At 37.3% G+C, this 60,395-nt stretch overlaps 2 protein-coding genes across 3 annotated transcripts; both read right to left on the bottom strand.

Moving 5' to 3' along the window:
- Nucleotides 1-12,373: 12,373 nt before the first annotated feature.
- Nucleotides 12,374-36,731, bottom strand: lin28b (lin-28 homolog B (C. elegans)). Of its 2 annotated transcripts, XR_009061536.1 has the most exons (5): nucleotides 36,545-36,731; nucleotides 35,963-36,129; nucleotides 18,128-18,315; nucleotides 13,076-13,469; nucleotides 12,374-12,999 (listed from the first exon to the last, which is right to left on the bottom strand). XR_009061536.1 is itself a non-coding variant. In XM_057823335.1 (4 exons), exons 1-4 carry the CDS (start codon nucleotides 36,552-36,554, stop codon nucleotides 13,157-13,159), a joined length of 678 nt encoding a protein of 225 aa, XP_057679318.1. In that variant the 5' UTR covers nucleotides 36,555-36,731; the 3' UTR covers nucleotides 12,374-13,156. The 2 variants fall into 2 exon arrangements, 1 of the variants encoding a protein (XP_057679318.1); XM_057823335.1 differs by having other exon boundaries at nucleotides 12,374-13,469.
- A 5,718-nt stretch (nucleotides 36,732-42,449) lies between these two features.
- Nucleotides 42,450-51,385, bottom strand: prep (prolyl endopeptidase). The gene is made up of 14 exons (XM_057822679.1): nucleotides 51,171-51,385; nucleotides 50,889-50,963; nucleotides 50,566-50,699; nucleotides 50,345-50,475; nucleotides 50,058-50,267; nucleotides 49,712-49,833; nucleotides 49,523-49,628; nucleotides 49,090-49,281; nucleotides 48,812-49,009; nucleotides 47,866-47,969; nucleotides 47,163-47,394; nucleotides 45,410-45,541; nucleotides 45,170-45,326; nucleotides 42,450-44,254 (listed from the first exon to the last, which is right to left on the bottom strand). Exons 1-14 carry the CDS (start codon nucleotides 51,339-51,341, stop codon nucleotides 43,960-43,962), a joined length of 2,259 nt encoding a protein of 752 aa, XP_057678662.1. The 5' UTR covers nucleotides 51,342-51,385; the 3' UTR covers nucleotides 42,450-43,959.
- Nucleotides 51,386-60,395: the final 9,010 nt, after the last annotated feature.

Here is a 60,395-nt window from a genome sequence, read left to right as displayed (position 1 = left end):
GTTTGATTGGATACTAAACTTCAACTGGACTATCATGAGCATGTGTCACTATCTACTGAATATGTATTAAGGCTGCAACAACTAATCAATTAAAATCGATTAATAACTTAGTTGCCAACGAATTTGATAGATTTTTGCCGGCATCTATGGGCAGTCTCGTTTGGGTCCTTGTTTGTGTGTAATGGGAGATTGGTGCGCTCGCCAGTGGTTAGAGCAAGAGAGAGAGAGAGAGTTCACTGCTACACTCAGGTTTGGTTGCTAAATCAATAATATTATGTGTCGAAAGTTAGATTGTCTTTTGTGTTGTTAGGTCCAGTGTGCCACCATCAGAGGTGAGTAAATGAAGCCAATTGTACTGTATTGTTTGTTGATGAGACGTTTTGGAGTGCTAAGCTAGTTAGTAGTTATGCTAATCGGTGTCTTAAGTGTCCGTTTGTATTATGTTTTGGAGAAGCATATCAGCACTTGAGTTATTGTTAGATAGTTGAGTTGTAAAATGTCTTTTTATGACGAAACCACACACATTAACGTATTCAGTAGAGCTGTCCCGACTAGTCGACATAGTCGACGTCATCGATGATGTAAATGTACAACGAGTACAACATCCCGTCGACGGTTAATGAAGGGTTAAAAAATATATATGCGTGGAAAGTTCAGAATGTCGGACCCTCTGTATGCAAGCTGGCAAAGCGGCACAAAGCTAAAAAAAAGCGCACCAGAGTGTCCAAAACATTGACTTATTTCAAAGAAATAAAGGAGGGTACACTCTTGTGTCCCTTCAATGTCAAGCTTGCCTGCACGTCGGCCGTGAATAAACACCTAAAGCGCCGTTACCCAGTTTGTAAGTCCATCTAACTAACTAACGACATGTTTTATTGAAGTTGCTAAGCCTGTCGCGATATGCAATGAGTCCATTTATCGCACGGCAAATAAAAATGAGGGCGGTAATTTTCATGGCTGCGTTTTATCGCTGCACGCGTGCGTGCGTGCATACATTGGTGCGTGCGTGCTGATGGCATATGAGACTCCAGGTCCTTACTCTTATCAACACGCTGTAGAATTAAAGTTCAGACACACAAAATAGGAAAACACATCTATATTAACCCTTTAACACCTAAGCCTATTTTGGCCGAATTTGCATGCATTTGATGTTGCCTTTATATTTCAAAGAAAAAATTGTTCTCAATGGCCAAGTTGGGTCCCTTTTTTAAGGACACCTTGAACTTCATGTCCAAACTGTTGTTTTCTTCACTGACCAATTATAATCCACATTTTGGACCCAAAAAGACAAAAAAAAAAAATTTTTTTTTTTCCAAAATTTGTAATGTTGATGTCCCATTGACAACCAAACATGCTCGACCAAACGTTTTGAAGCTTGATAATATTTATTCTACTTGTTAGGATAAACATTCAATAGAAAAAAAATAAGATTGAATAGTTTTATGTCTGACAATTCAACACAAACAGCCAGTATGGTCATAGGCGTTTTTGGCCTTTACACATAACATGGTCAAAACGGGTTATATACAGTGCATAATAGTGAGGGGGGAAAAAAAAAAAAATATATATATATATATATATATATATATATATATCATCTAACACAAAAAGGGTTTGGAGTATATCTCTTTGTGAAGTTAGGTATTATACCCATCACCTTATCTAAAGTATTTACGTACATGCAACCAAGCTTCTCGTACACTCATCTTTATAAAAATTTTCTTGAAGAAAAATGTATATAACATTGAAAAAAAGTATTTAAAAAAATATTGTCAAGTAGTTCAGTTCAATTCAAATTTTTCTGGCATACGACCCAATAAAGTTTTTTTTTTTTTTTTTTTTTTTTTTTTTTTGCGAACTCAATAAAGCTTCTGCATGAACAGGTCACGGAGCTGCGTCACACACAACGTCACACAGCCTACTCCGTCCCGTTTGTGCGCTGCTGTCAGCCTGTCACTTCTACTCGTAGAAACGCCGACTCATCCCAGGAAAACAACGGCAAATACGGCTCATCTTCTTCCTTGGGTTAATGAAATAATGCATTAGCTTGCGCTAAATTTAGTTTTAGATTCATTCTGCACGTTTCAAAGTCGCTCGCTCAAACTGGCCGTTGTTTGCTTCAGCATGCCTCCTTTTCCTTAGTTGGCGCCTCGCTCGGAAATGAATTTAAAAAAATTTTTCAACAAATGTGCACATTCGGTTCGTCCTTCTTGACATCAACACGACTGTTGAGATATGTAGTCTTTTGTGCTTCTTTCGGTTTTGAAAAAGGACAAGAAATGATGGAAGTATGGAGATAGATACATGGTCCATGCAGCGTTTTAATGCATATTTATGAGTGCAATAAAACTATAAAACTCAAATGACAATATCTCCCGTTTTTCTTGGTCGATTGACTTCAAATAAAAACTGGTGTGGACATCAACTTCCGTACTTTCAAATGAGACCAACCAGCGGCACGTGGGTGACGTAATTACAGCGTGACGAAGCTTCAAAGACGACAAGGGTAAACGCGTCGCTGCCGACACGTTCGGTGTTAAAGGGTTTAACACTGTAACGTTAGCACTGCTAGACTGAGGTGAAAATGGGGGGGGGGGGGGGGGGGGGAGGCAACCTACTTTAGCCTGCTATAAAACATTGGCAGTCGGCTCGTGAAAGCAAACTTGCGGTTAAAATGTGACACGTCAAACGTGAAAAATCGCGGGTTAACAGCATTTGCAAATGAAAAAAATGAAGAAAAAAAAAATCTATTACTGACATACATGCAATGACAAAAAGTGCTTTTTGCGGAGTGTAAAGCTGAAGTTAGCCGTTTAGCGAACGTACTTCTGGTGAACATTTCAAAATAAAAGCATGCCATGTTTGTCATATATATAACGATTTCTGGAGTTAATCCCACATACTTCAGAATTCAGATTCTACATTAAGAATACCTTTAAAATGACACCCTTTATGAAAAATCTGATTGGCAATGAATAATAATTATAATTATTATTACTATTATATACAGTATAGTACTATACTATAATATTAATGCTAGGTGTTTTTTTTTTTAAGAATTGTTTTGAATCATGTTGGAAAGGCGAAGTCAGTATTCTGAATCTGTTTACATTCCATTCTTTTGCACTAGTTAATTCTATCAGCATTTGAACTCATTATTTGTGATTTATTATTGTTATTTACGTGTTTATTTGTACTTTAATAATTTAAGTTTCCAAAATGTTTTTGTGAATTGATAAGCAACAACAAAAATTTCATTGCTAAATTAGTAAAAAAAAAAAAAAAAAAATTTTAAGTTTTTTCATTTAATTATTAGATTGGTCAACTAATCGTAAAAATAGTCGGCTGACTAATCGGGAGAAAATTAGTCGTTTGGGACAGCCCTAGTATTCATATAACAGCTTTGTCTCCTTTCAACACAAACTCAAAACCATTCAAACTGTAAACTGTCATACGAAAGAGTGTGCTTTGAAACTGGATTTGGATTGCATTTATGACTGCAAATGCATTTATGATTTATTTGATTAAAAAACATAACAACCTGATCCTTTACGGTTTGCTTCCTCATTAGATTTTGTTGTTTAGTTTGTTTAAAGAAAATAAATAAGTCATTGACACAATTTATATCAGCGCTTTGTCTACAAGAAAAAAATGTAAGTCAGCAGCATTTTTTCTTGACTGAACAAGACTTCTGATTTGTTTACAGAGAAACTAAGTTTTATGCACTTAAAACATTACATTTGTAAACTACAGCTTGAACGTGTCATTCATTTTGTTTTCGTCATTACTTACAACCTGCCTAAAACAACTTCAAGTTATATTGTGAAGGTAATTGTAAAAACTGACATTTATCCGATTAATCAATTATTCCTTTAATAAATCGTCTGATTAATCGGTTATAAAATTGGAGTGTGACAGTTCATAAAAGGATAGTGTGAGGAAGTTGTTTTTTATAGCTCAATAATTCAGCACTTGAGCAAGCAATGGGGAAAAAAACAATCACTTGGGTTTTAGGAAATTATACATACTTTAATGCCAAAATAATAGATTTTACAAACAAATAAAACACTTAAGACATATTTAAAAATCCAAGATTTACAGAAATCAAAAAAGGCAGTACATTTCGATCAAGGGTTAAAATAATAAGTGAGCTGCACTCAAAGAAAACATTTCCTCCGTTGATCAGAGCTTAAGCATCTTCCACAGACTCTAAATGGCAACAAAGAATTTAAAAAGAAAAAATATGAGGTCATCAGTTAGTATGAGGAGGTATATATAAGTGTTGTACTGCCCTACTTTGAATTCTTTACCAACACAGCTTTCAGAATGTACGAGGACAGAATAAGGCCATAACTATGGGGTGGGAAAAAAAACAACACTTTGCGCGTTAAATGCATTGTTCTTTGTGAAGGTGAGTACTTGTAAAATGAACACATATTGTTCAGTACAATGTCAGCAAATATTAGAAGGCAAATATTCCTATTCCGTTTTGATGTTGACTTAATACTAAACCATAAAACGTAAAACAACCGGTTTAATGTTAAAATGACAAAATCCACACATCAGCTCATGTAAATTTCCAATAAATTGACAAATTATATCATTTATACACATACTGTAGCATAGTTTTTTTTTTTAAAGTGCTAAGGTAACCAAGACTGTTGTTATAATATCGCATGGTTTTAACAATCTAGGTTTGCACATCTTTTCTATACCTGTGTTTTACAAAATTATGTTAAAAAATTGTATATGCACTTTGATTGAATTGTTGGAATGATTGACACCTGGTATCTGGATTTTGAGTAGATGTGGGAAAATTCTCTGCATGTGCCAAGAATAGGGGTTCTCAAACTTTTTAGGGTCAGTTTTTTTTTTTTTTTTTCCCAACAAGGATGCCTTCATAATCATAACGGTAATTAAACACACAGTAAGTCACGCATGTCATTCTAAAAGCTACAGGAATGAAAAATGTTATTTTAGAGGGCGAAAAGGAATGCTTAAAAAAAAAAAAATTAAGGATAGAAATATGTAAAGATGGAATTTTAGTTGCTGAAGGGGAAAAAATTCATGACAAAGTGTTTTTAAGTAAAATGTTAAACTTTCAATTGGTTAATTTTGTCAGTTTCCAGCATGCCACGCAAGTATGCACTTTATCTATGATAAAATACATAATGATTGGAAATTATTTTATAAATGCCTAAGTGATCTTTCCCAAGGACCCCAGTTTGAGACCCACTTGTCAAAATATTGGCAGGCCAGCAAGAACTGTTGGTCACTATTAAAAATCGTATCAACTTCGCTGCATATTAAAATAATCAAACACGTCACGAAATGATGACATCACCTTCGCAAAAAGTACATTCATTGACTGATTCATTTTCATTCATTTTGACCATGTCTTCGTTGATTAGTACCATGCAAAAACAAATGTACATGACACTTTGCAAGGGCAAATTTACAAGTACAATGAACATATAATGCAATTAATATTCAGTTGCATTACTCGCCAGGTCTTCTAGGATGTGCTTAAGACATTTACATGGAAATCAGTCAGTAGGTACATTGATTGAAGAGAAAAATAATCAAATGAAAAATTTACAATACCAATAAAAGTAGTTTTATTCAGGTGCACTCTCACCAGGTCACATGACCACGTTCGATCATGCTTGATGCCCATTTTCTGATTGAATGCAATGCTTGGTTTGCTTGCAAGGGCCCTAGCCTGAGATATATATACATATATATGTCTGGGTGTAAGTCTATATGAAACTAGTACAAGACCGTTGCCCTGTCCAAAACGGACTTTGATGAAAAACATTAGAAAAAAAACGCACTTTGTAAAACCTACCGGTATGTAATTTCAACACCATTACAAAAACCGACTGCGACACAAAAGAGCACATCAGCTCTGATTATCCACAGCTGTCAAAAAAAGCGGCCAGTATCAATGGTGGCGCAACTATTTGGTCAAAGACAAACAACAAAGACGAGCGCATCTCGCTTAATGAGCGATTAGCTAACATCGTTCTGATAAAACTGCGTCATCTCAAAATGCGGCGAGACCGAACAACATATACCCCAAAAAGCTTCGACATGGCGTCAAAGCTAGCTACTGTGTTACAAACCTATGGAAGAGGTAGATGTGGAATGTAAGAAATTGTTGGAAGAAAAAAAAAAGCTGAACATATGAGGTAGGTATTTTTGCTGTAAACTAAACAAAACAAACACAAAATAGGAAGGAAGACCTCGGAGTTTGTGGCAAGCAAAACCTCTGCTGCCGCGATACAATAGAAACTGACAGGTCAAGAAAAAAAACAAAAAAAGATAAAATAAAGAAATGTCCAACTCAAGAGGTAGATAATGATATCCGTACACAAACTGGTTCCATACATCTCTCCTATTTGTTGAGTGGATGATCTCCAAAAGATTTTTTTTCTTTTTGGTTAATTCCCTGAGAACATTTCATCATCCTGAGAGAGGAACACTGCTTATAAAAATGTAAAAAAATAAAATAAAATAAAACAATAATAAAATAAGTTGTATTTCATACGTGAGCACGGGCTGTTCTTTGTGTGATTCATTGGTACTCTGCATTGGTGAGATTAGACGCATACATTTCGAAACAATTCCATAAAAAAAAAAAAATAAAAAGCTTAAACAAGCAAGGTAAGTGAGCCCTTCAACAAATCAAAACCTTGAATATCTTTGGGATGAAAATTATGTATTTCCTCATATAGTGATCTTTATATATACAGTGGTATGAAAAAGTATCTGAACCTTTTGGAATTTCTCACATTTCTGCATTAAATCCCACTCAAATGTGATCTGATCTTTGTCAAAATCACACGGATGAAAATACAGTGTCTGCTTCAACTAAAACCACCCAAATGTTTGGGTGGTTTTCATATTTTAATGAGGATGGCATGCAAACAATGACAGAAGGGGGGAAAATGAGTTTGCCTAATGAGACTTAAAGAGCAAATGAAACCAATTTTTATCAAAACATTTGAGTGGTTTAAAGCTGCCCTGCCCACTATGAAACACACACTTGGTAAGAAATGTCTTAATGAGAAGCATTGTTTGATGTGCATCATGGCTCGGTCAAAAGAGCCAATCCTTGATCCTTGCGATCAAGGATTGTTGATTTGTATAATGCTGGGAAAGGATACAGACCCATCTCTAAAAGTCTAGATGTTCATCAATCGACATTCAGAAAAGTTGTCTGCAAATGGAGAGAGTTTGGCACTGTTGCTTCTCTCCCAAGGAGTGGCTGTCCACCATAGATGACGACAAAAGACTTCAGCGCAGAATACTCAGAGAGGTAAAAAAGAACCCTAGAGTGTCTGCTAAAGACTTACAGAAATCACTGTCACAGTCCAATATCTCTGTGCACACATCAACTATATGTAAAACTATGGCCAAGAATAGCATTCATGGGAGGACTCCATGGATGAAGCCACTACTGTCTTAAAAAAACATTGTTGCTCCTTCAATGTTCGCAAAAATGCACTTGGACACTCCCAAGAAGTTTTTGCAAAATATTTTGTAAACTGATGAAACCAAAGTTGAATTGTTTGGGAGTATCACACAACATCATGTGTGGAGGAAAAATGGAACAGCTCACCGACATGAACACCTCATCCCCACCGTGAAGCATGTTTGAGGGAGCATCCTGATTTGGGGCTGTTTTGCTGCCTCAGGGCCTGGACAACTTGCAATCATTAATGGAAGAATGAATTCAAAAGTTTATCAGGATGTTTTGCAGGAAAACTCGAGGCCGTCTGTCAGACAGTTGAAGCTAAAAGAGGATGGATGCTCCAACAAGACAGTGATCAAAAACACAGAAGTAAATCAACTTCAGAATGCTTTCAGAAGAACAAAATACACATTCTGGAGTAACCAAGTCAAAGTCTAGACTTGAACTCCATTGAGATGCTGTGGCATGACTTAAAAACAGCAATTCATCCCAGACATCCCAGGAATCTGACTGAACTACAGCAGTTTTGTAGAGAAGAATGGGCCAAGATTATTCCTGATCGATGTGCCAGGAAGCGTCTGGTTGAAGTTATTGCTACCAAAGGTGGGGGGCCACAAAATATTAAATGTGATGGTTCACTTACCTACTTTCCCCCTTCTGTCATTGTTTGCATACTATACTCGTTAAAATATGAAAACCTATAAATGTTTGGGTGGTTTTAGTTAAAGCAGTTTTTTCATCTGTGTGATTTTTACAAAGATCAGATCGCATTTGATGGTGATTTAATGCAGAAATGAGAGAAATTCCAAAACGTTCAGATACTTTTTCATACCACCGCATATACATATGTGTATATAATTCAATACCGATTTACAAGCCGACTTTTCTTTTCGCTTAGTTTTGCGAGTCAGATTTTGAGGTAGAAGTAAGCTTGGGCAGCCCCGAATAGAACAACATCAACTGACCATCACGCATCTCATTTACAAGTGGATATACGAATAGAGTAAGTCAGATTAGCACAGAACAAATTCTGATAAGAACTGGAGGTAGGTAGAGGAGGTAAAGTGTGCATCTCATGTGACGTTAAATGTTTCTGACGCACTTCGTATTACGGGTTTCCTTATTTTTTTCCTTTGAGATTCATAAATGGCATGTAATTCACTGGTTTGCACAGATCTGTGAGAAACAATGTGACATCACATTCCCAACTCTATTGTACTTATTGCTGAGAAGTTTCATGTGTCTTTACTACATTACATTTACACTTAAAGAGATTAAATGACACACTTTAATGGGTGGCGAAAATAATCTGCATTTTCATGTCCACATTAGCACAATCTGTGCTATTTAAATGCGCCTACTTGAGCGTGTCCGTGAAATTACCAACACCTAACCAGCTTCTGTGCAACATTGAACAGTGGACTTGTTCTTGTCATGAAAATAGTGTCACCTAAGTATTTTCTGAAGTTGGCAATTAAGGCAAGTAGTGGTTCCTTTATCAAAACCAGAATAGTGACAATTAATAGTAAGGTTATAAGTAGGGCTGTCAAAATTATCGTGTTAACGAGCGGTAATTAATTTTTTAAATTAATCACGTTAAAATATTTGACACAATTAACGCACATGCCCCGCTCGAACACATTAAAATGACAGCACAGTGTCATGTCGACTTGTTACTTGTGTTTTTTGGTGTTTTGTTGCCCTCTGCTGGCACTTGGGTGCGGTTCAGCACCATGAGCATTGTGTAATTATTGTGTAAAATTTGTGTATTATCAAATTTTTTGATTGAAAATTTTACAAATTTTATTAAAACGAAAACATTAAGAGGGGTTTTAATATAAAATTTCTATAACTTGTACTAGCATTTATCTTTTAAGAACTACAAGTCTTTCTATCCATGGACCGCTTTAACAGAATGTTAATGCCATCTTGTTGATTTATTGTTATAATAAACAAATACGGTACTTATGTACAGCATGTTGAATGCTTCACTGTCTTGTGTCTAATCTTTCCATTCCAACAATAATTTAAAGAAAAATATGGCGTATTTTTTAAATTGCGATTAATTACGATTAATTAATTTTTAAGCTGTGATTAACTCGATTAAAAATTTTAATCGTTTGACAGCCCTTGTTACAAGTTCAATAAAACATTTCACACTGAGAACATTTGAGAACTCTATGGTGTGATATTTTTGTTTTGTGGTGTGTCTTGAGAGTTTTTCTATGATAAAATATGTGCCTTAATTTGCTCAGTAGAACCTACATTTTTCTACCTCAAAGTGAGAAAACGAGGAATCTATTTATGGTGAGGCGTTCTTTTATTTAAGCTGACGAGGTAACCTAAGATTAATTAGGGCATGTTGTCTATTTGCACTATTTGAGGAAATACATAAACCCAAAGTATTTTTTCAAAAGTTGGCTGATTAAAAAAAAAAAAAAAAACACAAAAGTACTGGCTGGGATTAGCATCATACATACAGTTATTTGATCTGTCAAAACATCATGTTGTAACTCCAAAGCCACTAACTTCAGGAGGAGTCGAGTGTACATACAGTACATTCATTTCACATTCAATATGGTCAGAGAAGAGCTGCGAGGTCACAAGTTCTCCCTAAGTGGCGCCGAGACACAGGTGGACTGCTTATGACCTCCATATTTGAAAGAGCATAGGACCAAGCTAATAAAGCAAGAATCCTCCGCAGTCCTCCGTCTTTAGTAAACACATGTTCCGATGTATGTGCTGTGAAAGTATTGTTAAAGCAAAAATTGCTTCAGAAAATGAACAAAATAACCTTGCTTAATTTTGTTTCTTTTTTTGTCTGTTGATTTTTTACCTAAATATCCCATATACACCCAGGGCTCCACCTAAATTACATCCAACTCCTTATAAAATATGCATTACTTAATATAATCTTTATATATATATATTTCGGACTTTACGTATATATATTAATGATTTTCAAGCAGTCGTGGTCATCTCAACATAATGACACTCTACTGATTTATCGCGTTTCAGTCTACGCTAATTGAATAATGTGGCGTCTATCTATGAAATTAAGTAAGGGTTAATAGTGTTGATATTTGCAAGCAAGCAAATGCTCAGTTTCTTTTTTCCTCTTTTAAAACACACTTAACAACATGCGATACACTTGCACAATTGAATGAAACCCACTAAAAGATCTACAGAATGAATACATTCTGTATTTAGAGAAATGATGACAGTGTTCGGTTGTGATTTCCACTATCAAATAGGTATTTTTTTTACATATTTGTATGTAATAGGGATGTCGCGATCTGATCACGTGATGGGAAATCGGGTCGATCGCGCCATTTTTCAGAGGATCGGAATCGAATGAAAACAATCGGGTTGTTAATTTAAAAAATTATATTTACGTTTTTTTTTGCTTCATGTTCGTACAGCCTCTCACCCTCCCGCCCTCTAAGCAGTGCGACCAAACTTTTTCTTGGACACCAGTGCAGCTGGTGTTTGGTACTTAAAATTAACGATGATTGACAGGTTTGTAGCTTTGATCTGGCCAGCGAAGCCTCAGTAGCTCTACGATCAAAGGCACACATGTGTTAATCTTCGTTTAGCTTCTTACACAAGCAGTAGCTCAGTCTGTGGCAACTCATTGTGTAAGTGAGAGGCTGTTTTCGGCAGCGTGAACGTCTACGCGCGAGTAAATTTGAGTGCACCCACTCATATGAACTATATAAATGTTATGGAGAGTGACTGAAAGTGTGGCGTTCAAGGTGATACAATGATGTGCCTACATTTGCTGGTGTACAAACAGTGGTACAAATGCTGGTGCACCTTAAGTAAAAAGGTAGGCGGACCAGTGCAACCAATGCAAAAAGTAAGTCTAGAGCCTTGGCAATATATACAGTATATATATATATATATATATATATATATAAATATACACACACATATATTAGGGCTGTCAAAATTATTGCGTTAACGCGCGGTAATTAATTTTTTTAATTAATCACGTTAAAATATTTGACGCAATTAACGCACATGTCCCGCTCAGACAGTATTCTGCCTTTTGGTAAGTTTTACAGCAAGGTTTTTTGTGCTGTCAAACAGCGAACTCTTGTGGTCGCTTTGCGACATGGTTTATTGCTTTCTTGCCAGTTCAATATGGCTGCACGACGTCTCGGGCTGACGCCTACGTTGTAATGTTGTGCTTATATGATCCTTGGACAAGATTTGTCCGTAAGTATGGTTGTTGTAAAGAATGTACATATTATGTTAGTAAGCGAAATGTTATATTTTTTGCATGAGACACTTTTTGTTTATGTTTAGTGAACCTGTATAGCGTGCTAAGCTAACGTTGTTGCTAATGCAATGCTTGTGTACTTTTTTTTGTAGTTTCACTACGGTCTAAAGAGGACCGTGGTTTGAGGTCATTTTATTAATAAATCAGATGAAAAAGGAAGAAGTCTGATTATTAAGGCGTCGTTCACTAGCTGTCTAGCTTTGGAAAAAGTAGACACTTCGGAGTGAGGACAGCATAGACAGATTTAAATGACAGTAGAGTGAAATGCCCACTACAGTCCTTATGTACCGTATGTTGAATGTATATATCCATCTTGTGTCTTGTGTCTTTCCATTCCAACAATTTATTTTACAGAATATATATATAATTTACAGAAAAATATGGCATATTTTATAGATGGTTTGAATTGCGATTAATTGCGATTAATTACGATTAATTAATTTTTAAGCTGTAATTAACTCGATTAAAAATTTTAATCGTTTGACAGCCCTAATATATATATATATATATATATATATATATATATATATATATATATATATATATATTTTTTTTTTTTAGTATCGGATCTGGACTCTGTGTATGAAGATTCTCAAACTAGGTGACTCAGGTGCAAAAATATGCTATCGGGACACCCCTAGTATGTAATATTGTGCTTTTAGTTTGTCTCTTTAAACAGTCCTTTACACCTTTATGGTACATTTTAAGCAAATAATCTTAGCTAAATTACTAACTCACAAATTTTCACAAATTTGTGCTGAACGAAGAATATGCTGGGTTTCATCCAATTAATATTAAAATCATAATTGCACTGCATCTCGTTATATTGTGCAGGTGTACGCAATGTTATAGCGGGTGCGTAAATAAATTACAGTAGGTTGACAATGAGTTTTTAGTCATTGTTTTTTGTCTTAAGTGTTCCCTCTGTAATCCATTAAGTGTCCCTAAAGACAGCTTTTAACAGTCTTACAGGTGTGGATTACAGCTTTAGAGTTGCGACTTAAAGATCCATTATAACCCTTAAAACATATGTTTAAAAAGGAGTATTTGGGCACATGATTACATTTGTGAAGAAAGTATGATTAAAAAAACAATAATAACACTGAGGTGTGTAAGGAGGTATAACAATTCAAACCCATGATCCATGCATGTTTGCCTCCTGAGCTGCACTGATTGAATGTAAGATCATCCCTTGCAGACAGCATCCCACGGCGGTTGCTATGGCGCCACCATATTGCTGCAAGGCATGCACAAGCGTCTGTACACATCTGATCGTTGCCATAGCCGCATGGTTAGAAAATGAAATAAAATACCCATAAAAAGTTGAAGAAATGGAAAACGTCTCATTTTGTCACAGGTGTGAGGTAGATGAAGCGAGGAGGCTCGACGTGTTTTTAGTATTTCCTCCACCTCTGGGTACGGGGTCCATGGTGACTTTGGGGCTCTTCCGGGGATGAGGATGACCCCCCCAGGGGAGAAGCGCCGTAGTGCTCTTCTTCCTCTGGGAGGCCGAGGTAGGCCGACGACCCCGGGCTAGAGGCCGAGGTAGACGCGTGTTGGTCCTGAGAGCCTGCGGAGGGCGCCATCGGCTTGTGTGGGCATTGGGCCACCATGTGCGTGATGCTCTGGCAGTAGTGGCATTTCTTTGGCTGGGGGGGCAGGCTACACTCCTTAGCGTGGTGGTCCAGTCCTCCACAGTTATAACAGCTGCAGGGGCAGAACGCAAATGGTAAAATCATGATAATAAAGATGATTTTTCATCAACAAACCGGATTCGGTAGAAGTTGGGAAACTGTGTAAAATGTAAATAAAAAGAAAATACAATGATTTGAAAATACTTTTCAACCTATATTCAATTGAATACACTACAAAGACAACATATTTAATGCTCAAACTCATAAACTTTATTTTTCAAATAATAATAAACTTTCTAAATTTCATGGCTGCAACATGTGCAGTAGAAGTTGGGAAAGGGGACGTGTTTACCACTTCGTTAAATCACCTTTCCTTTTAATAACACTTAAAAAACGTTTTGAAAGAGAGGAGACTAACTCTCTTAGCTTCTCATGTGGAATTCTTTCCCATTTTTGCTTGATGAACCGCTTCAGTTGTTCAACAGTCCGGGGTCTTCTCTGTCGTATTTTACGTTTCATAATGCGCCACACATTTTCAATGGGAGACAGGTCTGGACTGCAAGCGGGCCAGGGGAGAACCTGGACCCTTTTACTTCGAAGTCACGCTGTTGCAACACGTGCAGAATGTGGCTTGGCATTATTTGCTGAAATAAGCAGCGGCTTCCATGAAAAAGACGTCGCTTGGATGGCAGCATATTTTGCTCCAAAATCTGTATGTACTTTTCAGCATTTATGTTGCCTTCACAGAAATGTAAGTCACCCATGCCATGGGAACTAATGCACCCCTATACCATCACAGATGCTGGCTTTTGAACTTTGCTTTCATAACAGTCCGGAGGACACGACGTCCAGTATTTCCAAAAACAATTTGAAAAATGGAATCATCAGACCACAAAACACTTTTCCATTGTGCACCAGTCCATTTTACATGAGCTCGGGCCCAGAGAACCCGGCAGCGTTTCTGGATGTTGTTCATAAACGGCTTTTGGTTTGCATGGTAGAGTTTTAACCCGCACTCACTGATGTAGTGACGAACTGTATTTACTGACAGTGGTTTTCTGAAGTTTTCCTGAGCCCATTTAGCCCTTTACACGCTCATGTCGGTTTTTAAGGCAGTGCCGTCTGAGGGATCGAAGGTCACGGTCATTCAGTCTTGGTTTCCGGCCGTGGCGCTTACGTGCATTGATTTTACCAGATTCTCTGAACCTTTTGATGATATTATGGACAGTAAATGTTAAAATCCCTAAATTCCTTGCAATTTTGCTTTGAGAAATGTTGTTCTTAAACTGTTCAACTATTTTCTCACACAATTGTAGACAAGTGGTGAACTTCGCCCCATCCTTGCTTGTGAATGACTGAGCATGTCTGGGGAGACTCCTTTTATGGTACCCACCTGTTCCCAATTAGCCTGATCACATGTGGGATGTTCCAAATAGGTGTTTCATGAGCTTTTCTCAGCTTTCTCAGTATTTTTTGCCACCTTTCCCAACTTCTACTGGATGTGTTGCAGCCATGAGATTCTAAGTTAATTATTATTTGGCAAAAAACAATTAAGTTTACCAGTTAGAACATTAAATATGTTGTCTTTGTAGTGTATTCAGTTGAATATGGGTTGAGAAGGATTTTCAAATTATTGTATTTTCCTTTTATTTACATTTTACACAACTTCCCAACTTCAACCGAATCCAGTTTGTATTTCTCCTCTACTATTTGTGTGTTTAAAAATGATTACAAATCAAAATGTACAGTATCTTTATTCATCCACTTATTCCAGCCCCCCCAAAAAAAGATTCACAATGCATTACTCTAGAATATAATTAAACCTCTCGAATTTTCCCCCCTCTGAACTAATTTATTATACAACATACATACAACTTTACTTATCTGCAAAATAATATGTATTGTATTTCTGGCAAGTAATAAAATTTCTGTGCACATAAACGCTTCTCTGTGTGTGCTGTGAGACAGGCAGTTTAAAACAATAATGAGATTTGATATATTTCAGCATTGTGGTGAGCATACTAGTACTTTTTCCCCTCTGATAAATAAGTGCCTTGTCTAAAAAAAAAAAAAAAGGTTGGTAAACGCTGGATTAGTCTAGAACAGCATGAGCATCTTCAATAACTACATTTCACCACTCGATGGCAGTATGACATAAACATAGTTCATGTGACTTCTATGAAGGAATATTGGATTGCAGTAATCGTAGATTAATACTGTATAATCATAATATGATGACCGGTTTAAAAATATATATATATATGTATATATATATCTTCACTCTAGACATCACTTGTTTTACACTGTATGTAATGTAAAAACAGAAACAAACGGTATCCTTTAATTCTATTATTGTCACAAAAAAGATTTTTTTTGTAACCACGATTTTTTTTTCTCCCTTCAATATATTTTCTATAGGGCGAGAGCTACAGAATGGGCTGGTCGCCAGCCAATAGCACAGCACATACAAACAACCTTTTGAACTCAAGTTCACACCTATGGGAAATTTAGTCTTCAATAAATCTCATGTGCTTGTTCTGACGATGTAGGAGGAAGCAGAAGTGCCTCTGAGAAAACCCACGCAAGCAAACAGAGGACTTGCCAGCTCAAATCTGTCCAATGTGCAAATCCAAATTTTTCATTAAACTGTTATTTCAAAAGGTGCCCTTCTTATATGCTTAAATAAAGGCAACACATGGCAAATAGGAACATAAATCAATAACAATTAACATTAGGGAAGCTTTTAGAATGTAGATATTTGTTATTGCAGTGTCCGTATACAGTAAAATACGGAGGGGGTTGGGGCGTATAAATAAAAAGCAAATCTTCTAGAATTCATCACCATAAATCAACAAGAGCAATACTACCAAACAAGTACGGGTATGAAGAAAAATGCAAAAACTAATTTGTTCACAGTGCTTAACAGTTCAATCTGACTAACGATGTATCTATAGGTGATCAAATAAATTCCATTACAAGAATTTCTTCATTAAAAGCTGGACCAAAGCTACCTTTAGTACAATTTCAAGCATCATTAACATTGAAGGGCGTTAGGAAGGCTATGCATCACAATGCAGTACAGCAGAATCAATGGCTTTAATCTCCATATGGATCTCCTTGAGAGTTCCTCTGGGTAGATTTACTTGTGTTCCTTTTGGTCTTGATGTAGACATGATAAGTATATGTTATGTTATAAGAAGATACATGTTATAAGAAATCTACACTGACTTGTTTAAATGAAATGTCTGATGTGAAAATCGGACCAAATCATTATCATTTATTTTCAAAGAGAGTTCTTTCCCTAACATTTCCCTTTGTGTTTTGTAGATGATAAAGTGTGTTATTGTAAAAATTAAATCAATGTTGAAATATTTGGCTAAACAGTGAGTATATAGTGATGTACGCTTGATCGTTGTACAAGTCATTTATATATTGACTAATTTACATGTGTTCTTTATTTTTGACACAGTGGAATTGTTGACATTGCGCTTTCATTTTATATGACACTCCAACTATTCACAGATTTCGCACCAAAAAATTAAATCCACACCAGTGTTATTCAGTAGTTCAATTTTTAAAAATGAAACTTATTATTTCACGATATAAATTTAATGAATACAGTACAAAAATAGTTTTGTGGACTACATTTTTATGAAAACAGCTAACAGCTTTGGGGGGAAAAAAATCATATACACTATTTGATGACTTTTTTTTTCCCTAGAGAAATTAAGTAGGAACATTTGTATACAATTAGCTTCAGTTGTCGAAGTAATGAAACTAATTACCAATAAGATAAGGGATGTCTGTCCTTTTTAGCTCCTGAATTACGCTAGAAAAATGAAGGGGGGGAGTAAACGGCCAGCAGGGGGCCAATCAGAGTTACTGCTCATCTCCGACAAAGAAAACCAGGATGAGGTCACCCACTGTCCTCAATGTGGCTTCACCTGGGGCACAGTCACTTGACCACTGACAATGGATCCCTTGTCCCAAGAAAGGCTGAATTATTCAGCTCTGTAAAATGACCTTCTTTCGGACTGGTTTTTGAGAAGATATTCTACAGTGTATTTCCATGAAACAGGTGCAGCTTGTTTGAGAGGAAGGAAGTCACATCTGGACATTAATCATTCATGTGGTACTCTCATGTACATTACATGTCAGGCCAAAGGAGTCAAAGCACAACTTCAGATGATCTCTCGAGGGAATCCATATTCAGATTTACTTCATTGATTGTGCTGTCCTGCATTGTGATGCAAATCACTCCCTGTGCCCTCCAACCTGAGCGCTGTAAAATTGATCTTATAGAAGCAGCCGTGTCAGGGTAACATGTTCTATTCCATCATAATAACCATGGCAACAGTCAGGTGCTGTATGTTGAGCCTCTCAACATACAGCAACTTAATAAAGCGCAAAATGTGTGCAGATAGACATATAAATCTAGAGTACAGTGTTTCTGACTTAAGTCTTGGGACACACCTTTTTCTAAATCTGTCATTTTTAAATTTACATGCTCTCAACTTTGTGAGAATAGGAAGGCCTGAGTGTACCGACCAGCATAAATGCTGGATGCGTTTGTGTTAAAAGCTCATCTGATTGGAGCAGTCACAGCAGCACGACATAATATATTCTTACAAATTTTGTTTATATAGGTGAACCAGTCAGCGTCCCAATACTTATTTCCAAAGAATGAATCCGCGTATACGCTAGGTACACACGCACTTCAAGGAAACTGACCGGTCTCCCTTTGGTTTGCGCTTTTGGAGTGGGACCTTCCCTTTCGGCCTCCTCTCACTGCCAGCGCATGGTCCCCCACCCGGTCCCGTCACTCGCAAGGACTCGAGGCCCTTGCAAGACTTCTTGTAAGTGAACTCAACTGGCACCCCTTCCTTTAAGCTTCGGAAGCCCTCCATCACCAGCTTACTCTGAGAGACAAAACACAAGAGAATTTTAAATGTAAAATGCACCCATAGCTTATAGAATCCTTGCAATGATTCATATTTCTAGACATCGGCTTAGAGGAGGAGACATGTAAAACATGTTTGCGGAGGGTAGCTGCCGAGGATGCAAAACATCCAAAATGATTTCGCATTTCCACAAAATTAAAGGTTAGTAAACACCGACCAGCTACGAGAGTTAACTGCAGCATATTTAGTGTGTCTAGTCGTGGTGGTTTTTTTTCTCTCTGGCAACTGTCTGTGTTGAGAAAGAGTGTGTTTATTGTAAACATGATACGAGTCCTACACACGTGGTTTTTATGGAAAATAATTCAAATATTTTTGTTCTGATTGTAATAATGTTGAGCTGTGGCTGTGTGTTTAGTCTCACTAAAAGGACTGTATTAATTTTAATTTTATTTAGAATATTTGTTCTTTTTTATTAATTTATTTCAACTTAACATTATACGCATGTTCCAATCTGCTAATATTTTTTTAAAAATAAAAATCCTGTTCAATGGAAAAAAAGTTTTTTAACCAGATATCTCAAAGTAACACATTGTAACTGCAATACCCTGATACAGTGAAACCGTGATATTTTGGTTCAACTGTCAGAATGTCATACCGGCACATGTCTACATATAGCATAAATTCAGGTTTATTACACATATTTGAAAATAATTCCTTCCACTTGTATTTTTTTAAAGTATACACTTTTACTTTAAACTGTGACTATAACAACCCTGTAGCTATTCTGCGTGAAATGGTAACCTGGTTGATTTCCAATTTCTTCATATTTTGGAACAATTTCTAAATAAAATAATCGGTTCCAGGGTGAAACATTAATTAACCATAGAGGCAATGTTAAACTAAACAATAAAAATCAGGGTTTTGTGGCTGCTACTAAGTACTTAATCCATCAATCCAATCCAAATTTCATACGAACAAATGCATGCCAGTCATGTATTGTTCCAGGCAGAAAAATTCAAATCAATACAAGGCAAAAAAAATTATTCTAAAAATTTGACACATCACAGTTAAGAGCACTATTAACAATCCAGACAAATTTAAAGATATTGTAGGTGTGTCTGTTAAAATGAACTGAACACTGACTTCACTCAGTCTTCTGTCAAATACCACTACTACAATTGGAAAAATGGATTGTACTTCAAGTAACTACACATCTCTTTCATGTTCAAGCCACCACTTTTAAGACAAGACACTGACCTACCTGAAAATCAAAATCTTTTGTCTCAGCCTGGTATGACTTGTATTTGTTTTCCCCCATTTATGTAAGCAATATGTATTAGTCAACTGTACTTTAGCTTAATATTAGATAACAGGGCTATCAATAAACATGCACATTTATTTTGTCACCTTGTAAGATAGTTTTGTTAATTAGATCAGTTTTGTCAATGCTTGAAAGAACTTAAATAGCTACTGAAATATTACAAGTAGCTGACAAAGGACTCAAGCAAGTTATTCAACTAAGTCAATGAGCAGTTGTTTTAGCCACACCCCAAAAATCCAAACATTTTTTCATTCAATTCTTCAAATTCGGCAAAATTGGGACTTTCTGCCAACAAATTAGTGATCCATTTATTTGCAAATGTCTGTGTATCTTTCATACTGAATGTGGCCTGTAAACACTGTCCAGGGTGCAGTCTGCCTATCACCCCTATGGGGCCATTTACATGGTGACGCTCCAACAATACGACAAATTTCATGTTTACATTTACATGGTTCCATCTCAATTCGAACGATGTCACAATTCTGCCTGAAAACGATGTAGTATTCATGCCAGGCCCTAGAGGGCAGCACAGTTTTGATGCACTTCCTTGACAACAACCTCAGCCCGGAAAACAACATACCTGCCCACTCGAATCAATGGCATTTTATTTATTTACTTTCTCTTTTCTCCCCCCCACCACCTTTTATTTTGCTGTTTTTAATCACGTTTTTTCTGTATATTTTTCTCTCTTAAATCTTGTTCATTTGTTGTTCTTTACAAGTTTACATGATTAACATTGCTTGTCAATTAAAAAAAAAAAGAAAAAACTCGAAGCAATGGCGTCCATGGGCGTCCATGAGTTTTTTTTTATTTTGCTTCAAAAGGTACAAAAACGTGAAAATAGAATCTATTTAAATCAAAAAAATATTATAAGAACAGTAAATTAAAGCTGCAGTTCCCACCATGTTTGCTGTTTTGCATGTTTACTAGCAGCGACTGTGCATGCCCAAAGTGACTTGTGCGAGTGCTGACGTCTTTGGAGAGAGAGCGTTCCATTCATATGGTTGCGGAGCAATCCTCGCAATCGAATCCTTCCGCTTTGGAGGCCGAAATCAAAAGTTTGCATCTTCACCTTCCGTTTTCGCCGTCACCATGTGAAGGCGAGGCCATTCCGCAACGCAACTATTACGTCTTGGTCCCGCAGCGTCACAATGTAAACGGCCCATAAATCAGCTGGCCCATAAACCCTCTCAATGCGTCTTCATTTTCACATTTTACAGTTTTAGTCTCAAATCCTACTAGCATCTCAGAAGAGGTTCCATAATTATATGGACAGTGTAAGCGTTATACCAACCGCCATGCAAGTCTGTCCACAACGGGCCTCTGTGAGCTTCCAGTGTAATGTTTATCTGTTTTTGGCAGAGACACCGCTTCCTACTCCTCCCCCTGGGAGAAGGAGGAGGATGTTGCAGCCATTTAATAAAGTTCTCCCGTATGTTAAATGCTCTATCCATTCTATCTGCGTGATCACAGCTGACTGATTTAGTTGGTGCTGAACCACTGAAGAATTATTATGTCTTCCTGGTGGCACACAACAGGCGGCTGATAAAGGGGCCCTGCATCTGTGACCTTGGAGAGCCTCAGTGGATCGCGGCATGTCGTAGGTAAACACGCGCCCACGCCGGCACGCAGAACGGTAGATAACACGCGACCGACGCCTCTCTGCAGGCGCCTGCTGCGAGCACACGTGTGTCTGTGTATGTGTGTGAGAGCATGTGTGTAGAACACACACTAAGCAAGCAGGTGATGTGAAATGTAGAGAGAAAATATGCTCAGCAGTGTTCTTTCACTATGGCCGTTACTATGACGACAGTATGCCATATATAAAGTGAAGGGTCCTCTATAGATGCTCCTTGTTTGTGTATATGTATTCACCTGTGCAGGATACAAAAAAAGCATCTGTATTATAAGGTCATTTGCCCTATTTGTAAAGTTATGTGTTTAAATGACTACTAAAACGTGGCCTGGCTAATTTACCATGATGCCATTTAATCAAAAATGAAAGCCAGTATTTCATAACCTGTATGTGTAATTAATTTGTGTGTAATTAATAATCATAATTCTCAAACAAAAAATGCCTTACATGTAATAGACTTCATGGAAGCTTTTTAATATATATTGTATATTGGGAGTAATGTTTTATATTTTGTGAATTAGAATGGAAATATGATAATTATGGCAATAAACAGGGTAGAATTTATCAGCTCATTCCATATCAAATGAAAAAAAAATTTAGATACTAATAGACTCACATTAAAAGCAAAATGTGTGACAAAAGTAAATCATGTCGACTGTTGAGTGAAAAAAAAAGAATTCCTCAAATACAAATCACTGATATAAGAGTTAACATTATTAACGTTTCTACATTTCATCTCTGAGTTGTTGTAATTCTCCCTACGATTTGAGGATAAGGGCTAAGCAAGTCCATTACAAATACTGTAGAGGGCTCATTTATTTTGATCATTCACATATTGGATTTGGCCTTCAGGGAAGGGCTAAGCATGCATGCAAGAGTGAAAACGAGTGCGCGTGAAGTCTGCACACAACGAATGAAAAAGGGAAAACAAAAGGGATCCTGTCACTTCCCATCAACAGCAAAGATCAATGTTTAGCTGGGGGACTGACACTGTATTTGGGAAGTGACAAAACCACAAAGGAAGTTCCACCTTCTCTGACCACTGGCAGGTGATTGCTACACATGCACATGTCCTCTTGAAGCATAGATGGTCTTCTGACTAATTGATGAGTAATAATCGTTGCTCATCTTTGCAGTTCAGAGTTGAGTGGTTTGCCCTGCACCACCCATAAAACAACAACACCCACCCCAACCACAAGCTACTTCCACAATGCACCACTGAGGAAGCCACACAACCCCTTTTGTTCAGCAGCGATGCACACATGCAGCAGTGACGCCATACAGGAAGTGGGGTATCTCGTCTTCCTGCCTGTATTGGACTTGTTCCTCTCCATGATGTAGCTGCAATGGTAGCTAAGACTCATACGAATATGGATAAATAAAATGTACACATTCACACACCACCTTGCATATGCTAAGAATTTGTCTTTTAGATTAACTGACTTTTTGGTGAGAGTTCTCAGAAAATCGAGTTGCAGGGGAAAAAAATAAAGTCTTAGACATACACCTTACAATGTGTTTGTTTGGTATATGACAGGATTGATTCATTACCATAATTTTCAGATTACAAAACACAACTTTTTTCGCCTGCTTTAAACTTTTTAATTTGTAGTCCATTCATTCATTCATTCATTCATTCATCTCCCATGCCGCTGATACTCACAAAGGTCGTAAGATTGCTGGAGTCTATTGGTTGTAGGCCGGGTACACCCTGAATTGGTTGCCAGCCAGTTGCAAAGTTAAAGCAGGGTTCTTGTACTATTTTAAAAGTCAAATTTAATGATGTTTAAGACATTTTAAGACCTTAAAATGTAATTTAAGACCTAATTAGAAATCTAAATTTATTTTACAGTAAAGACAAAGCTGCTGCCAAGGAACCATGTTGTTTTTCTCCTCTCATGTGGGACTCTACAGCTTTAACCCCCCCTTGTCGCTAACGAAAAACGTATTTTTGCAGACTTTGCACCGGGCACTGTTGTTATTTTCACCAGGGCCAACCACCTCTTCCATTCATTTTTTATTAAATATACACATCTCAATTTCTGCATATTCCCTGTCACCTCTAAAACCACAAATAACCAGGAAATGGCGGTATGGCAAGAACTCAAGTCGCCGACGTACGCTGAAGTTGCAGACAATGTACCGTATCACATATTTTAAACCTAAACTCTAGTATTTAGTGCAGAGCCATTATTAAAACAAATAGAGACCATTAGAAGTTTTACGGCGGTCTACAGTGATTTCCATGGCAAACAACGCATCGTTTGGAAATTTAATACCTACTGCAATTTTCCATTAAATTTAAGACAATTTAAGACCCTAATTATCCGGATTTTAAATTTGAGACATTTTAATACATTTTAAGGACCTGCGGAACCTTGTAAAGGAGCAATGAACCACTGGACCATCCCAGACCTTTTTTAAAAAAATATACTGTTTGTTCATTTTCTGATCCTCCTTTTGTTCTCTCTCACCTTTAGTACATTAAAACAGTAAAATAGAGCTCCAAAATGGTGCATTTTAATCCACATCAACATAAACTATGAAAAATGTTACAATTTAGTAAATATTCTATTCAAAACCCTCTAACTACACTTTCATTCAGTCACATTTTTTTGTTTTGTGGAAATTGGAGTTTACCGACGCATTTACTTCCAAACATTTCTAATATTATGCAACCACATATTATGACTCATCAAAGGTTGACTGGTTTTACTTTATTACAATTTTGTTGTTATTTACATTTAAATATTACTTCTTGAATTAAGTCAGCCTGGGAATAAAGATTTTGTGAGGCCTCTTGATAATTAACTTTTTATTATGATTATTCAGGAAAAAATAACTAATGAATTGTTCTCATAAAAGTTAAAGCATTCGGCCAGAAAAAACACTGAACAATGAACACACCAACAAATGAACAGTCATATTTGTGTTCTGCCTTTTTGATTCGCCATGTGTTGAACAGTGGGAAAGGAATATACAAATTTAAAATAACACCTCGCTAATTCCACTCTGTAACATGAGTCCAGTCCTCCGGAATGACCTGGCGGGTATCCTGACCCACTCTGGAAGTTTACGCGCAAAGGTCATGCAAGGGCACAAGTAGTGAGAGAAAAACAGAGCAGGGAAAGAGGGGATGAAGGAGTGGCCGGGAGCAGTAGGGGAGGAATGAATGAGGGAGTGTGGAGGAGGGCAGTCATGAAACACCTCCTATGCATTCTGTTCAGCTCCATTGGAGGAGCAACTTCTGATCGGTAGTAGTAAGAGTGCGGGGGATGGGGGTGCTTAAGCCTGGGGGACAAAACCACCATTTGATCAAGAGGTCAGAGGTAGAAGCCTCTACACTCAACCTCGATACCACAGACCACATCAGCCACTTCTTGGAAATGAAAGAAATAGCTCCGACTACCTGCTGTACATTCTGTTATTCTTAAACAAATGCAAAGCTGTGCGTTTTGACCTGTATACTTGTGTGTGTGGGAAGGAGCGTGTAACAATCGATACAGGCTCTGACATGCTGGCTAGAAATAGCCTTCCTTTTCACCAGCCAGGCCCTCGTCATCACCAGAGCTGACAATCAATACAGGAAGCGGTAAGGTGAGGGAATGATGGGGAAGCGGAGATGACGGCCATTACCCCCACCGCCCCCACTACTCTCCTTCCATGGCGACCACAGGCTATGGCATGGCTAATTATGGGATACTCTGAATCAAAGTATAGCAGCAATGCCTGGCTTGCAGAACTGGGGGTTGACATTTAGTAGCTTTTCACTAAGCAGATGTATAAAGCAAAGATGAGAAAGAGATCATACCACACACATTTTTAAAAACCACCAACAAAGCCGCCCTTAAGAAGCCTCAGCATATTGTTATTAGTGCCCATGACCCTTGAACCCAGCCCAACCCCCCTATCCAACACTTAGAAGCCTTCATGTTCCACTGCTTCAAATTAACAACACCCAGCACCTGCCATTAAGGCTGCATTGAAGTGTTGCATCTGTATACTAGCAGCAGAAAAGGTACATTTACCAGTGGCGATTCTAGGATTATAAGTTTGAAGGTGCTATCAGGATGTAGGGACATGGTGGAACAAACCATTTTTGATGCAACGTTATTGCTGCATTTTCGTTGTTACAATTTTGGTTCAACCAAGTACTGCATGGTTATACTCTAGCATGTTTACAAAGAATATAGTAAATATTTATACATATTCGTACATATGCCGTGCATACAGATACATTTAAAGGGTTTTCAGATGATTATTTCATTCCCTTAACTGACCAATACCATTTTGAAGTAATAAAAATACTAACAAGTTCCATCTTTTGTCTTCAACGTCATTAAGCACTTACAGTATGTTACCGTTTTTTTTTTTTTTGCTGAGCATCGTAACAAAAATATGAATTCTGGTTTATTGACACCACTGCTCCATAGGTCAATATTTAATTTGAAGGAACCTGCAGAGTGACTACTAATAGAACCCCCCCAGGCCAGGAGAAGTGAACTCTCAGCGCAACCACACATGATGCATTATTTATAATGAATGGCTAATAATCAATACTCATTAAAAATGACTAAGGGTTGTTTTCTTTTTACACTGAATGTTTAATAGAGATTAGACTAATTGTTTTCGAATTACATTATGTACAAATATGTATAAGACAGGTGCGACCGTTGGTTGGTGTATAGAATTCATTGGTATATGACATTATTTAAAAGAAGTACTTTAAAAAAACAACAAAAAAGTGATTTTCTTATATGTAAATTGCAGATTCCTTTCTTTGTGCTCTGACGTTTTGCATCCAACATTATCCAGTATTAAAATAAATGTTATTAAAAAAAAAATTATTGCAACATCTAAAAACTAGTTTTACAATTTACTTACTGTATTTGAAAAATAATTTGGTAGAGTTTGCTTGGTATATGATATGAATTTATTGCTTTTAATATGATAAATCCAAATATTTGTGGTTACTTCAGCTTTATCTTTTGTTTGACTATTTAAGGTAGTCTAAATTTCAACCTTGTTTTTGGTTGCGTTTTAAATCCATTTCAGGAACATTTTTTTGCTATGTTGAATAATCAAAACAATGCTGCTACTTCACTCCAATTATTTGCACAGCCTGAACATAGGACTATCTCATACACATTTTATATTTATTTAGATTTTATTTTTGCAAGTCACTTTTGAGATTTAACTTATCTTATCCTGCACTGTAAAGGGAGAAGCTCCACAATTTCATTATACAACTCTATAATGACAATAAAGAGCTATTCTATTCAATGAAAAAGCCACATAATTCACTGTTAACTAATTTCTCAGAGGTGACTGGCAATCAGACACAGGAGAAAACGCTCTTGAGCTAATTGTAACACTGTTGTTTTCCTTTTCCATTTTAACTCAAACAACGGCCACAATTTAGAGGAGGTTGGCAATTTCTCAAGAATTGCTGCAGTATGGCATGCTATTACTGTTAAATAATACAGTAAAATAAATGAGTAAGAAATCACAGAAAAACCTCAAACCAGACTCTGCCAATACCACGAGCATCAGTAGTGAATTTCATGTACATGTACAACCCACCCACAGGTATAAGCAAAGGTAATACACTCAAATCCCCAACACATGGCACTTCTTAAACATGGCATAAATGCTATATTTTCTTAACAATCATTAAAACATATCTATTTTCTACATATCATATCGTTCGACTTTTCCATCAAAATCCTAGAAAATTCTAATCGGAGTAAAAAAAAAAAAACATTCTCTTTTCTTCCTCTGCCTCAGATTCCCAATCACCTCTGCTCTCAAAAGGAAGTCACGTGACTAAGTTTTTCTTCTTCTTTGGTCATTTTTTCCATCAAAGATGAGGGGCGGCTTGGCCCTGGGTGATATAGCAAAGAGACAAAGGCTGACACTGGCTATCTAGAAGCAGAAAGGGGGCGGGGCCTGCATGCCGAACGGTGACATGGACCAGAGGTTAATCTCACTAGGGGCCCACTTTAACCTCACTCCACAAAACACACTCTGCTCCTTTTGGTGGCACACACACTTATGTGCACACTCAAAACCTGAGACGGCTTATAACGGTTCCCATGCGTCCTGGTTATAAGCACGCACACACACACGCGCAAGCGCTGCAAATTGAACACACACTCTGGAGGCTTCAGCAGGAGCGGTCCGCACACTGTTCAACATTTCAAACTGATTACCGACAAAGGGCAAACAGCCCCCCTACCCCCCTCATCTCACCCACCACATAGCCCTTTACCCCAGCCAACCCTCCTGCCTTTTTGTCTTATAAGAAATTCCTTTTTTTCCCCCTAAAGAATTCCCAAGGAGAGCAGACACCCCCTTCATGTCCCAGCGGGAGCTCGAACACACACACGCAGCTAAAGGGAAGTGATCAGATATAAGAACCTTGATGAAGAGACCTCCCGCTCTCTGACTCAAACACACACACCTTTTCTTCCTCGCCTCTTTTTCCCACACACCCCTCTTAGCAATACTCAACTCGACAATTACTAAGCATCACATTGTAGCTGCTGCTATATATAAATTTATGCTGCTGTCTGCAGGTTCTCATTGAAATGTACAATGTTTGTATTTCCAGCATGTGATAAATACCTTTGGAGCACAAATGCACATTTTCATATTGCATTTGCAGGTGTACCTAATAAAGTGGATAGCAACACATTTCACAACTAAATGTCTTTTAAGTTGTTTTACATTTACTCTCAGGGTTACCAAATTGATTATCCATTTCACATGACTTTGTGGAAGGGGGCAGGGCATTAGCCAACGGGCAGCCAAACCAAAGATTTATATGTTTTGGAGATCCTTTATTGTAATAACCGTTTCCTGATGATGTCAAGCACATCATACATCAGCATAAAAATAACAATCACAATTTAGAAAACATGAATCAAAGAAAATGAATATACCAATAATAAAACAAATGATGAAATAAAATAAACTATCATTAAAACAAACCAAAAAAAAAAGAAAAAGAAAATGAATGATGATCACAACTTTAGCTGTGCACTTTGGTGAGTTCTTTACTCAGTGCTATTCTTCGAATTCGTAAAATTTAGGGATGTCCGCGATCCAATCATGTGACTGGAAATCGGGCCAATCAAGCCATTTCTCAGAGGATCGGAATTGGGTGAAAAAGGTCGGGTTTTTAATTTTTTTAGTATGTTTTTAGTAACAAAATAAACCAGAAATACAATGGTAGAGCCAAAAGAAAGAAAAGTACATACGTTTTTAACACCGCCACAGTCCCGGAAAAAATGGACGAGCAAGTCATGAAACAGTACAGTTCTGTTACATTCTTTGTTCTTGTTACATTCTTTTTTTCTGTGACATTTCTTTGTTGTTATGGGGACTAGTTAAATAGGTCGGACTGATATAATTGAGGAATAGAAAAGGTGGGTAGGTTTTAATAATGCATCATCCTTTTGGGACACAATGAATTAATTCTGAACTTATTTATTATTATCATTATTATTATTGGTATAGGTATAGGTATATTATTGCTGTTATCGCGAGAATATCATCAGTGGTTCTGTTTGATTTTTTTTGGGGGGGGGGGGTTGGTCTATTATCATTATTATTATTGTCTTACCTATTATTGCTGTTATCTCGAGAATATCATCAATGGTTCTGTCTGATTTTTTTTTTTTTTTTTTGGTCTATTATTTGTTATTTTCTCATTTCCAAAATAAAGCATTCATTCAGTCACATTTTTGAAACTTTTGTTCCCAAAAAAAAAAAAAAATTCTGTATCAGATCGGGATTCTGTAATGGCAGGTTCTCAAAATCAGGAGACTCAGACTCGGGTGCAAAAAATATGCAATCTGGACATCCCCGGTAAAATTACCAATTCTTTGATAGTGTCCATCAAAACTTGTAATGGACAGTGATCACTCGTTTTTCGCGGTTAATGGGACTTGAAAATCCGCAAATTAGAGGCGGAGCTTATTTAAACAACAGCGTTAGAAACAGACACATATAAGATATGTTTGGAAAAAAAAAAAAAAAAAACGTATATTTTAATAAATGGGTTTTTAAGCACAGCAAATGTAATAACTATGATATAAATTAGATATATATAAATTAAAACAATGATTTGTGCATGTATACATGCATATAACTTAACATGTTTGTATAAAATACAGTTTTTTTTGGTTTTTGTTTTTTATGTAAAAGAAATCCGTGACGGACTGAGGGCGTAGTTTGAAGCGCGATACAGCGAGGGATCACTGTACAGTGTTTCTCGACTCTCTTAATCAGGGGAATCTGCAGCAATGGCCCCAAATACCAGCTGCATTTGACCTACTACGTTTATTTTTCAAAAAGAACCAAAACCTCAGAGGAACCACTAAAAATATACCCCAAAAATGCTCAGAAAGTTACAAGTTGTTTGATTGTTGTATCATGTTTTCACATAAATTTTAAATTGCCAACACAGGCCTAAAACCGTCAAGAAAAATAACTAACTCTTCAAGTGTACCTAATGAAGTGGCCAAAGAGTGTTTTGGTGTACATTATTTATCACTGTATAATCATTGCACTACAGTTCAAACCAAAACAAATCATTTCTTCTTCTTCTTCCACACATATTTGTATTCGTTTAAGCTATAGCTTCTGCCCAAACCCAATGCAAAATCCAAATAAACCAAAAGTTACAGTGATAATAAACACTCATAAATATCTGGTCAGTGGCTGTTCGTGGAAAAGGAAACAGCTTTTTCCAACGCAAGCAAATAAGGCAAATCGCATATATTAACGCAAATGACATGCAACTCTCATTGGACCTACTTTCTATTTTTAGGCGAACGGTTCATTAAGAGGACGACGGCGTGAAAGTGCTCGGGGGAGTGGCGCATTAACATGAATGAATAGGGGTGGTCGAGGCAGATGGCCGCCCCACACAAAGTACAGCCAAAGTTCACTCTGATGTTGGGTTTGACTGCATATGGCAAAAGTATATAACTAGTAAAGTGATTTGGTGCTATGTGAATGATACTGATTTGATAATCAGTGCCAAGGGGTGATGTTACATCACCACTGTTGATACTTTACCCATAAAACAGCAACAAAAAAGTCAAGGGAATTAAAGCTAAATGCTGAAACTTCCTCTCAGCATCCTTTCACTTTCCGTTTTCAATTTCCACTTTAAAAACAAGGCCATAAAAGGGGCAATTTAACAGGGGAAATAGGATGTAGTAAGATTGGCTGCGAAATAAATCGAGTATAAGAGCAGTAGGATGAACACCACATGTGCACTTCAACAAAAAAACAAGCTACGGTTGAGAAGCGTAACGCGCTGCTGTTGTAGAAGCTGAATGGGTGCCAATCAATCATAGGCATACGTCTTTCTAAAACATCAAACACTTTCAAAATCAAATCCTAAGCTTTTCTAACAACTTTCTAAAACAGGCTGCACTGAAAGAACAAAACATATAAAAAGCCAGAAGAAAATAAAGTTGTGCAGTAATGAAAATCGTAATGAGATTAAAGAAACACAGTGACAATGAAGAAGAACCTTGTCGTGAGAAAAATAAGTCAAAAATCACCATTTTAAGAGAGGGACATCATCACCACGTCTGATTACGGTATATTGTTAATATAATAATGTAGATATATAGAGAAGAGAAAATATTTGTAATTATTCAAGAATGAATCGGGAATACATCATATGTCAGAATTATCCCCAAAGCACAATTAACTTTTCATATTGATGATCATAATGATCTTGAGTTGTGGCATCGTGCATATTTTTATGCCCTTATCTTTGTTCTCATGAAATATGATCTCCATAAAATCCACACGTTTTTAATGCAATACTAGAGCAAAATGTTCATAGATTTACAAACTTAATATCTTGTAATCTTATGTTGTTATTATCACAGAATTAGAATTTCATACAGTTATCATTGCTTTCTTGAGATTAGGACTTTTTTTTAATCATACTTTGTTTTTAATGTATTTGCAACCATTTTGCTTGCGATTTACAACAAATATTATTTTCCTATTACGTGCTCCTCAGTCATTTTGTCATAGCTGTTATTTTTTCATATTTATGAATAGGACTGTATCACATTACAGCGGATGATACTAAGCTACAAGAAAACACCAACCAACTGGTTCATACTCAGATGTTCAATTCAAGCACATCCACACTTCCACATCACCCAACAGCTGTTGTAATCTGTCATACTTTTTGCATAGACATTGTACACTGACTCAAAATAATTATATCATCATATGATGTTAAAAACTAAATTGTGTGACCAGCAAATGACAAAAATAGTTTCATACACATTTCAAAAATTGTTTGTGCACTTTTCAGCCATAAACTTGCAAGGCTTTCCATCACTAACACATACAGTTAAAATCAATCGTTACGTGTGTGTGTGTGTGTATATATATGGTGGAAAACACAGATATGGCTGAAAAAGCAGTTTCTGCTCTTGCACCCCTCTTTAAAATAAACTGCTGTATTTTAAGCCAAAAGAACTATTGTGTTTGATAGAACAATATTTCTATATGCTGCCATTGCAGATTCATGGCACATTAAGCCCCCGAACTATTTTCAATTTGTTCGTTTTACCCTGGAAACCCCCGTTTACAGACATCGCGCAACCGCTTTTGTTTCAACCTAGCCATAAAAAGAAGATAAGTAATCGTATTTATTATTCATTATTATTATTATTATTCATTCAGTCATTTTTAGCTTTGAATCGTTAATTGATGTCAAATATTTAGTTAAAAAAAAAAAAAAAGACTTAAAAAAAATTATTCACTCGCATATTTTAAACTTTAAAACAAATTACGTCACAATGAAAAAATTAGCGTCTGTAAGTAAGTCACGAATATCTACCTCATAACTATCGCTTAATTGTATTTTTCTCGTTCCTGTCGCATTTTCCCCAATATTTTACATTATAGATAATCGATCCAAACAAAGAAAATTTGAAAAAAATGTTTAAAAGTGTAAATATAGGAAAATAAAAATCTCAACCACTCCTTGATGTCTGCATCGCTTACCATGTTTCACCCATAAAATCCCCCCAAAATTCGGCTGTGGCCATTCACAGCTGTGTCTTGACACTCGATGATACATGCTACATGGAGTTTGTGGATCTAAAAGAGGTAAGTATGCGATGATATCTCGTTAAAATCATGGCGTCTTTAATTTTGCTCTCACCTCCAGTTAGGGTTTTGCTGTTTAATTTTTTTATTTTTAATGCCCTCCTGTTCAAAACATTTCTTCCCCGAGAAAATTGAGATTTTAAGCTTTCCAAAAATGTATCACACATGCAGATAGGACAATTTTGAAATGTGCCTAAATTGGGGTCTCAGAGCGGAACATCAAGTCACCTGAGCGTTTTCCGCCAAACACAGACAAGACTGAAAAGCAGTTTCTGCTCTTGCACCCCTCTTCAAAATAAACTGCTGTATTTTAAGCCAAAAGAACTGTTGTGTTTGATAGAACAAAATGTCTATATGCTGCCATAGCAGTTTCAGGACACATTAAGCCCCCAAACTATTTTTAATTTGTCCGTTTTACCCTGGAGACCTCCATTTACAGACACTGCGCAACAGCTTTTGCTTCAACCCAGCCATCAAAAGAAGTAATTTTATTTATGATTCGAAATGTCTATCATTTTTAGCTTAGAATCATTCATTTATGTCTAACATTCAGTTTTAAAAAATGAATTTATAAAACTATTCACTCGCATATTTTAAATTTGTAAACAAATTATGTCACAATAAAAAAAATTGTGTCTGAAAGTAGGTCACGGATATCTACCTCATAACTATCGCTTTTTTTTGTTACTGTCGTATTTTCCTCCATATTTTAGATAAGCAATCGATCCAAACACAGAAAACTTAGGGGGAAAAAACTTTAAAAGAGTAAATATTTGAAAAAGAAAATCTCGACCACTCCTTGATGTGTGCGATTTCTGCATTGCGACCCTAGTTATGTATTTATATTAGAGTGTTTCACCCATAAAATACCCAAAGCTGTGTCTTGACACTCGATGAGACATGAAACATGGCAAGTATGCAATAATATCTCGTTAAAATCTCGTCATGGTGTCTTTAATTATGCTCGCTCTCTCTCATATATATATATATATATATATATATATATATACACACATATATATGCATGTGTGATACATCATTGGAAAGCTTAAAATCTCCATTTTCTGGGGGAAAGACTAATTTTGAACAGGAGGGCATTTAAAAAAAAAAAAAAAACAAACAAACAGCAAAACCCTAACTAGAGGTGAGATCACGCGAGGAAATTAAAGACGCCATGATTTTAACGTGATATTATGGCGCACTTACTTCTTTTCGATCCAAGACCTCCATGTAGCATGTATCACAGAGTGTCAAGACACAGCTGTGAATGGCCACAGCTGGATTTTTGGGGTGATATTATGGGTGAAATATGGTAATATAACAAGTGTCACGATGCAGAAATCGCAGGCATCAAGGAGTGGTCGAGATTTTCTTTTTCATATATTTACCCTTTTAAACGTTTTACTCCGATTCTTCTTTGTTTGGATCTATTATTTATCATCTAAAATATTGAGGAAAATGCGACAGTAACGAAAAAAATACAATTAAGCAATAGTTATGAGGTAGATATCCGTGACTTTTTTACAGACGCCAGTTTTTTCATTGTGACGTAATTTTCTCAAAAGTTTAAAATATACGAGTGAATAATTTTTTTAAGTCGTTTGTTTTTTTTAAACTAAATATTAGACATCAATTAATGATTCTAAGCTAAAACTGAAAGACACTTCGAATAATAAATACGATTACTTACCTTCTTTTTATGGCTAGGTTGAAACAAAAGCAGTTGCACGACGTCTGTAAACACGGGTTTCCAGGGTAAAACAGAAAAATTAAAAATAGTTCGGGGGCTTATTGCTCCATGAATCTGCTAGGGCAGCATATAGACAGATTGTTATATCAAACACAACAGTTCTTTTGGCTTAAAATACAGCAGTTTCTTTTAAACAGGGGAGCAAGAGCAGAAACTGCTTTTTCAGCCTTGTCTGTGTTTGGCGGAAAACGCTCAGGTGACTTGAAGTTAGCTCTGAGACCCCCAATTTGGCCATATTTCAAAATTGTCCGATATGCATGTGTGATACATCAGTGGAAAGCTTAAAGTCTCAATTTTTGGGGGGGAAGAAAATTTTTGAACAGGAGGGCATTTTTTTTTTTTTAAACAGCGAAACCCTATCTGGAGGTGAGAGCACGCGAGAACAGAGTTACAGACGCCATGACTTTAACGAGATATTATCCCATACTTACCTTGCTTCAATCCAAAAACTCCATGTAACATGTATCACTGAGTGTCAAGACACAGCTGTAAATGGCCACAGCTGGATTTTTGGGGGGATTTTATGGGTGAAACATGGTAATAAAACAAGTGTCACGATGCAGAAAACGCAGACATCAAGGAATGGTTGAGATTTTCTTTTTCATATATTTACCCTTTTAAACATTTTTTTTTCAATTTTTCTTTGTTTGGATCGATTATTTAACATCTAACATATCCGAAAAAATGAGACAGCAACAAATAAAATATAATTAAGCGATAATTATGAGTTAGATATCCGTGACTACAGACACTATTTTCCATTGTGACATAATTTGTTTAAAAGTTTAAAATATGTGAGCGAATAATTTTTTAAAGTTTTTTTTTTTTTTTTTTTAAACGAAATATGAGACCTCAATTAATGATTCTAAGCTAAAAACGACAGACATTTTGAATAATAAATGTAATTAATTACCTTCGTTTTATGGCTTGGTTGAAAAAAAAAAGCGGTTGCGCGACGTCTGTAAACGGGGGGTTTCACAGTAAAACGGAAAAAATAAAAATACTTCGGGGGCTTAATGCACCATGAATATGCTTTGGCAGCATATAGACATATTGTTCTATCAAACACAACAGTTGTTTTAGCTTAAAATACAGCAGTTTGTTTTAAAGAGGAGTGCAAGAGCAGAAACTGCTTTTTCAGTCTTGTCTGTGTTTTCCGCCATACATACATACATACATACATACTGTATATACAGTCTATGGCGGATATCAATTTCCCAAATTCCAAGCACCATTACACTGCATCAAACTTTTTGGCACCAACAATCTGAATTCTCTTTCTTGTTTTTCAGCAAATAAAATGGTATTATTAAATGACGTATCCATTTCAATCACAAAAGGGACGATAAATGAAATGAAAACCTATGGTTTTAAGAGACATTTATGTAGTATTACATCAAACAAGCAAATTACTGAGTCTTCTAAGATAAAAAACACTCCGTCCAGGTCGTAGACTTCCAACATTGAAATTCAAGCATTTCCAAGAATTTCAAGCACCCGTGGGAAACAAGCAGGGCCAAGTGGGAGACACTTCTCCTCCCTCTGCAGGCAGGAGGGAGGAGGAGGAGGAAACTAGACGCATGTGGTCGACAGGGAAAGGAAATAATGCATGTGTTGTCTCCTTTTTTTCCAGGCCCGTGGACAACGCGTGATCACATCACACGTTGCCTGATGCAAAACATCTGAGCTTCTAAGAAATGCTGCTAGAAAGCGATGGAGTGTATAGTGGTCAGCGGCAATTGAAAGCAGCAATTTGTGCTTGTGTGTGTATGTGTGTTTTGTGTGTGCTTCCACCTACTTGGTGCACGAAAACATCCAGAGGGGGGTCGACAGGGGTCCCCTCGCTGCTGGTCATGGAGATAAATCCAAAGCCCATGCGGACGTTGAACCATTTGCAGAACCCCTCTCCTGACCGGATGTGGGGTCGAGTCCGCTCCTCCTGCTCAGTGGACCTGGCGGGCCCTCCTGAGAAACAAAAAACATGGTGGAAGTGAGTAAGACACTGTCAAAATTAAAAGACTCACGCAGCTTGCCCGAGTGAGGTTCACGGCCACTAGGAATTCCCTAAACTAGTCTTATATATTATATATGAGTGCTCTAAAACGCGTTACCAAACAGCCCTGTTAAAAGTTGCTGCCTGGTTTTGTACACGTTGTGGATCAACAGCCCACTCTTTTGGGGGGAGTTCTGGGCGGTACTGGTTCAAAACGCAGGTGTACACATGGTGAACTTGCTTTACTAGGACACAAATACAGCATTGGCGCGCTGGTTTAAATACAAACGCCCAAAAACAGTGTCGAGAGGGCAGTTTTGAACATTTAAAGACCACTCGTTCATTTTACACTGTTTAAGAAGGAGAGAAAATAAGTGTGTGGTGAACCTTCGGCCATGTTTCCCCGCGGACCCTCTGCGGCCAAGTTGCGGTCGAGAAGCTTGTCGAGCGAGCGAGTGCTGCAGCGGTCACCATGAATCCGACGTCTTCATGGCCACGGCTCAGCAGTGGGGCTCGCATGGCGCGGCCTGCGTGCCTCGGCCGGGTGTGGGTTTCATGTCTCCCCTCTCGCTTCCCTTCGAGCCCCCGCTTCTCTCCTAAGCAAGCTACACCTCTGCTCTCTGCTTGCGTTGCCCCCCACATCCACATCCCACTCTCACTCACTCACTCATTCTCCTTCCCTCGCTCTCAACAGACCCCGCCCCCTCAACCAAGCTTCCGTGCTCTGATTGGCTAGCCACCTGGCTGTGTAAGCATACGTCATCCGAACACGTGACCTTGCCAATTGCCACACTGTGTAGAAATCAAACTCTCAACTTTGGGTTTTAGGGAAATTCGTGTACGTAGGTCAGTTTAATTACACATTGTTACGGGGTGATATTGCACCATGGCAATGAATTTTATATGATCCATGTGCTGAATTTAGCAGCAATAAGTGATATATTTCTGCTTCATTGTGCAAATGAAAGCACAAACATGAGATTTTTTAAATTTTTTTAAATGTACCATCTTCAAATGACTAAAACTTTCGCATCGAGCATGCATGATAAACTATTTAACAGAGTGCAAATATTACATTAAAACCTACATTTTGGAATTATTGTATGATTTATGTACTGCATTCAAAATTTTTAAATATACATTAATTATTCTTATTCATTTAAATGTTGATTTAATATTTAAAAACGGGAAGGATATTTTTTAAAGGCATAAGAATGACATGCAGATGCTCCACACATAATACTATTTAATATGGTGCAGGTGTTGTATTAAACAAAAGACACATACGTCTATTCATGTCTACAGTATTTTTTCTGCATTATCTTATGTATTAGAATAAAAACCATTTCTGATGCACAATAGGACACTGAATGTTAGACTACAGTATTCTCTCATGAATCCAATGGGATGAATAGGACAATAGCTGTCACTGCAACAAAAAAACGAAGGGATTAAGAAAAAAAAATGTCAAACATCTTCACTCCATGAACATCTATAATCAACTGAACAACTGAAAAACAATAGATGGTTTTTCTATTGATGCAAATTTACTGAGGTTCGTATGGATTCCAGTTTATAGTTGGAAGTGACTACTGTAAGTGTTTGAAGATGTTGGGATACTATCTTCCCATGTACATAAAGATAAAAAAAACAAAAAACTATGTGTGTGGGGTGGTGTATTTTTCACTCAATAAATACGAATATAAAAAGCTTTAAAATACATCTATCAACTGGTAAAAATACCAAGATGTTACTCAAAATGTACTTTAACGTATCAGATCTACCTTGCAACTAAAACTATTTTACATATAAAATAGAAATTGATTTTTTTCTGGCTGTCTTTTTTTTTTTTTCTTGCATGTGATACAAAGGAACAAATATGATGTTGGTTATACTGTTATGTAGAAAAGTATTCTATAAGGAAATGACGAAAACCAATGTGACCATTTGCTTATTATTCTTGAAATCGCTTCCTGAAATATCTCGTCTGTTTTCCTCAGTGGTCTCTGTGTTGTTTTTGAGCTCACTCAGCATGCTCAAGTCACCTCCTTATATCTTTTTTGGTGGGCACTGCAGTAGAGAGCTGAACTCACAACCCTGGAATGTGAGTAGAAGCTTCAGAAAAACAAACTAGGTAAAAACTTTGATGAAGAAAAAATGTCAAACTGGCGCATCGCAATATCTGTTTATCATTACATTTCTATAAATGCTTAATAAACAGTTATGATGAGAAATTATAGGTTTGCCTATTGAGTTCAAACTACTGCTAGCTTCATAAATTGCTGAGACATAAGTCATGTAATAATGGATAACCTTTTTATAAACTACGGTATTTTCACAGACACTGCTACTAAGCATAAGTAGGTTTTCGTTACGCGTTATATGTGTTGTTATACTTGCAAATTCCTCAGATTCCCCAAATGCCATTTTTCTGAAGGGAAAGTGAATCCAAGGTGCTCTTAAGCTATAAACTTGTGTATCTTGTGAGGAAGAAAGTTAATCAGGAAATTGGATGAGGACAATATGGAAAAGAGAGGTTTTATTGGGAAAATAATCTTATCTGCTATCTAGAATTTGTGCAACGTTCCCAAGATGTTACAGGAGGAATGAGGTGAGGAAAAATGAGTGGGTTGAAGTGGGTGGGACAGGCTGCAAGGAATGGAGAGTGGAACAACAACAAGCCCATCTCCACCCACCAAAGACCTCAAAGCCCACCCTCCGGAATTCACAAGTTCACCCCCCCCCCCCAAACTACCCACACACAGTCAGGCCCCTGCCCGAGCCTGGCTAGGCCCATCCCCGGCCCGGCCTGGTCTGGTCTGGCCCGGCCCAACCCCCGTGCACGCGCAGGCCTGTTTTTGAGGATGCTTGTAGAGGAGGCCAGACGATTACTGTGTGGGTCACGGGGCTGGATGCCAGTGTCACATGGGATCACGTCCTCATCATCACGCTAACGACAAAGCGTCATTAAAGGGGACTACGAGTGTGCCTTGTTAACAAATGTGGCTAAACACACACCAGGACACACTTAAACAAAGTGTGTGTGCAATATCAGGAAGGTCATATATGATGTGATGTGGGACATGGAATGACTCTATAACTTTTTTCACTTCACATTGAACAGGTTTTCATTTTTATTTGATTTTATTTCAGTTTTACTGAAATTACATTGGCTTGTAAATACACACAATTAATGTATGACTTAAATTACATTACAACAACACAAACAATGGGGATTCTAAATTAATTTGTATTTTACAACATTCGATCTTAACGGTATTTTAATTCATATATTTTAAATGCATTAGAATTATAAAAATCCCTCAAGTTGAAATTCTACAATCACTTAATTTAATCATAATAACAGAGGATACATTTGATTTATTTGTTTTAATGTTCTTTCAATAAACATTGTCAATACAGTTGTTATTCAGCTTGTTTATTATCTTTCTATCAATCATTTTTTCTAAACTTCCATTTCAAGTTATCTATTTAAGTATAATTATCATTTACTTGAATCCGGTTATTTAGCCATTACATCAGTGAGACCTCAACGCCACTATAAAGATAATCTGCATGAAGGAGATAACTACTCAACTTCATATAGAGATTCAACATAATTCATTCAAACAAATGGCAATGCATGCATTCAATTATAGTTTTTCACTGTTCAATTTGTTGTACTATTTTGCTTAGACCATGCAATTACATCAACTGTATCCTAATTTCTATGCAAATATAACTATAAGGCTAATAAATAAGATTTATTATACTTTGAAAATTAACCTTTATTCCATATTCAAACTAACAAAGAAGAGATTTATTTTACGTATCTTATCTATTTAAGAAATATATTGTTCCGTTTAACAATATCAATCATTATATTTCTCTTAACTCTTGGCTTTAATGCTTTCAGATGGAAGGAAGTGGATGATTTTTTCTATTTAATCACCATGTTAAATACACATTACCTTAATATATCTGCCAATATACCACTGAAAGGTTAAAGCATATGGGTAAGATTTTGACTTAATGCCTCTTGAGAAAATTCCATGCACATTTCAGTGAATTACAATAATACCAATGAATGAGTTCGATTCATACTCTTGAACAGATGTTTTGTTAACTTTGACAACTTTTTCTTTCCATCTGTCATCATATCATTATTTTCTCAAGTTTAATGCACGGATCAAGTGTTTCTTAAATATATATATATATATATATATATATATATATATATATATATATATATATATATATATATATATATATATATATATATATATATATATATATATATATATGTGTGTGTGTATATATATATGTGTATATATATATATATATATATATATATATACACATATATATACAGTGGGGAGAACAAGTATTTGATACACAGTCAATGGGAAAACCCATTAGCAGTGTATCAAATACTTGTTCTCCCCATTGTATACATTCTTAGCACAAATAGTTTGTTTTAATTTCATTTTAGTAAATTTTAGGGTAATTGACCCTAATGTGAAAATGAAAGGAGACCTCACAAATGATGAACAATCACATTTCCTCATGAGAAAAGCCACTTTTAGGAACATTAATCAGTTTATCCCAATTCTTATTATGACTATAAAGGCCAGTAACTATATGTGAGATCACATGAGCCACAGTGCCCTTGGATGTGCAGTTTTAGTGCGTAAAATATAGTGAGTTTTGGAGCACACATGGAGATTCCTGAGCTGCTTGACTACTATTCCAACTTTGGACTCCCTCACCCCAGTTAACCCGACCCAACCCCCACATGCATGCATGCAAGCCTGTATAGCCTCCCAAAGGAAATGTGTCTTTTCTACCCTGAGTTGCTGTCAATGCAGTTCAAAGGGGTTCATTGAGTTCGTCTCTCTCTTTTCATTTTTTAAGTGAGCAGGGGGGGTTGTTTTTGTCGCTTATTTCATGCATTCCAGCCACCAACCCTCCACCTATTTTCACATCCACCACACGAGATGGGTAAATAGTTCGGGGGCAAAGCAGGTAGCCCTCTCACACAAACACTTCTAATCTGATTTGAGCGTTTTCCCAGCCAGAAATGGGATTACTTTCTTGGTTTTACCACAAAACTCTGATAATTGCCTCTATCATACAGAAAACCCACTTAAAGCATGACTTTGTTCACCTCGCAAATGTTTTCAACACCATTAAAAACATTTGCACGCATCAGTGTTGCAGATTTCGTTTCTTACAAATTTAAACGAACGAAAATTTTGCATACGTCTTCAAAAAGCACGCATGCGCCTCGCTTGGCTGCTTACGAGACAAAGTAGCTGTTATTAATCCCCCAAACGTTGTTATACATTTGTAATATTCAGTGCTTAACTTTAGAAACGACCAATTATAGGTAATTACAATTATTTAATTGATTAATGTAAATTAGTTTTACAAAACATGAATGATATTAGGGGAGTTGTTTTACATTTTTGGAAAACTAGCAGAGATTGATTTTAAAGGACCAACATTGCCCAAAACAAAGATAAAATCTTTTCTTACAGATAAATAGTAATGACAGGCTTTAACAGGATTAAATGGTCAAACGCTATAACGTGACGTCATGGCTGTGGAGGGGCGTTTAAGGGCAGCCGGCGAGGGGGAAAAATGCCGACAATGCTGCACAAAATGACCACTTCCGACTCTATAAATACTTTTTTCGTTTATATTTAGCACTTAAAAGTACTCCAGCCTCATAATATTGCGTGCATAACTTCGGACTTTTTTTTTCAGGCTTCTAATGATTTTCTTTAATTGTTTGAAAGCAAGTGGAGCCCCTAAATGATCGATTATGGTCTTTCCGGTGTAGGATTAGCTTACTTAAAATAAAATGAAAATGGAACCACACAAGATTACGCACTAATGGGGAACTCCGTGACGCGTTTGTGGTGTTTCCTTGGGAAAGGTTTGTTGTATTCGGATGTAACTGATGATATAAAAGTGTCTTACCTGCAGGAGATTTTGCCGACATCCTTGATGGAGCTTTTTGTAGAGTGAATACAAGTGCATGAAGCCTATTGGCATTGTGTTAGCCGTCTGCAATTAAACACATTTTCCATCCATGAATATTTAATCGTCACTTTGGAACGTAAGATGAGCAGCGGCTTGTCTCATCAGGGTCATTTGTTAAGATTGTTTTTAAGTGGCGGTTTGGTTTCAATAAAAACGTCGTGCTTTTTAAAAACAAAAATATTTTATTGTAGATCATTTAACTTGACAAAAATAATAATAAACATTGATGTAGTGCCTAAAGGAGTAGCACTTAAAAGGAGAGGTGCAAAATAACTATGGTGCCCTCAAAACCCCTTCACAGGACGCCTCATCTCTTTTCTGGGCTTCACCAGACTTTTTGTTTACACATTTTGGTAAAAAAAAAATGCTTCATTGTAATTCCCACCAACGAAAAGCCATACATTGCGTCTGATTTTTTTTCTTATATTTTTTTAACTTCTTGCCTCATAGTACTCCTATATAGATCGTGTGCATTTAAATGGAATTAAATGACATAGCGCCTCCTTCAGTTGAAAGAATAAAAGGTTACATTCTACGTCAGTGGACACGACGATTACAACGAAATACTCAATACATCGTTACCGATTTACACAAAAAATATTTTTGAAAACACTAGACAACTATAATGTAGCGTGGGTAAATGCATATAAGGTGATGAGTATTTAGTTTGTCTTCTAAAGAAAGTAAATAAGTAAATCCGCCCGATGCACTAAAGGTACAATACAATTATGAATGGTACCTAGATAGTGAATGAACAGGTGCTGAAGCGGTTTTGTTCCAGGGATTCAATTATTTGCTCTAAAGCGCCATCTCAAGGCCACAAAGCAGAATACCTACATCATGACGTAAAAATGACAAATCTTTGCCAATCGTTTTAGTAAATTAGGTAAACATTTTGAATTAAAAATTTTCTAATTAAGCTTTTTGATCTCAATTTATTTCTGCTTTTATGTTCAATCTTGTTCCCAATTGCATGAGCAGAACTTTGTGTTTTGTTCCAACTGAACAATGGGACCTCAAAAGAAAGGACCCCGTTGTTTTTAGGGTAGTTATGCCATTCTAAATATTTGTGTTTAATAACTGCACTCTGTGGTGAAAAAAGCTTTTTGGGTGACTTAGCCCTTGTGCTTGATAGCAAAATAGGTTCTTTTTATCCTATTTATTCAATTCCAATTAGGTTTGAAAATATAAGGTTTGTTGTTTGGTTTTATGTTAAAGTGTTAACATGTATCAACAACAAAAAAATCAGTGTGTAATGAAATTATTTCCACTCGCCAACAGCTTTGAATACCAAATATTGGTGAGTGTGGTGAGAGTGGTGTTCACAGTGCCATAAGGATACTTGTTGCATTTTAAAGAGGCACCACTGAATAGATTCATCCCTGCTAAAAAAAAGTTTTCTTTTATTGTGTTTCGACCCGTTCAAATGATTACCATCAGCCTACATCAAGAGGTAGAAATCAGTGAATTAGTGGGGAAATGAAAACACAAACTCACTTTCACACACCTTTGTACAGTGCAGCCTCATGAGAAATGTGCAAGCTGATATCGGTAATAAATAATATGCAGGCGGAGCATGATGGATGACCACTTGAGCCTCCTGACTGCAGCTGATTGGCTGATCACGGTAGTCCTGCCCCCTCTTGTCGCGTTATGGCAACTGCACATTAGTGCAGCTGGAGTTCTTTGACAAATGTGCGGGACAGGATGGGCCACATACACACGTGCACACATACGTTGATAGGAAATGTGAGTTATTTAACCCAGGAAATTTTGAGACAGCGAGCGATGAAGGCGTAGGTGTCAGCAACCTCCTGGATGACCTTGCTGGTGGGCTTGCCGGCGCCGTGGCCCGACTTTGTGTCCACGAGGATGAACAGGGGGTTGGACTGCTTGCTGCTGCGGCCCATTATGTGCTGTAGGGTGGCGATGTATTTCAGTGAGTGGAGTGGCACCACTCGGTCGTCGTGGTCGCCCGTGAGCAGGAGGATGGCGGGGTACTGGACCCCGTTGTCCTCTGGAACTCTGATGTTGTGGAGAGGGGAGTATCTGGTGGAGGGTGAGTCACATATCCCGAAAGGTGTGGGGAAGCAAATGACCGTTATTTGCCTTTTAATAGTATATTTTTCTACATTACTCAAAAAATACATACATAGAATTCAGGGATATTCAGTTTTTACAACAATGTTGAAACAAATGTATGAAAGACTAAGAGGCACGGAAAGGGATAGAATTGGAAATGTGAATTTTACATTTTAGAGAACAGCTATTTGTGCAAAAAGTACTTAAACACTGAATTAAGTTATAATGTATTCTATGGCCATCCTAAAATTTCTCTTGAAAAGCCAAGCCGTTTTTATCCATTGGAATTAAACATTAATTAAAGATATTAGGAGAATAAACTGGAAAAACCTGTTATCCTCCAGCAGGTGAAAGATTACAGCATAATCATGATTAAAACCAACACAATTTAAGCAAATTCAGTTAATTTCCTTTCCTGCATGTGAATCTTAAGCACACAGTTGAATATGACACAAAATCTTGAGTCTATAATCTCCAGCAAATCAGTCAGTTTAAAGATTCCAATAAGTTTCCAAATAGTTGTCAAGGCCTTTGCCACTCAAATTTCTTAAATCCACAAAACACTACTGATAAAATTAATAGGTATGACAGGTATGACATTTAACCACTTATTGTAACTTAGGTGGGTTAAGGGTTGATTAATGCAAAACAGACGACTTTTTTTATCAGTCATGGCTACTATTGTGTCATAAATGTGTCAAAAATGTCAAGTCTACTCTACTCACTTACCTTGTACAGTACCGTTGCCAGAATAATCAGTCATCTGATAAAATTGTATTTGTGTGCCATAGCTTTACTCTAGAAGTATTGTAATTAACATACCAAAACTAAAAATGGTATCTCAAGCTGAAAACTATGAAGGCGACAATGAGTTTCACTCACTTGATAAGCCACTCAAACTGCTCCTTTTCTTCTGAGCACCCGAAATCGGTAGTCCAGGCGTGGCCGATAGTGAACTTGTGAAATTTGAGCATGTCCATGACCCCGACCTGCGCAACGGCACAGCCAAACAGATCGGGCCGCTGGTTTACGCACGCCGCTGCAGGGGGGAAAAAACATATATGACCCAACGAAAGCAACAAAAGGAGGTAAATTGTGGTTCAAACTCCAGGTGACATGTACCTACGAGCAGGCCGCCGTTTGAGCCTCCGTTAATTGTGAGCTTGGACGGAGAGGTGTACCCCTGCTTGATGAGGTACTCGGCTGCACATTGGAAGTCTGTGAAGCAGTTCTGCTTGTTGGCCAACATGCCCGCTATAAGAGAAAAGTAGCAGGTGTAAATGGACTGATGTAGCATACCCATTTATGTGATTCGCCACTTAATTGTGTCACTTAATCTATGTAGTGAAATGCTATCTTTAAATGGTAAATGACAGCAAAAGGCATGTTTATTTCATATTTCATGCGATATTTTATGCTCCTGAATGAAATGGACCGCTTGGATGTGTGTGGAAGCGATCCATTTATTTATTCAATTCTTTTTTTATTCCCCCGCCATGAAAATGATTGACTTCCTGAATTGACGAAGAATGCGAATGTGACGTCAGCCGGCTATTCATCTTCAATATACAGCCTATACTACAGTATGCAGAACGACTGCAGATTCAGCTGATCTTGCGGATTATTTCGTTTATTTTTTGCACCACGCCAGCCCAATGTGCTGCAGGCTTTTGTTGCTGCACCAGGCAGAGGCGTGTGAGCCTTTTTGGGTTTCCAAAAGCTCCTGTTCACCGCAGATATTGGCGAAAACAAGTCTGACAACTGTGGGACCATTGGACCAACGAGGAAGTGAGTAAGCTACGCGTTTTATATTATGTCATATACTGGTATCATGACACTCGTTTTAATAAGGTGCCGGCTTGCATTTTGTGGGTGACAATGTTCCTTGTCCACCGAGAAGGCCACTCAGCTGACGACCGGTGGCTTGTCACACACCACGGTTACTTCCACCCCATCGGTCCTCTTCGTGTGGCCGTCAATAGACCACTATCCTCGGCTTGGGCTCGGGCAGCCCCCCGCTCCGACGTAGGCCGGTTTGTCCACCAGGAATACGCTATTTTCGGCATTCATACCCTTCTCTCCCCTCCCTGGAGCGGAACGGCGAGCTGTAACTTGCTTGCCGCCGGGGGCTGGCCGATCGGTGAAGACAATCAACCCCGGCGACGTGTGTGACATGAGTTGGGGAAATTGTGTGATTTTCCGTTTTCGAAAGGTGCGAATAAGACTTGGAAAAGCTGTTCGGTTCAGGTTAACATGTCAGCTATCTGTCACACCTCCTGTTTTGTTTACGCTTTTTCCGCCGTCTCTGAAGCCGGGCCAGGGAAATGACAAAAGATGGACTAACTCCTTCGGCATAAATTGCCTTTCGGGAGAGGAAGAAGTCGGCAGTTTTGACCATTATGCAGTTATTTTGCCCTGTTGTACTGAATAAATGCCTTTCCAATATTTCATATTCCATTTAGCACAAGACTTATTTGTCACAATCATACCATTTATTTACCAATTCAGGAAAAATACTTGGATAAAAAGAATATCCTCTAAAAACAATCATGGCATTTTGCTGCTCTCTGTGGCACTTTCCTCGTTCTGAATCTGAAAAATCTAAATCAGATGAAATAGTTACCCAGCCGACGTCATCATCCAGCTGGGGACGCTAGAGCGCTATAATGAGAGGCTGGGCTAAATGGCAGATTAAAAGACCAATTTCTCGTCATCTGCGCTTTGCCAAATTGTTGTATATAGTCGAATTGTCTCAAAATATGAGTCTATTCACATAATAATGCTATTTAAGATTTTTTTTTTTTCATGTTGTTACAGGCACTTTAAGGTGTTCCTCAATGTAGTGAAAAACTATCTTTAAGGTGCTTCTCATCACCTTTGTGCCAGGTTTCACCATACTCCCCTCCACCCCGGATGTTGGCGACGGCCAGGACTCCACCCAGGTGCCGTACAAAGATTAGCCGAGAAACGCTGTAGCTCGGCGTGATGGAGATGTTGAAGCCGCCGTAGCCATACAGGAATCCGGGATGGGAGCCGTCCAGCTTGATGCCCTTCTTGTGTACAATGAACATGGGGATTTGAGTTCCGTCCTTGGAAGAGTAGAAGATCTGGACAAGATGTGCAGACGATGGGATAGATGTATATACCGTGTTGGCCAGAATATAAGACAGTGTTTTTTGCATTGAAATAAGTGGCGGTCGTCTTATATTCGGGTCTAGACATTATACCAATTCACGATGCTAGATGGCGCCAGATATCACTAAAGCGAATGCTGAACTTGACTCCCCAGGCCAAAGCGAACCCCTTATGGTTATTGCAGTTATTGCAATTTTGTTGTTTCATTACAATAGATTGGTTTATTTACATTTCAAAAACCAGAAGCCATTCATTACGAATGTGATTGCACTTTAGTTTAGTGTTATAATCATTTGTTTCAGATGTACTGAAATTATTTTCTGTAGAAAAATTTAGTGTTCAAAAAGTCTTTTTTCAAACTTGAGTCTTGAAAAACAGGGGGTCGTCTTATAATCAGGGCCGTCTTATATTCAGGCCAATATTGTAATAATAATTGATGTTACCTGAGTCGTCTGGTAGTCAGATGGGTCAAAGCCTTTAACGGTGACCTCTCTGAAGATGTGAGGCTGCAGAGGCTCCTTGGTCAGGTCGCAGTGATAAATGATAGCTGGAAGAAAAAAATAAGAGTAAAATCCCTGTTTCGATCAATCGTTAATTTCATGTTAAGAATATTGAACTACAGTTTTTTTTTTAAGCATATGTACCTCTCACAACTGTGTCACTATAGAAATAGTTTTCATCCAAAAAAAAAAAAAAAAAAAGTCACATGTAGAGGTGAGAATCTTTGGGCACCTAACGATTCGATTACAATTACGATTCTGAGACTCCGATTCGATTATAAATCGATTAGTGACAGTAAATTAATTTACAGTTGTGAATCACCCGTTAAAGTTATTAAAATTGCGCCCGTTATTCCATAATTTACCTCATGTCTACTTTCGATATGTGAAAGTTTTAAAACTGTTAAAGTAAAGGGGTATTTTAGATAAAAAGTAATTAGGTTCTCTATAACAGCCTTCTAGAGAAGTCTACTGCTTTAAGATGGCACCTGTTTACTAGCGCGGGAAAGTCTGTCATTTCATATCTAGTCTAGATATATGTGATATCTACCATAGCCGTATGTTGCCGTATGTGTGTAGCAACTACCAACTGGGCGCTGTTTGTAGCGGCTGATGGCCGCAGTCAGGTATTATTGTTTTTTTTTTTTTTTTACTTAGCGGCATTAGCTGCACATGATATTTACTCTCGGTCCGTTCCTCATTGCGTCCCGAAGACCGCGCTACTGCATTTTATTTCCGCTTTACCTGGTATAATTCAATAATCGGAATTTGGATGTTTATGAATCGTTCTCGAATCTTCCACGGCCGAATCGCGAATAATCTAAGAATCGGAAATTTTGCACGCCTCTAGTCACATACATCCGCAGATTTTAATGTAGTTCAATTTCACCTGGCGAGAGGAAGGATGTAAAGTAGTAAAAGATCTCAGAGTCGCGCTTTCTTCCTGTGAATCCAACCACAGAGCCGACATCCAGGGGAAAGGTCCTGAGCTCCTCCCCGGAACTGAGACGATACATTTTTAAGACATTCTTCACATCGTGGAGGAAGCACACGAAAAGGTAGCTTGAGTACGTGCAGGTGGCAAATACTGTAAAGAGAGCAGAATGTGCAGGAAGTTGCAGAATAAATTCATCTTGAGAACTAAATCGCAATGCTGTAGCTGCTCACCAATGACGTCCTTATCATGCTGAGGGATGAGCTCCACCCAATCGCTCTGAGCCGGCGAGGCAAAGTCGATATTGATGAGGCGGTAACGTGGGGCGTCCAGATTGGTCTTGAATGTAAAAACCGTGCCCTCGTTGGTAACGTACTCATACTCAGCGTCAAAGTTGTCAATAAGTTTCACCCATGGCAAAAGTCCTAGATTCACAAACATGCAGCACTTTGAGGTTACAAAGGGGGCACAATAAACACGTTTGTTCAGAAGCTTAAGAAGACACGCATTAAGTTTCTGCTGCACGTATTGTTTCTCAGTTCACTCATTTATATTTATTGCCTGGAGGTGTTTTTCATACAAATATTTGCTGTAACCGGACTCTTTTACCAAAGGTTAGTGATAAGGCTACGCCAACAGAAAGATCACACAGTAAATGACACATACCTGTAATTCCCTGAGGGGTTTTCTTGAGGTCACAATACCACAATCTGTTGACAGGATCGCAGCCTTCCCTGATGGACAGTAGGACATAGCGGCCATCATCTGAAACCTGCGGAGTTACAACATTAATTATCTCTGCATGAGCAGAAGCAAAAACACGAGTTCAGTCTCATTTTGGGTGTGAGAAATAACCTCGGCTCCACTCATCCACTTGGGGTGATCGGGAAACTCTGCGCACAGCACATCCTCAGACTGCGGTGTTCCCAAAACGTGGAAGTATAGCTTCTGGTCCAAGTTAGTAGAAGTCTCAGTGCCTAAAAAAAGAAAATGTTTACAGCAGAATGCCAACACTTTTTTGTCTGTTTTGTACGAAAAATAAAATTACATAGTGAAAGCATCTAGCAAAGCTTGCGCATAATTGGGGCACAAGACTTATTGCATTTGCATTGATAGTGGAAGTTATCTTTTCATTCGGTGATACTTGAAAACTACTAAAATTAGTAATTTTATTTCGTTATGAGAAGTGTCTTGAGCTCACCATCACTCTTGCCCTCCTGCTCAGGATAAGAGTTATAGAAAAGGCCCTTTCCGTCATGTGTCCATGACATGCAGCTGAATTTGACCCTTTGCAGACGGTCCTCTAGAAGCACTGCACCTTCCACCCGCAGGAAGTGCATCTCCACCCAGTCTGAGCCGCTGGCGCTAGTGCCGTACGCCAGATACTCTCCATCTTCCGAGAATGCGTAGCCTTAACGGAGATGGGGAAATGCTGATGTTTGAAAAGTTGTTTTATTCAATTAGAATAAATTAGGTCTCAGTCAGTACCTCGCAAAGCAACTGTTCCGTCATCAGAAAATGTATTAGGATCCAAAAAGACAACAGGCTCTGCGTCCAAGCTCTCCTGTACATACATCACACTCTGGTTCTGGAGGCCAGTGTTGTAGAAGTGAAAGTACCTGCAGGTGGAGATGGATGGACATTCGAGTATTGATTTAGTAATTATCAAACTACTTACATAGACTCGGTTCTGTTGATGCTGGTTTTACCTGTTTCCTCTTCTGAACGGACAGCTATATTTAGGATAGTCATACAGCTCAGTCATACGCTCCTTGAACACATCCCGTACCTCGCAGCGTTCCAAAAATGGCAATGTAAGCTGATTCTGAGCAGTGACAAAGGCCTGTAAAAGAAAATCGGATAAGTAATTTTACATTTGTTTAAAAAAATAAAATAAAAAAATACGTAAACCAAATGAAACACGTATCCATCAACATTTCAACTTTGGAGAGCAGCAGCAGATTCATATTTTCCAAATTTTCAATGGTTCAGGCCATTCAAATCACTTCTTTCAAATATATACACACATTACCTGTGTCTTCTCACTGTCAGGGTCCTCTAGCCAACTATATGGGTCTGGAATTTTATAACCATGATAATCATCCACCTAAGATGTGTAAACAGATCACAGTATCATTCAGTGTGAACACATATTGATAACAATGAGCAAGAAACAGTCCATTATTCATCCGGACACGCGGAAACAGCTGTCAACGAGACCGCTTCGCTAACCCTGCTAAGCTAAGCGGCAAGCTAACAAAAGAAGCCGTTGCCTTTAATGAACTAAATGGCATCGGTACAGCACTGTACTTACAACTGCATCGTCACGGTAAGCAGCGGGGTACAGAAATGCCATTCTGAACGCTAATTTGGGGGATTCGAGTGAAGAAAAAAAGTTGCCCTGTGGTCCGTCAATGGAAGTAGGTATTGTGGCTCGGTTCAAGTTCTTGCCCACCGAGTCGTTTCCTTTCACTGCGTTTTTCATCCACAGACAAGCACAGTCAAGAGGTGAGGTTCCGTCTGCTTGGGTGTGAGTGAAAGTTAGAGCGCCCCCTGTCAGCAAGAAAAGTTTACAACCGTTACCATTAGGTCAATTAGTAAATTTACGGTATACAGTAGGGGTGTAACGGTACACAAAAATCTCGGTTGGGTACGTACCTCGGTTTTGAGGTCACGGTTCGGTTCATTTTCAGGTACAGTAAGAAGACAAAATGCAAAATATAAATGTGCTAGTTGTTTATTCCACACCTTTGTGCTTTCAACAATAGGAACATTAGCCTATACAAAGCTAGAATTCTGCTCAAAAGTAGCGGGTATTTAAAGATAATCCAACAATAATTTGCATTTCAGACCCCGCGTATTGGTCAGCTTTCTTTCTGAAAGAAAGAAGAAAAAAAGTCCTGTGCTAAAGAGAAAAGCAATCCCAATGACAAAGATTTTAACATATATTTTACAAATGAAATGCCTCAATGAATCATTTTTTTTCTTCTTATGAACGGTTTTCAAAAGCTTTATTGGTGGATTTTCTCAAGTTAAAGCGCCACACAGAATTTAAAAAATTAAATTGTGTAAGCAGGATCTGTGTAATATTCTTATTATTTAATTACAGGTGTTTTTTGCTCATTTCAATTTATTTTATTTAAATGGTCTAATATTTATTTTATTATGTGTTTATATTTTACAAATGTGATGTAGTATTCATTTATATTGTATATTTTATGTTGTATAACTTTAGTTCCTATGTGAATATTAGTTCCTACTTGTTTTGTTGTGGTAGGAGGGTTTTGTATTGAACACGGGGCCGTGTTGGTTATTATTATAGCAGAGAAGACAGCAGTAAATCAACAGAAACAAGTCAACTGTGCCACGATCTACCACTGAAGAGATCTGATGGACTCATAAAGTGGGTTACGATTGCATATTAGTTTGAAAATCGACCGGATCAACCGTATTTTTACAAGAGTGACTTCCGGTCTGCCCGATCGTAGCTAATGGTAGTAGTATTGATGCAGGAGGGTCGCGTCTCACGTCAAATAATAAACTCTACCGTTCTTTTCGCGTGCGTCGTGTTGAGTCGCTTCTGGGACGCGTCTAACACGCGGCCGCACTGGGACTGGTGTGCATTGGCTGATTGACTTTAACGCCCGCGTTTCACTGCGTTCTCGCGGTGGCCACGTTGTCGCGCCGTTGACGTTTCTAGGTTGTACTGTCCTACCATGTTGGTCATTATTATAGTAGAGAAGACGGAGTCAATAAAATCTACACAAAGAAACTGTAACCCGATCGACTCACAGCCTCGAAAAGTAAGGTTTACATTACATCAGAAACTCGTCGGTACGCCTCCGTTCCGAACCGAGCTCCACGTACCGAAACGGTTCAATACAAATACATGTACTGTTACACTCTTAGTATAATGCATAGGCGGAGTTTGACTTTTGGGGCAGGGGGGGCACAACATGTTGATCACCCCAAAACGCAGTGTCAGCAATAAAATTAACTTACAAAAATATTTATAATAAGTTAACAATGAGCGTTGTTTGTTTCCCATCATTCTTGAGGGGAATTCTAAATCAGGCTGCTTAGGCAATACTTTTCGTCAAGATTGTCATCGATAGAATTTGGTACACCCGCCGGTGTCGTGCCAATGTAGTTACCCCAGTGAAAAATTGTATCCCCTGGGCGGAGCCATATGGAGGTAGATTTGTGTCTTTATTATTCAATCAAAAAATTTTGTTTCAATTAAAAAAAAAAAAAAAATTGCTTCAATCAAAATATATATTTTCAACCAAAAAAAAGTCACTTCAATAAAAAAAATGTGTTTGAATGCAAAAATAAATTTGAAACTCAAAAAATACATGTTAAAGCTACAGTATTTTTCTTTGATTAATTTTAAAGTTTTTTTTTGTTTGAAGTCATGTTTTTTTGATTGAAGCAATTTTTTGATTAAAGTAATGTCGATTTGTGTTTGGGTCACCTTTTGACTAGGACATTTTTCTTATTATTGTTCAATCAAAAAATAAGTTAAAAAAAATATATAGATTTTCAGCAAGAAAAAACACTTCAATCAAAAAGGAAAAATCTCAATCATAGAAAAATAATTGCAAAAAAATATTTGAGAAAAATTTGCATTTGAACACTTCATTTTTCATTGAAAAAGTTTTCTTTGATTGAAGCAATCCTTTTTGTGTTTGGGCAATATTATGATTAGGACATTTATGTCTAAATCATTCAATCCCCCCCAAAAGTTCAATCAAAAAAATTATTTTCAATCAAAGAAAAAAAATCCCTTAAATGTTTTTTTTCTCTAATATATATATACTTTAAATTAAATGCAAAGCAAATGACTGTCTAAGGTGCTCCAAAAATAATTTCGACCCATTATAAAAATGTTCTTTTGTTCATTTCATTCATTTTTGTAGGAGTTTTATTGCTTTACAACTTTTTTTAGAGGAAGAAAAAAAATCCAAATTTATTGTAGTCTATTATATTTTAGGATTAGTTTAGTTTAGTTTAGTTTAGTTTAGTTTAGTTTAGTTTAGTTTAGTTTAGTTTAGTTTAGTTTAGTTTAGTTTAAATAAAAAGCTCAAAAACATTTTATTACAGATTGTCTATGAGATTTTCATATTGTGTTAAGATGGTCTTCCTTTTAACAAGGACACAAAATTATTCCTGTAAAATACTTTTTCAGCAATAATAAAGGTTTTATGCACCATAAAATGTTTGATAACTGGTTTTGAAATCAGAAGCCGGAAAAAAAGTTGGTTTAACTGCTATCTTACTATTCAATATAAAAAAGCAGAATTGGTCATTAAAAATACTTGCAACATCTAAACTTTATTAGATGAAGTGCATAGCTTCTGTCATTTCATTTGAAATTCTGTCTTCTGTGTTCTGCCTAGCCCTTGTCTTGCCACTGATTGATAAAGATTATCAAACATTTTTAATTAACATTTTCATTTGTTTATTTAGGTTTAGTCTCAACATTGGTAGGGATGATGACCTGCATGTACTCTTTTTGCTGGGGACGGGACATTAATAAGACCAAACAGGTTGGGTGAACGGGGGTCAGGGCTACATTTTTTCACCAATAGGAACCTAATTTATTGATAGGCTAAATGATCAATCCAAAATAAATCTGTATTGACTTATACTAACTTTCATGTGTATTGGTTAGGTGATACACCGTTCGATCCAAACCTTTATTTTCAGAAACTACCAAAGAAATATTTTGAAAACTTCCAGAATAAATGTCTGGATTTTATTAGCAAATTTAAATTGCAATATTTGAACATAAATACCTACATACAAACATACTTTTTACCTCGACTATGATAAATGTATGATTATCTTAAAAATTGTGTGCATACGCTGCAAATAAAAATATTTAAAAATAAATAATGTAGAACATAAATAATATTTTAAATACATGCTAAAAAGTTGGTGGGGACAATTTGAGCATCCTGAAAAGTTGGTAGTGCAATGTACCTACCGTCCCTATGCGAACCTACGCCCTTGAATCAGTTATATGAATACAAATATACACAAATAACTTTCATGTGTATTGGTTAGGTGATACACCGTTCGATCCAAACCTTTATTTTCAGAAACTACCAAAGAAATATTTTGAAAACTTCCAGAATAAATGTCTGGATTTTATTAGCAAATTTAAATTGCAATATTTGAACATAAATACATACATACAAACATACTTTTTACCTCGACTATGATAAATGTATGATTATCTTAAAAATTGTGTGCATACGCTGCAAATAAAAATATTTAAAAATAAATAATGTAGAACATAAATAATATTTTAAATACATGCTAAAAAGTTGGTGGGGACAATTTGAGCATCCTGAAAAGTTGGTAGTGCAATGTACCTACCGTCCCTATGCGAACCTACGCCCTTGAATCAGTTATATGAATACAAATATACACAGACACACTATAAAAAGTATTTTTAAACGAAACTATTTTTAAAATACTAACAAGTGTTCAACCTTTTTAAAAAAAAATAATGATTTCAAACAAAATCACAAGTAGGAAGATGTGGCTTATTTAATTTAGGCCATTCAGTGTGAAGAGTGCCGTTGTAAATGTTGACCTTTACACCACTAGCTGAAGGCATTGTGGGTCCACTGGGAATCTCCATCATCAACTCTTATCTACGTGACAGAGAAGGAGAGACCTCAACCTCTCACTCCTCTTTTTCTCTGCTCATCTCCACCCCCCTCCCCTCCCTTCCGTCCCTTCCTTCCTCGCCTGACTTGATCAATCAATCTTGATTTGGCTATAATTATCACTGGCGCCCATTCTTCCACCAGACCGATAGCGAGCAGATAAGGTAAAATGACGTGACACATAAATGGAGGCCTTAAGGAAACAGGTCGAGCTCTTGCAACTAAAATGATAGTGACTCATTTTTAGAGGTGGGCATTTAACTTGGTGTGTTGTTGTCGGCCACATCTAAGTGACAGTTTCAATACGCCACACTGCGCCTCAGTGGCTTCTTCAAAGCTATGTCGATAAGACCTTGGAAACAGGTTCCAAAGACGCGGTAGTGTCTCAGCAGTGAAAAGGGAGCACATTGTTTGGATACCACAGCTGATCAGACAATCAGATGTCCTGTGGCACATTCCGAACAGTTCTTACTTTCAGATTTATCTTCACGAGTCATATTTCTGAAGAAAAGGTTAGTCAGTATTGTCTGGAAATATGCAAAGCGAAAGTGGATGAAGAGGCTGAGTGAAAAATGGCGGGGGCAATGGGAATGTTTCTGTCCTGTTTTTTTAAGTGTACAAATATGTATATATCCTCTGGTTAGGACGTATTAATGGAAATGCTTTAAGATGTGTGTTTTGGATCATATAGGATGGCCCACCCATTACTATTCTTCTTCCCCTACTTAAAATCAGGAATACCCTACTATGTAAAGAGGATGTTTTCCTGTTCGCCTCTGTCGGATATGGTTCACGGAAACCATTGTCCTCTAACCAGGGGGAGACAAACACTGACAGTTTGAATGAATGTGTTTGCGTTGAAAAATTGACCTTTTATTCTCATTCAGTGAGTAAGTGGGGTGTATTTACGCGTCTTTTGACATAAGCTGGAGGCGTATGAATTAAAGCTCCCCCTTCCTCGGTTTTTACGCCAGTTATCCGGAGTCAACAATGATGGGACCCCCCCACCTTTCATGACAGGAGGAAGCACCTGTCTTAGTAGTAGCGGATGAAGAAGGACGACCACCTGTTGTGTTGCGGGTGAGGGGTCATCACGAGGTTACTACTAACTTCCATCTGCTCAATGATTCGAAACTGCACTTGAGGTATGTGCAATTTTGTAACAAAAAATCATGCTCATGCAAAAAGCAACAGGCCAATGCTAATTCTTCAAACAGGCAGTAAAAGCATGATATGTGTCATTCTGTCATTTTGCAAATGCTTTCCAGTTGTTACCCAGTAATGTTTTTTCTTGTTTCATCTGAGAAGCGAGTGATGCATGTGCTTTGGTAGATTTGGCTGTTTTTGTTAACAAAACAGTTCAAATAGATCAAAATAGAACAGCGGACACTGGTCATACTGTACTGTATCTAAAATGATAACACCAACTGAAACTAAAGTGCTCTCTTTTATTGTCTTGTGTTTTTTACATAACATTTTTATTTTAAGAGTAATGTTAAAATCAAACAATTCATTATGATTATATAAAATGTATTCCAGAAATATGATTCCAGTTATCTCGTAGATGCAGCAATGTAGAACAACTAAATAAATCAAATTGCCTTTCCTGGCTGCGTCACATTTTTTGTGTGGCCACTTGTTGCTAGGCAGAATTTATTGGGCTGTTGAAGCAGATACAGAGGCAAAAGGAAAAGGAAATTGGAAAGACACATGGGAAAAGGAAATTACTTCTAAAAATAGTATTATACAGGGTGAGCTGCAGTATATTTGATTCAGTAATCAGTATTAAATACAAATTTATAGGTTTACCACAGAATGCGAAAAACAGTGATGTTGGGTAAGCGTAATAATCTCTTCACTTAATGTAAAGTTCATAAAAGCAAGATTTTAGATCTTTATAGTCAATCACGTAATTAGCTTGACTGGATGTGTCAACAGGATGTAATTGGCAATGAGAAATGAGAGGAAATAAATGAAAATACAAACAAAATACTGATCTAGTTTAAATTTTCTCCTTTTCAAAAGCAGTCTATTGTACTATATAAGCACATATATTTACATGACTCATACAGAACTGACAAAACTACAACAACAAAAAACCCTTTCATCCTAATAACAGTTGTCTGAGGGGGATGCCAGGGGGACACAACAATGCTTAAAGATGCTTTTTAAAGTGGAGATCACAGAGGAGGGCTTCCTGCCTGTTTGTCAAATTCGGCTGTCATTAGCCACCGAGGGCCAGTGCGACAGTCTCCTCTCTGTCCTGTCAAGTCTGTTTGTCTTGAGGTCAGTCTGGCCTGTCCCATATACCATCGGATGTCGACAGGAAGCGGAATAATAAAAAATGTACAATTGTGCGTTTTGATGAGTTGTACATGTGCTGAATATTTGATTTTGTAAGGGAAAGTCAGAGCCTGGCCTTCGAACAGTTACATCAGCCAGCACTACTGATTTAGACTGACGTCGCAGGTTGGAGTTCAAATCCAGGCTGCCTTCCTGTCTAGCGATTGCATGTTCCGTGCTTGCGTGGGTCTCTGGGTACCTTTGCTTCCTCACATTCCAAAAACATACATGTTTAGCTCATTGTTTGCAGGTGTGAATGGCTGTTTGTCTATGTGCTCTATGATTGGCATTCTGCCAGTTTACTACACCCCGCCTGTCACCCGAAGTCAGCTGGGATAGGTTACAGAATACTCGAGACTCACATGACGGCTGGAGGAGGTGAAACTCCTGAACTTTTTCCCCCATTGAAGAAAACAAAATCGCTGGTATGGGAATACTTTGGCTACAGAAAAATTACAGACTGCCATGGCTTAGAGGAAGGCCAATCGACATGTAAAGCATGTTTGCAGAGGGTGGCTGCTGAGGACGCAGCACCTTTAATATGATTTCGCATTTATACAAAATTAAAGGTTAGTAAAAACTGTCATGAACGTTTCTCACCAACTACGAGAGTTAAATCCAGTGTGTTTAGTGTGTCTAGCGGTGATAAAACGTGGTGTTTTTTTCGCTCTGGCAACTGTCTGTGTTGAGAAAGAGAGTGTACATATAATGTACACATGAAACGAGTCATACACACATGCTTTTTATGGAAAATAATTCAATTATTAGGGTTGTTCCAATCATGTTTTTTTGCTCCCGATCCGATCCCGATCGTTTTAGTTTGAGTATCTGCCGATCCCGATATTTCCCGATCCGATTGCTTTTTTTTGCTCCCGATTCAATTCCAATCATTCCCGATAATTTTTCCCGATCATATACATTTTGGCAAAGCATTAAGAAAAAAAATGAATAAAACTCGGACGAATATATACATTCAACATACAGTACATAAGTACTGTATTTGTTTATTATGACAATAAATCCTCAAGATGGCATTTACATTATTAACATTCTTTCTATGAGAGGGATCCACTGATAGAAAGACTTGTAATTCTTAAAGGATAAATGTGACTTTGTATATTGTGACTAAATATTGCCGTCTAGTGTAGTTGTTGAGCTTTCAGTAAAAAGGACTGCATTTCTTTTCTCTCTCTCTCTCTCTCTCTCTCTCTATATATATACTGGACTGTCTCAGAAAATTAGAATACACAATATTCTAATTTTCTGAGACAGTCCTGTATATTGTTCTATGTGAAGGACGTCAGCCAAGGTCGGCCCCCCACATTTTTACCACGCCAAATCTGGTCCCCTTTGCAAAAAGTTTGGACACCCCTGCTTTAAATGGTGGATTAATGTACAGGACTGTCTCAGAAAATTAGAATATTGTGTATTCTAATTTTCTGAGACAGTCCAGTATATATATATATATATATATATATATATATATATATATATATATATATATATATATATATATATATATATATATATATATATATATATATATAGTGAATTTTTAAAAAATGTATTTTTACTTAACATTATACTTATGTTACAATTTGCTAAAAAATTTTGAAAAATAAAAATCCTGTTCAATGGAATTTTGTTGTTGTCGTAAACCCAGAGATCTCAAAGTAACACATTTTAGAGCTTTAATTGCAACACTGTGATATTTTGGTTTAAAGTTATCATACGGTCAGAATATCATACCGGCACATGCCTACTGGAGACCCTAGTGAAGAACTGAATAAATACCTCTATGATACAAACGTTGCTGTTGTTTCCCACCAATATGTAATATTTACATATTACAGAGTTAATGTATATAAATACAGTTAATGTATATAAATACAGTATGGTTGCGATGTGGTTGCACTTTGATATTTTTTTTGTTGTTGTTAAAGCAAATCACATCTTCCCTTGGCTTTTTTTTTAATCAGTTGTGGTGGTAGCAAAACGTTAACAAAGTTTTTGGGAAACCAAATTACAAAATGTGTTTATTTTTTTGTGTAGGTAGCTCACATACAAACAGTGACAAAGTGGTTGAAGTAATGCAACCGTAAATGTCATTTCAGTCATATGTAACATAAAAAACATTACAAGAGCGACAAGAAGAACCTGCCAATTAGTCAGAGTGGAAGGGAAGTTTGTCATTGTTTGTGCTGATAATGTTGAAAGGAAGTCAGATAACACTCATGTAACTCAAAGTCGCCTGCTGAAAGATGCCAGCACACAAAAACATAATGTTTACTTACAGGTGTGGGCTAAATGCATCATTGATATTTACACTTGCAAAACGGTCGCCTGAGCTTGAAACGAATGACGTCATGGTTGGAAAAAAAAAGAGCTACACAATCGCCGTCTGAGTGATTTGTATCTCGTACTCTGGCACAATTCTTTCCTTCTCGACAAACCAGCCAGGCTGCCCACGCAAAATTGCCATTGAGGGCATTTGCTTGTCCTAGTTTGGGAATGTA

The sequence above is a fragment of the Corythoichthys intestinalis genome, chromosome 19 (assembly GCF_030265065.1).
Source record: "Corythoichthys intestinalis isolate RoL2023-P3 chromosome 19, ASM3026506v1, whole genome shotgun sequence".
NCBI classification, from domain to species: domain Eukaryota; kingdom Metazoa; phylum Chordata; class Actinopteri; order Syngnathiformes; family Syngnathidae; genus Corythoichthys; species Corythoichthys intestinalis.
Note: the sequence above shows the minus strand (reverse complement) of the source record. Positions and strands in the feature narration are given on the sequence as shown.

Excerpts from the sequence above, each read along its gene's own strand:
- lin28b (XM_057823335.1), bottom strand. Across the intron at positions 18,316-35,962 it reads TGGATGTTTTCGTGCACCAA|AGTAAGCTGGTGATGGAGGG; the intron begins GTAGGTGGAAGC and ends TTTGTCTCTCAG. Across the intron at positions 13,470-18,127 it reads CGCAAACCAAAGGGAGACCG|CTGTTATAACTGTGGAGGAC; the intron begins GTCAGTTTCCTT and ends CTGCCCCTGCAG.
- prep (XM_057822679.1), bottom strand. The coding sequence starts at position 51,341 with ATGAAAAACGCAGTGAAAGGAAACGACTCGGTGGGCAAGAACTTGAAC. Across the intron at positions 49,282-49,522 it reads AACCCCTCAGGGAATTACAG|GACTTTTGCCATGGGTGAAA; the intron begins GTATGTGTCATT and ends TTGTGAATCTAG. Across the intron at positions 44,255-45,169 it reads CAGTTTGAGTGGCTTATCAA|ATACTCCCCTCTCCACAACA; the intron begins GTGAGTGAAACT and ends ACCCTCCACCAG.